General features: G+C 34.2%; 3 protein-coding genes and 1 pseudogene across 3 annotated transcripts; 2 read left to right on the top strand and 2 right to left on the bottom strand.

The window, feature by feature from the left end:
• Nucleotides 1-19,187: 19,187 nt before the first annotated feature.
• On the bottom strand, nucleotides 19,188-19,832 carry LOC114184428 (uncharacterized). The gene has a single exon (XM_028071737.1). It carries the CDS (start codon nucleotides 19,830-19,832, stop codon nucleotides 19,188-19,190), a length of 645 nt encoding a protein of 214 aa, XP_027927538.1.
• Nucleotides 19,833-29,021: 9,189 nt separating this feature from the next.
• On the top strand, nucleotides 29,022-30,869 carry LOC114184427 (uncharacterized). The gene is made up of 6 exons (XM_085673323.1): nucleotides 29,022-29,055; nucleotides 29,168-29,409; nucleotides 29,846-29,938; nucleotides 30,023-30,124; nucleotides 30,207-30,425; nucleotides 30,807-30,869. Exons 1-6 carry the CDS (start codon nucleotides 29,022-29,024, stop codon nucleotides 30,867-30,869), a joined length of 753 nt encoding a protein of 250 aa, XP_085529449.1.
• An 18,116-nt stretch (nucleotides 30,870-48,985) lies between these two features.
• On the bottom strand, nucleotides 48,986-50,170 carry LOC146886170 (uncharacterized; annotated as a pseudogene).
• A 14,007-nt stretch (nucleotides 50,171-64,177) lies between these two features.
• LOC114185849 (trypsin inhibitor DE-3-like) lies at nucleotides 64,178-64,900 on the top strand. The gene has a single exon (XM_028073787.2). It carries the CDS (start codon nucleotides 64,224-64,226, stop codon nucleotides 64,824-64,826), a length of 603 nt encoding a protein of 200 aa, XP_027929588.1. The 5' UTR covers nucleotides 64,178-64,223; the 3' UTR covers nucleotides 64,827-64,900.
• Nucleotides 64,901-72,089: the final 7,189 nt, after the last annotated feature.

Here is a 72,089-nt window from a genome sequence, read left to right as displayed (position 1 = left end):
TGCAAAATAAGAAATTAAGTTAAGTTAGTATATAGAAAGACAACTTTAGTATACCAAACTTTAGTATATTGCAAAGTAATTGTTTTAATTCAAATATATATTATCATTTCCCAATTAGTTGTAATACGAGCACGCACAATTGTTGTCATCCATTGCATTATATAGTATCCGCACTCATATGAGCCAGTTTGGCTATTACACTACATTATATCAACAACATTAAAATTAATTAAGGAAGAAAATCAAATCAAATAATTATAAATATATGGATAGAAATATCAAACTTAGAGGGAACAACATGCAAGACATTTTGCCTTAGCTGTTGATCTCCCTAACAACATGTTATGTCTAATAATTGAACTATGATAAAGGGAATAAGTTAGGATACTTTTATATAACATGTAAAATTCATAAGATTGAGATTGAAGTTTCTTACCAATCTCTCACTTGTCTAAGATGGTTGGGAGGAGGGCGGCGCAAAGAGCAAATCCACACAGCAAGGTTCTCCCTTAGGGAAACCATAAGTAATTGCCAATGACGTCTGAGAAGAAAATAAATTCATTGTTATGCATTAAAATGACAGATTATATTCATAAGTTAACAAAAATGACTTACCCAGCAACATAAGGGACAAAATAAATTTCTTTTCTGCGTTGAAAGCATCCGGTCACATATGATTGGATGTCAAGAAACTTGTTGCCTTCATAAGTGAGTTAGGGGTCTACAAACCCATATACATCATTCAGCCCCATAGTTTCAGTGACACCAGACAAATACCTAAACATAAAATTGATTTGATATAACTAAATAGATAAATATATCAAATAACTATATATAATGACTGAAAGACTTACATCATCCATAACTGAATAATGGTAATATTCAGTTCCTCTTGTCCCTGTGCAAGCTCCAAGACATCTTGGGAATGCAAGTAAAGTGGGATGTCAAGGTCTCTCCCAAAAATGTTAGTATCCCAAGAAACCTACATCAGCTTATCAGCTATGATTTCTGCAAGTTGGAGCAATGCACCAAGAGTATCATCCAAAGAGAGAAGAATCTTCTTTAATTGAGGTTTTTCCTATATTGATGCAATTTCAGTTAAAATGGAATATAATTTATGTTTAGATATAATAAACATGTAAACTTAAAAATGTAGTATATTGGTGGGTTTAAGAGTCTGTATCGGGGGGTCAGTAACAACCAAATCTCTATGCCAGGCGAGGAAACATTAGAATGTCTGGGCCATAGTATATACCTCATATGTTGGCACAGGAACTAAAGCAAACGACATGAGAACCTCCTCTACCATGACCTTAACCTCATCCTCTGATAACTCCATGCCATGAAGAACTGTGGCTGCCTCAAATACTTTTCCACGAGCCACTAGTGTCTTCTCTGTACCATCTCAAATATATAGCTGACATGGATGACATCCCCGGGTGGAGCTGAACCACTCCCATTTTCGCTTCTACTTGTTACAGTCAACGATTTATTAATGTTATTCAATTACTTTATTAAATATCATTTATTCAATACATAACTTATAGAAAACAAATTTACCCGTGGGAGGCATAAATGGGTCTAGTTCTAATAGAGGATCCCCTGGTGAACGAATACCATAATGCTCAAATTGGCGCATAAGTTCTTGTCTCACCTGCGTAGTGATCATTTCCTTCATTCTTTCTTCATAATCAGCACCATGACTGCATGAAGACTGACGAGAGGAGAAACAAAAAAATTGGCGTATGCCGACTCATAATCCAGCACCACACACACGTCCAGGGTGCTCAGGTCGTCAAATTGCAGCAACAAGTATGTCATGACGACCTTCTGGAATGAATCCTCCTTGGAAGCTTTTCTCAACCAATGAATCTTGCAATGTAACAAAAAAATTTATAAAAAAATACAATATAAAACATGAACGAGATATTTAGATAAGAATTGTATCTTACCAAGTGTCTTCATCAATCCAAGTGTATTTCAACAATGGATTTTCATCCTTTTTAGATCCAGAGACATAACTAGACCTCAACTTGGTCTTAAAACCACAAAATTTTTCGGCCACCAATGACAAACATTTTTGTTTAAGCGTCGCCACATTTAGAATATTAAATGTTAGCTGCAATATAGAAAATGTCATCAATAATATTTATCATATCATCAACAAAATCAAAGTATAATGTTAATAAAATTAATATTAGTTACCAATAAATACTGCCATATCATTTCCCAATCAACTTCAGTGACATGATCAAAAGATGGCGTAAGGATTGGTATTTCTCACATTTAGCTCTTCTAAACCTAGTGCCTCCTCTGGTGGATCTCTTAGTAGGTGCTTCATCCTCTGATGAAGTATGATGTTCAGCCATGTATCTATGAAATGAAAACATAAAAAAACATTAATAAGCAACATATAAATAACATATAAAACATTATTTAACAAAGCACCTAAATTTTAACAAGAACATGAAATTCATACATAAATTTATTGATTGATCATATGTGTATTCCTTCATCGTGATCTTCTCGAATTGCATGTACATCATCAACTAGATGGATTTCATCAACATTTATCGTTCTTCTAAATGGGTGGGTGACAACAATATTAAGATCACTCATATTCTCTTCATTAGGATCAATCTGTTTTCTTTTTTCATGAAGAGCGAGAAACCAATGTTCAGATGCAGGATCTTTAACATAGAAAACCTGAGATACTTGTTGTGCTAGGATAAATGCCTCGTCTCGATAACCCACCTTTCGATAATCAACCAGAGTCATTCCTGATTCATCTATTTTGACACCACTTTATTGTCAATCCCCTTACATTAGAATAGTGGAATAGTAAACATGGTATGATCAACCTCCCATATCTCTTGTATTACACCATAGTATGTTATTGATCCTACTACGGGATTTTGATCTTTAAATGTAGAAAATTGTAGTGACTCAGCTTCAAGACTAACTCCATTATTTTGTGCTGTGCTTTTATCATCTAGAGACTTCGTATAGAATGTGCAATTATTGATTTCATAACATGTACAACAGATGACATTAAATTTCAACTCATTCGCTAACCACATCAAAGTCTCAGAACATTGCGAATCTTTCAAAACCTCATATTTAAACCAAGGCATGAATGTTCTATTATGCTCCATCAAATGCCATTTCTCTTATTGTCTTGGATTGTTCTCTTTTAGAATGACTTTATGTGTAGATAAGTAAGGCATTACCTCATCTGTGTTGTTCGATATGTATAGGTGTGCTTGCATCAACTTTTCGCGATCTTTACTAACCACACCCACACCTCGGATGCTGTTACTTATAGAACACCTGTTCAACCATGATCTCTGAGGAATTCCTATCGGTTTTGCTTTTGCCTTGTAATCTGAACAAAACTCGACACTTTCTTTAGCAATATACCTTACGATCATTAAAGCTTCTGGACGATATTGATTTTTCACATACCCTTTCAAATTTTTAATGTAATGTTCAATGGGATACATCCATCTTATGTATATTGGTCCACAAAACTTGATTTCTCTCACCAGATGAACAAGTAAATGTACCCTGGTGTCAAAAAATGATGGAGGGAAAAACATTTCTAGCTGACACAAGATGATAACAATCTCAGCTTGAAGTTCATATAACTTTAAAGGATCAATGACTTTGGTACAAATTGAAGAGAAGAATGCACACAAACATGTTATAGTTTGTCTAACATTTTTTGGTAAAATTCCACGAATAGCTATAGGTAACAATTGTTGCGTTAAGATGTGGCAATCGTGAGACTTTAGGCCAATAAGCTTCAAGTCTTGCATGGACACTAAACTCTGAATATTTGAAGAGTATCCTTGAGGTACCTTGACACTCTTTAAACATAAGCAAAAACTTATCTTCTCTTGTCTGGACATAGTGTGACATGCAGAGGGCAAATAAGTACGCCTACCACCCTCCCTTGGTGCAAAATCTTCTTGGATCTTCATTTCAACCAAATCCAAACGAGTATTTACTCCATCTTTTGTCTTTCCCTGACTGTTAAGTAGTGTACCAATCAAGCTATCACACACATTCTTCTCTACATGCATGAGATCTATGTAATGCCTAACTTATACCTTCGACCAATATGGAAGATCAAAGAATATTGATTTTTTCTTCCAAGGGCTAGATGCAGATGACTTCTTGGACGTTTTACCAAATACATGATGTACTTTATTAACTTTTTCATGAATTTGAATGCTAGTTAATGGAGTTGGTGCTTTGTAATTCTCTTGATGTCCATTGAATGCTTTCTTTAACCTTCGATAAGGATGATTAGCTTGTAAAAACCTTCGATGGCGCATATACACGGTCTTCCATCTGTTTTTTAATTGATAAAATATAGTGATTTCTTCACATATAGGACATGTTGTATGACCCTTGACATTATACCCAGACAAATTTATCATAAGCTGGAAAATCATTAATGGTGCAAAATAACATTACATGAATCATGAAAGTTTCAGAAGTAACAACATCAAATACTTCAACATCATCAACACACAACAACTTCAAGTCTTCAACTAGAGGATTGCGATATACATCTATGTCATTTCTAGGCTGCTTTGGACCAGATATCATCATAGACAACATCATGTATTTTCTTTTCATGCAGAGTCCAGGAGATAAGTTGTAAATGAATAATATAACGGGCTAACTATAACATCCCTGGCACCACCCCCGGCCCAGCGGCATGTCAGGTCTACAGCTCAATACACCCCAACCCCTCACCCCGGGATTCCCTCATCGTAGATGGGTTGTTGTCAGTGGGTATCGAACCCCCAACCTGACCTTTAACACCCTAGTAACGCCAAAGATGCTACCAGTTGCGCTGCAGCACAGCTGGTAGCATCTGCTGGTGTACCAGAGGTGTTAAAGGTCAGGTTGGGGGTTTGATTCCCACTGGCAACAACCCACCCAGTATGAATGGACGGAGAAGGGTGAGGGGTTGGGGTGCATCGGGCTGTAGTAACCTGACATGCTTTGGGACCAAGGATTGGTGCGCCAGGGGTGTTAACAAAAAGTATGCTACCAGTTGTATCGAACCCCTAACTTGACCTTTAACACCCTGGTAACGCCAAAGATGCTACCAGTTGTGCTGCAGCGCAACTGGTAGCATTTGCTGGTGTACTAGAGGTGTTAAAGGTCAGGTTGGGGGTTCGATTTCCACTGGCAACAACCCACCCAGTATGAATGGACGGAGAAGGGTGATGGGTTGGGGTGCATCAGGCTGTAGTAACCTGACATGCTCTGGGCGTGGTGCGCTAGGGATGTTACACCAACAATTGTGGTTTTTACTTAAATTCCCAAATGGATTCATTCCATCAATAGCTAAGCCAAAACGAATATTTCTACATTCGTCGCCGAACTTGGGAAATTCTTGATCAATATTTCTCCATTGCATTGAATCAACAGGATGAGGAAGGAGTCTGTCACATCTTCTCTAAGTTGCATGCCATCTAAGGTTTTTAGCGTCTTTAGGATTATCAAACAAATGTTTAAGTCTGGGCATAATTGGAAGGTATTAGACTACTTTCAAAGCAGATCCTTCCTTCTTTATTTGACCACTATCTTTACTGTTTCTTTTCTGCTTGTACCGTGATGACCCACACTTTGGACATTTTTTCAAATCTTTAAATTTTTTCTGTATAATATGCAATCATTAGGACATGCGTGTATCCTTTTATACTCCATACCCATCAGACAAAGAATTTTCTTGGCGTCATAGTTTCGAGTGGGTAGAGTATTTCCCTCGGAAAGCATTCCATTCAAGAGCACGAGCAATTCTGTGAAGCTTTTATCTATCCAACCATTAGTCGCTTTTAAATTCATAAGTCTTACAACCACTGATAATCGTGTGAACTTAGTTGAACCGACATACAACAGAGTTTATGCATCAGCAAACATCATCTCATACACATGCGCTTGTGCAAAAGCTTCTACGCCAACATCTCGTATTAGTGCTCCATATTGTCTTCTTCTACTCGCTCTTCACATCGCTCTTGCCATCACTCTTTCATGGTGGAATGGACAACATGTTCAGTTCGAAAAACAGTTGGAAAGTCTATTAATTCGCCGTGCCAAATCCATATTGTATAACTTCTCAAGAAACCATCACAAATAAGATGTTCCCTAACTTGATTTACATTCAATTTTCTCCCATTCAAACAGTTGACACAAGGACATTTGAACTTCACCTCATCATCACTTCTTCCCTCATAACGTTGTGCAAATTTTATAAATTCTTCTACTCCATTCTCACACTCAGCGCTAATACGTGGTAAATTAATCCAATCTCGGTCCATACTGAAATTGCGTGAACAATTTCAGTAATCTTTGAATCAATGCTCACATCGTAATCAATGTGTGACCCTATCCCATTTAAGAAGATTCACTTTCTTTATTTTATTGTTACATATTACTTTTAAAATACATATCTTAAATTTCACAAAATTTTTCCAGCATTTCGTATTGGCCTTCAAGATACACGAAATGAAAGTGATTATAAACCACAATCAAATATGCATTTGAAGATCAATACAAAACACAATTGACAAATATTCATCAATTTTAAGATATGTATTTTAAAGTATATATACACTAATAAACTATTAGAAAGTGATTAATCTTCTTAAACTGTCCAATCGAACAATTCAAGATTCAATACATTTAAATTATTAGTATTGTATCCCCTTATATTAATTTTAAAAAAAATATAACTTCTTCAAAATGAAAACTTGGGGACAATACATAATTTTCGTATTGAATCTCAAACGGGAAACTAAGGTTAACTCACATATAAGAAAAACAAACAACATATTTTACCAAACAATTAATCACATATATAAAGCAAACAACATATTGGCATCATAGGAAAATATTAGAATTAGAAACCTGGGAGCGTAAAAAGTAGATGACAATGGAAGATGATGCAATTCAACGCGTTTGAGAGCTACAAGAGATAACAAAAAACACAAGAGAAAGTCAAAAGTAACAAATAAAAGCAAAAACAACAATTTTCTGAACATCATATATTACCTATTTAATTATAGTGTTCTTACAATTCTCTTAAATTTAGACTTAACGCTCTACATTTCAAGACATAATGCTCTTAAATTGAGACTCAATCCTCTCACAAAATTAATCAAAACACTCCAAAACAATTTCAATCTCAATGCAAATCAACACTCACAATAAATAAAATAGAAAATTAACATATATAAAACGGAAAACCAAACAAAAACGCGGTGCGATAGTTGCGGGAAAACGGGGAAGGAGGTTCGCGAAATGGCTGTACAAGAAATGGTCGTGCACGAAATGGAGGTGCAAGAATAAGAGGTGCGGCGACGGTGGTCGGAGCACCGTGGTGGCAGCGACGGTGGTGCACGTTGTAGAGAGAGACATTGTCCACTTAGAGCGACAACTGGCCGGAGCATTGTGGCCAGAGGCGAGACGCGATGGTGGCAACACAACGTTGGTGGAAGATGAAGATGGGCTCACGTGGTGTTGAAGGGTTACCAAAACAGTTGCAGAGAGAACACTATCCAATCAGAGTGACGACTAGCCGGAGCAGCGTGGCCGGAGGTGAGACGCGAAGGTGGAAGTATAACATTGGTGGAAGAAGAGGAGCTCGCATGGTGTTGGAGAGTCGTCGAAACAGTTGTAGAGAGAGAAAGAGGACATGCAACTCGTGCGAGGTAGAAGAATAAGGGTTCGGTGTTTTGTGCCCTAATTGAACTATATGGCCTCAATTCAATTAATAACCGAGGCATATAGCCCTATTTGGCCCCAATTCAGTGCCACCCGAGGTCAAAGACGTAACGGCTAGTGGCACTTCTGAAATTTCCAGCCACATTTTTGGCTTCAGGTCTGTTCAACCGAAGCATATAATCTACCTTTGGCACCGGTTTTCAGTGAACCGAAGCCTATAACCCTTTTTGGCTTCAGGTTTTGGGTGAACCGAGGCATAAAAGTAGCTTGGAGTTGCAAAAATGCCACCGTGCCATTATATGATTCGGTTCCTTGCCAACCGAGGCATATAAGGCGAGGTAAAAATGCGATTTTGTACTAGTGAAAACCTTGCTATCGATGAAGATGATTGCATGACAAAAGCTTGGGATGATCCTCTTTCAAACCTTTTCAACATGTTGTCTAAGTTTAATAGAAAAACTAACAAAGATACAATGGAACTTTTGAGTATTTGTAATCGAATCTCATGTCTCATTTTACATTTTTATTTTTAATGCATTGGAGGTGGTTGGTGGAGACGATATGTTATACATTTTTTTAACATCGAACTATAGTGTATGTAAGTAGGAATGTGTCTTCTACATTTATTGCACTTAATTTATAATTCATTATCTTAGGTATATGGACGTAACAATTGTGGTGCATGGATTTTTCTAACCCAAAAGCATTTGAAGATCTGGAAACATAAAGGCTCAAATTACAACATGGATGACCACATCACTAAGACATGTTTACTTGGCTCCATACATTGAAGCATTAGTCATACTTAGTGTAACTTTCTTTTAAGTTATGCTTAACTAACCATTTCTCTTTCATTGTACGTCCCATTAGAATTTAATAGTCCTCATTTTTGAAGAGTCCTTAGTTGTCTAGTTCTTTCTATTTATAAGAAACCAAATAGTGAACTAAAGGCCTTAGTACAAGTGTAATGTTACAACTAATTAAGAACCAATTAGTATATAACAATTATGACTAACATGTGTTAAATTAATCAATAGGGATGTGGTTACAACAAAATAATTATGAAATAGGAAGAGACAAAACACAGATTCAATTCATATATCCTAACATTAAATATTATTTAATTGTTAAATTAGTTATTTTGTCTAGAAGTTGCAATGATATTAATTTTTTCTTCATTTATTTTAGTGTATTAGGAAAAGTTTGCTCTAAATCCTAAATTATCTGAAATCATAGGCTTGTGGTATTGCTTCTCTCTTGTAAAACAACTTTTATTAATGCAAGTATTCTTCTTGTAGTCTTCAATTCCTATCTTTAGTCTCAACCTTTTTGCCAATTGACAAAAACAAGGTAGGGAAAAGGGTAATACATATGAAACATTAAAATGAATGAAACATAATTAAAAGTGGGAGGGTTTACTAAAAAACAAAAATTAGATGTAATACAAGAGGAGAATACATAAATATAGTGGCAAACAACATATTGAAGAAAACATGATTTGTTTAGATTGCACTATGTTACTATGTTTAATTTGATCTTATTTCTACTATGCTCTAATATTGACTTTGTTGAGATTTTTGAGGAATTTGTTGACGTTGTTCTTATTTATTATAATTTTCGTTAGGCTATAATTCTATATAGTTTAATTTTATTTCTTTAATTGTCTAGAAGGATTTATGCATCTATATTCAATGTGTATAATGACAAAAAGTAAGTTGAGAAAATGTAACAAACAATATGTATAATGACAAAAAGTAAGTCGAAAATGGAGACAAGCCTCAGGCTAGAGGAGAGCTACAAGTTGTGCATTCAACCAATCGGTTGAATGGAAAAAGAGATAAATGTTGGAATTACACGAAAAAACCTCAAAGCAAACAGTGGGATACAAAGGTGGTCCTCCAAAGAAAGGAGGTCAATATGTTCATGTTAAGGAGGTCAATATGTTCATGTTAAGGAGGTCAATCTGCTCATGTTGTTGTTCTTGAACTTTAAAAAGATCACAACTCATCCATGAAAGTTATCAAGAGTAATATCCTTCCATAGTAATATGAAAAAACCAATAGATATGTGTTCACTGAAATATTCTTCCGAGTTACAAGTTTTTGTTGGATTTAATATCTCAAATACATATTTTAAAAATAATTGGATTTTAGACTATAGGCCACCGATCACATGACATCATTTTCTCAATTCTTTTCCACATATTTTCCATGTCATAGTATTAAAAAAATATCCACATGGAAATATGATAATTGTACTGGGTCAAGGAGATATACATGTAAAATCTAACCATACTGAAGAATTTGCAAAATGTTGCAAACTTGTCCACAAATATGATATCCATTAAAAAACTTAGCAAGGACCTCTCTTGCAATACCATTTTTTAAAGTATTGTATATTGCATGACAAGAAATTGAGAAGGACGATTGAACATGCTAAAGAGCGGAATGGCTTGACTTCAACTAGTCCATTATGACTCACTCTTTCATGATTGAATCCTCAATACACGACTAGTAAAAAATCTAGTTGTGTCATCATCATCTTGGACATCCCTCATTTTGTGTTATAAAACTTTTATTTCCTTCTTTATTTAAGGATTTGGATGTGAATATTCATAATCTTCTTTGTGAGGTTTGTGAATTGGAAAAACATAATCCTACTTGCAATAAAAGAAGTTCTAATCATTTTATCTGGTTCATACTGATGTTAGGGGTCCTTCTAATGTTTCAAAAATTTTAGGAGCTAAATCATTTTTACTCTCATTATGAGTTTGTGGCATTGATTAAAAATCAATTTGGGATGGTTATAAAAAACTTTAGGTTTGATAATGCTAAAGATTATTTTAATCATACATTATACTTTGTTTTTTCAAAATGAAGGCATAATTCATCAATCCTCTTGTGCATTTACACCCCAACTAAATACAGTTCTTTAATCGAAATATGAACATTTTTTAACATGAAAACTATTGGACATAGAATGGATGTCTTGTGTCTAGTTGTAGTTTATGTATTTGATTGACGGAAATATTAATCAATCCGTCTATGTCACAAAAGTCAAGTGAAATCAACAATTCAATATGTCAGTTGGCAGACTATAAAGCCTAAATTTTTAGAGTGAATGATGACATATTCATTTTTTGTGCGAAATCAATTTGATACTTCTGGAAAATTTCATTCTCTCTGAACTTCTTAGTGTTGGATTTCTGTGATCATATTTGAAGGTTTAGAGTTGTGATCGCTCTTGGTTTAGACTTGGAAATGAGGTTCTTGGTTGGCTAGGGAGAGCCATCATTGAGGTTTGATCTCTCTTAAGATTGTTTGGTTTTCGTGGATGGATTCCAAGTCTACAAGAAAGGTTCTTGCTATGTTGTGCGAGGTTCTTGTGGGTTATAAGAGCCTTTGTGTGCTTTTTTGTTCTTTCAAAAGTGTAATGTTGTAAGGATTTTTTAAGACTCTTGAAATAGTGGAAACTCAGACTTAGGTTATTGTGACTAACTACTTGTAGCTCAGTTACGAGTGAACCAATATAAAAATCTACTTGAATTGGTTTAACTTTTTTTATCTTAATTTGTTCTTTGTTAAAAATCATCAAGAAAATCAACTTAATCAATCTTTCTTTGTAATTTCTACATGTTCTTATAATCTATTGATAAAATAATGATTATGCTATTAATTGAGGGTAATCTTGACTAATAAAATAATCAGATTCGAAATCTTGTGGTAATTAAGTATTCTGCATATTTTTTGTTGGTGTAATTTAATTTGTTGATCTCATTTTCCAAAACTTCCAACCATAAAAACTCTATTACCATCCTAATAAATAGGAACATCACAATTATTATATTTCAAAATAACACTTGCCAAAAGTTCAACTGAAACAAGTTTTATTCTCTAAAAGAATAAACATTATTCAACCAGCAAGTGGTTTAAATCATCAAAATGAAACTTAAGACAAGGTCTTTCAAGTCCAAAACACAAAACAACTAACTATAACATTTTATTTGAAATGATATTTTCAAAAGAAAAAAAAAACTCTCAAAGTCATCCCCACGAGCTCCTCACAACTAGGCTTCTCCAATTGTATCTGCATCAAATCTATTCCCGCAAAACACAAGTTATATGATCATCACAGGTGGTAACCATAACCACAAAGATGTAAGGGTGAGCTAACTATGTAACATATCACATAACAATGTACATCAACATACAACTCACCTAGCATTACCACAATATATCAAAACTCATCCAAGCTATCACCTATTACATTTTCTTAAAGCCACAACATGAACATATTACCACATAGTAATATTAAAATGAATGACATTATCGCATAATTAACCACCAAACCAATTCTCATACGTAATTTACCAAAGATTCCACTTTCCATTACTCTTGTAGCAAGTCCCAGCGAGATATACCATTTCCCATTACTCATATCAAGAGCCCCGACAAGATGCACAATCTCTCATTACTCTTATCGAGCCCGGGTCAAATGCTCAACCTCCCACCCAACCAATTCTCATACGCAATTCACCAAAAATGTCACTTCCCATTAATCTCATCGGGAGCCCTAGTGAAGTATACAACTTCCCATTACTCCTATCAAGAGCCTTGACGAGATACACAATATCCCATTACTCTTAGTGAGGCCTGATGAAGTGCATAACTTCTCATTACTCATCTCAAGAGCCTTAGCGAAGTGCATAACTTCCATTACTCTTATCGAGAGCCCTAACAAAGTAGTCCTCCAATAAAATTACGCAAAGATACCTTTCATTACATTCATATCCATGTATAAACTATCTTATTATTATCACACATCAATCCATAATCACATGATTATCCGCATTTCATGATCAATAAACACAAGCTCATCAAGGCCTCATCATCACATGTATGACAACATATTGAAATCATACAATCCTCATCATTATATTTAACATACATCATTCATCATGCCCAACATCCAATACTCCCATGAAAAACCAACAATTAGAGGCAATTAAATTTTATCACAAAAAAATATCAACACAATACTATTGTGAAAAACTAGCAATCATGCGTAAAATAACATCACACCATTCAAATTAAAAAACAACATGTTATAGACCCGCTATCAAAATTTTAGCTAAATTGGATAGTTAACGAATCGGGAAACACAATTTCACGAAAGCTGTTGATAATGCTATCGTTGACGCGATCAAATTAATACTACTTATCCATAACAACTTCAGTATTGTTAAGAAAGTAGTCAACAAAATAGTAAGGGTAAAGTAACCCAAAGTCGTCTCCCAACGAACATGGAATTGATTTTTAACAAGTTAGTTCTTATAAAACTATACAAGAGTTAGTCAAATAAAATTATAAAAATATGAGGGATAAAGATTAAAAGATAAAATAAGATATAAACAATAGTAAAGTAAATAGATTGATTCCATTGCTTTTTCAAAATAGATTCATCATCGGTTATCTAAAGATTATTGCTCAATTAATTATTGTTATAGATTTACAAATTAATCAATATAAAGTCTCAATTAATTGGTTGGCGTTCTCACTTTTAATCAAAGTACAGTCTCAATTAAAAGTGAGAACTTTTAGATTATCCACAGTAAATTCAACCAAAGTATAGTCTCAATCAAATTTACTATGCCTAATCATGTCTATTCTTTTATCTCCTCACCAAATAAAAAGCTTAACTAATTAAAATAAAGTCTCAATTAATTGTAGTTAGAGTAAATAACTTTAACCAAAGTAAAGTCTCAATTATTGGTAAAAACTCATTTAATCATATGAAAGTTTCTAAATAAAATCAAAGTAAAGTCTCAATTCAATTTAAAAACCCTTGGACTCATATGACCAACATGCATATAGATTTAAAATCATTACTTCTTATGTGATTCAAAGATAAAAGACATAGATGAATTAAAACCTCAACAATAATAAAAAGAACAAGGAAATTATCTCATTCTAACCTCAAAATCCAATTAAGAAATTACAATGGAATCAACCTAAGAAGTTTAGAACTCTATGAAATACAAAAGAAGAATAGAGAGAAAAAGGAAACGAAATTAGGCACCCTTAAGGGTTCCAAAATCCCAAAGTCCCGAACTTGTTTTTCTGCTTCTCCCTTGGTCTCTTTATATAGGAATTGGACTGGGTTTTTCTGTTGCTAAAATCTCTCAAATATCTTTTAAAATAAAGATAAAGATAAATATTTAAAAATATTTGGAGAGATATAAACTATTTGAAAAATATGGTTGGTTAATAATATCAATATCTAATATAATTAAATTAATTAATTACTTAAAGATATATGATAAATTATCACCAATTAGTATTTGTATTAATTTTCCAAATCAACCCTTTGCAATCTCCTTAAATTATCTTCTAAATAATCCAATATCTTCAAGATATATTTGTTTGTTGTGGAACTAAAAAGATTCAAGAAGATCTTGTCATATTTAAAAAGATTTGGTAGTTATTATCTTTTAATATTTTATGATATAATTAAATAAGATAATTATTTAAAAATATCAAATAAAATATCTAAAGATATATTTTCCCAAATTATCTTCTATCATAAAGATAAAGAAAACCGCAAGGTCCAATTTTTCTTTCCTCTCTTCTTGGTTTAGCCAAACTTCTTCACTTTTTCAAGCTTTTCTTGTTGTCTTCATGCAATGCTTGGCTTGAATTTTTTTGCTTTTGATAATTTCTTATTCTTGGAATTATCTTTAAGGTGTCATGAAGCTTTAATCAATTTATTTTCACACCTCCATGAGCTTAACTTAGCTGCAGCTGCATTAACACACTTCAAAATATCCAAAGAACATTTATGCAACTAAAAAGCTATTTTTAACAAGTTTTTGTATCTCATGCTCAATAATCCCAATAATAGGAAATCCCAATTAAATCAATCTTTAAGCACACAAATTCAATTAAATACCCAGAATTAAACATTAAATGAAAGCAAAAATACGCACTCATCATACCCACACACTTATCCTTTTGCACTCCTTGGCAAAATTGAGTAATTTCTAAACTTGTTCTGAGGTATTTTATTTCACATCAACACTGGATCAAAGGGATGAACATCACTGGAGACAAATCAATACTCTAGAGATCAAATTATCATGTATATACAAACAAAAAGGTTCTATTTTTCACACATGAGTTAATCTTTTGAATTCACAAGACAATCAATTATGAAAGAAAATACTCAAGTTAAATGTGTATTTTCTCACCAAAATTCTCTCAAGTGTTTTGGCTTGTGTTTTCACTCAAAATACTCATGTAAGTAAACTCTCATAATACTTAACAAGACTCTAATATTCACAAACTTTCATAAAATATGCATTAAAAGATCATGAGGACTTTTCACAAGTTATAATGGGGCTAAGGCAAAGGTAGGAAAAATTTTAAGATTTTTTGGTTTTTGAAATTAAAATATAGAAAGAATAATGGAGCATAATTTCAAAAACAACTCTTTTCATTTATTGCTTGTTGCTCTCTCTCTCTCTCTTTTTTTTAGAAAGCAATTATTTTTTTTTTCATTTCAGCACTTTTTCATCAACAATTTTTCCTTTTGCCATTTTTATTAATTTGTGGGTGAGGTACTCACCCACACACTTTATTCCTCAACCATTCCTGAACACAATCCATTAGCTCCTTCTTTCTTCCTAAAGTAAAACATGGTCTTTTCTTTTCAAGGTTATGCAATTAAATCAATTTTTAAGCACACAAATTCAATTAAATACCCAGAATTAAACATTAAATGAGAGCAAAAATATGCACTCATCAGTACCTTCAAGATTAAATTTTAAAATAATATACCACTACACCATTCCACCATATTCATCTAGCACTTTATGATTTCAAAAATTATTCCTAACCTCCTAACCCCTTAACCCCGAACCACCTATCTATCAATTAAAATATTTTATATCTCTAATTTTTCATGGTACACATAAATTTTGGATAACAATATTACTAGAAAAAATAGTATTCTCTTATGAACTATGAACTTACTATATAACACTACCTCAACTATTCTCAAGTATGAACTATGAACTGACATATAAAGCTATAAGCACTGCTCTATCCCTTTATGTCACACAACCATTAGAAGAAAGGAAAAATATGGTTGTTTTATTTACTTTCTACACTACTAAAACATATAATTATAGTAGGGGTTAATTATTGGGGGTTATAATAACCTCTACTAACAGATATACATATGAGATGTTTTATAAACCCCCTTTCACCAGTAGGCTACTTGCCATCACATGATGTAATATGCGTTATAAGAATTAAAGCACTTATACTCCACAAACAATAATTTCTTAAAGTAGATAAATAGCAACTCTAATTACTCATTTAATTAAATTTAGTCTTTTGCCATGACTAAATTTATTTATAGATCTATATGAAATTATAAATCACTTTTTAATTTTACCTAAAATATTCCAAGTTGTTCCTGGGTCTCACATTCTCCTCAACTCAGAAATTTTCGTCCTTGAAAATTGTCCTATTCCGAAAAAAGATATGGATATTCCTTCTTCATATCTTCCTCCAACTCCCAAGTCATCTCTTGCGTCTTTTCATTCCAAAGTATCTTTACCGTGCAAATCTCCTTTCCTCTAAGCTTCTTTGTTTGCATGTCTAACACTCGTGTTGGTCCAAAATCCAAAGTTAAATCCTCTCTAATTTGAATGTCATCCACTTCCAACACATGTTCTGGATCCAGAACATACTTCCTCAATTGAGATACATGAAACACATTATGCAACTTTGCCAATTGAGGTGGTAATGCTATCTCATAAGCTACTAGTCCAATCTTTTTGAGAATTTGATATGGTACAAGAAACTCTAGCAACAATTTCTTCAATCGAATAGCTCTTCCAACTCCTGTTGTCGGTATCACTCGTAAAAACACATGATCTCCTACATCAAATTCCAATGGTCTCCTCCTCTTGTCATCATAAGATTTCTGCCTGCTCTGAGTTGCTTTCATCCGTTTCTGCATTAACTTCACCTTTTCTGTTGTTTCTTGTAACAACTTAAGACCTACAGCCACCGTTTCACCATCTTGATACCAACATAACGGTGTTCGACACCGTCTTCCATACAAAGCTTCATAGGGTGCCATCCCAATGTTAGAATGATAGCTATTATAGTTTATGAATTCCACCAATGGTAAAACCTCATTCCAACTTCCGAGATGGTCTAACACACATGCTCTTAACAGATCCTCCAAAGAGTAGATAGTCCTTTCTGACTGTCCATCGGTCTGAGGATGATATGATGAACTCATTCTTAATTGTGTACCCAAAGTTGTTTGCAAAGTCAACCAAAACCTCGAAGTGAACCTTGGATCTCGATCTGAAACAATACTTAATGGTACTCCGTGCAATCTCACTATCTCACAAATGTACAACCCCGCCAACTTATCTAACGACATCTTCTGATGAACTGGTAGAAATTGTGCACTCTTTGTTAACCTATGGATGATCATCCATATAAAGTCATGACCTCTTGACGACCTTGGTAAATGTGTTACGAAGTCCATTGCTATACTGTCCCATTTCCACGGAGGAATATCCAATTTTTGAAAAATTCCTCCCAGTCTCTAATGTTGCACCTTAGACTTCTGACATATTAAGCAAGCTGACACGAACTCCTCCACATCTTGTCTCATCCCGCTTCACCATAATGATTCTTTTAAATCATTATACATCTTAGTCATATTAGGATGTATGCTAAGATGACTCTTGTGTCCTTCTTCTAGAATCATCCTTCTCAAATTTGACTTTGCTGGAATGCACACCTTATTCTTGAACCGTAAGATACCATTCGCACCTAGAACGAAATCTTTGGCTTGATCAATACCAGTAATCCAACCGTACTCTACAACCCTTGATCAGTTAATTGCTCTTCCTTAATCTGCTCTAGGAAATCACTGGTAATTGTTAAGTGACTACACCAGATATGGTCTTTATTCAGTTGCAAGCCTAAATTCATATCTCGGAACTTCTCTATTAGCTCCAGCTGTTTCAAATGCAGACATCTGAACTCGTTTTCTACTCAAAGCGTCAGCAACTACATTAGCCTTACCTGAATGATATAGTAATTCAAAATCATAATCCTTAAGATACTCCATCCACCTTCTTTGTCGCATATTTAACTCCTTCTGGTCGAATAGGTACTTTAAACTCTTGTGATCACTGTAAACTTCGAATCGCGCTCCATGGAGATAGTGTCTCCAAGCTTTCAAGGCAAATACCACTACAACTAACTCAATGTCATGTGTTGGATAATTTTTCTCGTGCACCTTCAACTGACGGGATGCATACGCCACTGGCCTCTTACCTTGCATTAACACGCATTCGAGTCCCTGATAAGAGGCATCAGAAAAAACTTCGAAAGCTTTACCAGTATCTGGAACAATTAAAATTGGAGCAATTGTAAATCTTCACTTTATCTCTTCAAAACTAGCCTCACACTTATCAGACAGATAAAAGGCTGATCCTTGTGAGTCAATTGGGTCAAAGGTCCCACAATGTTGGAGAACCCCTCCACAAACCTCCTATAATAACAAGCCAAACCTACAAAGCTCCGTACCTCTACTACAAACTTCGGTCGCTCCCACTTTAACATTGCCTCCACTTTTGTTGGGTCTATTGAGATCCCTTTAGCAGAAATCACATGCCCTAAAAACTACTCTTCTTCTAACTAGAACTCACACTTGGAGAAGTTTCCATACAGTTGTCGGTCTCTCAAGATCTCCAACACGGTTCTCAAATTTTTAGTATGCTCTTCTCGATTCTTGTAATATATGAGAATGTCGTCAATGAATACGACCACAAACTTGTCCAGGAAAGATCAGAAGATGCGATTCATTAAATCCATAAAAATTGCAGGAGCATTTGTCACTCTGAAAGGCATAACCATATACTCGTAGTGTCCATAACGTGATGGAAAAATTGTCTTTTGAAAACACACCGGCACTTAAATCAATCTTTGAAAACACACCAGTACCCCTCAACTGATCCATCAAATCCTCGATCCTAAGCAAATGGTACTTGTTCTTAATCGTGACTTTTTTCAAATGTTGGTAGTAACCACCCAACCGTGAACTCCCATCCTTCTTCTTTACAAGCAAAACTGGAGCTCCCCACAGTGATACACTTGGACGGATAAATTTCTTTTCCAAGAGATCTTCTATTTGCTTTTTCAATTTTGCGAGCTCAGTAGGGGCCATTCGATATGGAGCCACTGACACCGGGCCTGCTCCTGACACTAAATCAGTTACAAATTCGACTTCCCAGCTTGGTTGTAACCTTGGGACTTCTTTTGGAAAAACATCTGCAAATTCCTGCACTACTGGTATGGCATTGATTTTCTCCTCTATGCTCTTCTGTTTTTCTTCTTCAACCCATACTACGTAGCATTTAGCTCCTTCTTAATATCCTGTATAACTACCCGTGATTTTACAATCTGCCCATCTTTTATGTCCAGAACAACCACCTTCTCCTTTCCACAATCTATGATGACATCATTGGTCGTCAACCAATCCATCCCTAAAATCACATCCAACCCTTCCAGCGGCAAGTGTACCAAGTTAACATTGAATTTGCATCCAGCTAATTCAATCGGACACTCAACAAAAACTGAATTGGTTGAGACTTGTCCTGATGCTGGCGTAGAAACCACTAACTTACATCCGAGATCACGGATTGGTAACCCGAGCTTCTTCGAACACACCAAGGATACAAACGAATGCGATGCACCCAAATCAAACAGAACATTTACACATTCACCAAACAACAAACATGTATATTGAATTAATTTACCTGATTTATTTGCCTCTGATCCGAACATGGCGAACACCCTTCCTGCTGTCTTCGTCTTTTCTCTAGAAGACTTTTGTTGTTGCTGAGGCGCTCCAAACTTCTGTACAGGACAAGAGTTTGCAAAGTGACATGGCTTCTGGCAATTGTAACACTTCGTCTCGTCTGGCTTTGCCCCATGGAATTTAGGATAGTTACACTGGAGATGAGCTCCTCCACATTCATAGCACTTCATCGGTCCATGTCCACCACGCTGAGGTCAAGAATAGGGTTTCTTCTGTTGTCTACCTCCACTATTATTTCCATGGTGCGACCTCATAACTCGATGGGGGTCTACTTCCAACTTCTCTATCGTCTTCGCCTGCTCCACTAAAAGTGGAAACTCTCTAATCCTTATACACCTTCATCAGATTATGACGCAATCCCTTTTTGAATTTTCTACACTGCCACTCTTCACTCATATTCTGAGAGTAGAATCAAGCTAGATATTCAAAGCGTTCAACATAAGCTTCCTCCGATTTGTCACTCTAAAGTATGTCAAAAATTCTGCTTCCCTCTCATGTGTGGTGCTATCTAGTGCCCCGTAAACTTTGTCTGGAAACTTATCCAATCGATAACCTCATTACGAGCTTCCATCATTCGTTGCATACCTCTCCACCAGTACTCAGCCTCGCCATTAAGCAAAAAAGTAGCATACTTTAGCTTGTGTGCGACAATGCAGCCGAGCATTCGAAAGATCTTCTCAATCTCTCGAATCCATGCATCTGCCTCATCTAGAGTTGCTTTACCATTGAACTTTGGCAGTTTATAACGCATGAATTCATTCATACCGTTATGTTGTACTGGTGCATGCACTACCTGTGACTATTGGTGTTGCATTGTGTCGACCAAACGCTGAATAGCTTGAGCAATCGGCAACATAGTTGGTCGAGTTCTGAGATCAACTATACGTGCCATTTCTCTAAATGTATATTATCAAATAATTACTAGTTAAATGTCATAAAACACAATATAATTCAGAGGCACACAACATCAACTAGATGAGCACACTCCCTACAATCCCAAAGCTCTTTTCGAAAACTTGGCTCTAATACCAAAAAATGTAACACCCCAAATTTAGGATGTCACGAGAAGGTGTTACGGTTAATTTATTTGAAAGTAAAACGATTGTATCACAAAAACACACTTAATAAAAAAAACTTAAAATTTAAATGTAAATAGGTAATCTAACTAAATACTAGGAATCAAAAGAAAATTTATAGCCTTCATTGTTTGATTTAAATCAACAAAATAAATCATAATTCCAGGAGTCCACTCCATCCTTTCTGCAATCTACTTCAAGTCAGAAATATTTGCATTACCGTCTGCTCCCTTATAACACACATGTTTTACGATAATCGCACAGGCAACAAACACACAAACAAACAAATAAGGGTAAGCTAACCATAAACAATGATATTCATAAAAGGAATTCCTAAATAAAACATGCTCAGTTATACTCAGCATCGCATTCAAGTAACACATAATCAAAATGTAATCAATCATGCCAAACCAAGCATAACATCACATTAATCTCAATTCTTCAAATATAGCGATTATAATCAACCTTTGGTTTTCCGCGGTGATGAGTCATTATTTTCCTCCATTCCACTAGCCTTTGTGTACCCATTTGATAGTTGTTTAGTGCTTAATTGTTCATCTTTAGTGTGTTTTCATCTGTTGGGCTTTAATCACTAGTGCAGGAAGGGCTTTTGGCAGCGGTTATTTTTGTCATTTTGCCTCGGTTCTAGAACCGAGGCATATTAGGGCGAGGCCAAAAAGGTTAGCTTTTTGCCTCAGGTCTCAATCGAAGCAGAAGCTTCATATTTTGCCTCGGTTTTGCTGAGAACCGAGGCCAAATGTGCCCCTCTGCATTTTCAACATCCCATCTTCTCCACCAGAAACCCTAGGTAGCCACCATGGTTCCACCACAACTCCGTCAACCACCGCCACATCCGAAACACGAAACCAAAGATCCGCAACCACTGCAATCTTCTCCTTCATCGTAAGAGCAATTTGTGAATCGTGTCACCATCATGGAACCCCCATGTTCTTCATACACGAAAATGTGACAATCACATTTGCATAAATGCAAACAAAAATCAACCATTTGCAGCAAATCATAAACCTTAAATCGCGTCTCCTCCCCCAAATCGCAAAACCACCTTCGTCGCAATGACAAGTTTCTTCACGCTGCCGCCACCTACACGTCTCGCCACCATCAACGACAGATCTCCATCCACGCACCTGCAACACAATAAAATGATGCCCACTTTGCGAGTCCCAAATCGCACTTCGCTAAGCCAGAACACGAATGAGCCAAACGTCAAGTAGTCGCGAGTGGCCAGAGCGCAACAGTAGCAGTGGAGGTGGGTGGCTGAGAGAGAGAACTCGCACGCGAGGAAGAAGAAGAAAAAAAGTGATTCGCGATTTTGGAACCCTAACGAACCTTTTGGCCTCGGTTCAATTTTTAACCGAGGCAGAAAATAGTTTTTGGCAGCGGTTCAATTCCACCCGAGGTAGAAAATAACTTTTGGCCTTGGTTCAATTTTTAACCGAGGCAGAAAACAGGTTTTGGCAGCGGTTCAATTCCAACCGAGGCCAAATATCACGGTTTTAGTGGCATTTTTGAAATATTAGTCAACTTTTAGGCTTCGAGTCTTCAAAACCGAGGCATATCATACCTTTTGGCACCGGTTTTCTAATGAATCGAGGCATAAAAGTTGGAAAAAATTGCAAAAGTGCCACCGCGCCATTTTATGCTTCGGTTAAGCAATAACCGAGGCCTATAACGCGAGTTAAAAGGCCAAAACTGCACTAGTGAATGGGCCATTGTTCCGAATTTGGGTTAATTTCACATTATTTGGCCTATTTTTTTTTTATTATTTTTAGGTATTAGGGTGAAGCAATTTTGGAGCTTGGACATTAATATTCAGTTGAGAAGAGTTGCCACATCATTGCCACATCATTTCCACGTCATTTCCATGTCATTTGAGTGAATGGGCCAATATTTGAGGTCAAGTAGTGGCATTTTTGTAATTTTGCAGCCCATAATGGCAATTTTGTAAATATGAGTGGCAAATTGGATGTGACCACGAAAAATTAGGTCTCCTTCCATGCAACCTAGTCCCACACCTTCTTCTACTTCTTTTATCTTCTTCTCCACTCTCTATTTTAGGTTTTTGAAGCTTTGGATAGTGATCCATAGAGGCACAAGCTAATTTTTCACGTTTTCCACTCATTTTTGACATTTTATGAGTCATGGACAACACCTATTGCTTGTATTCACATCTTGTACACCTTGGGTAACATTTATATTGAAGCATTTTCATTTTTTATTGGTTGTTTTCATTCATCCCCTGTTTCTCTTTGCTCATTTTCATTGCTGCACGATTTAAGTTTTCTGCACTAATTTGAAGTTATTTGAATGGTTGAATCACAATTTATGGTGAACCGTAATTCGAATTTCATGGCTTTCTAATTTAATGTATTGACTACTTGAAGGATATGCAATAGAACTTTGAGGTTCTGTTTTGAATTCGTGTTTTGTCTCTCTTCATCTTGATTTTGCGGTGAATGGTTACTTTTAATCTGTTAACACTTAATTTCAGATTGGGTTGGCTGTTCATGTTGATTTCATTCATGCTTAATGAATTGGATTAACTGTCACAAATGAATGGATGTATGCATTGCTTAATTGCATATTGAAATAAGTTTTTAATCCTCACTTAGTGGGTCTGAACAAGTGGATTAGGTGAGACAAAAACCTTAATTACGTGACCTGTGATGAGTAAAATTGCATTCAAATTCAAGGAGTCAATATTGATTTTAACTCGTTCTACTAACATTTGGAAAACTGTTCATAATTCTACAATCTAAATCTGTCAAACGCCCCACGTGTTATTGTGTTATGTTTGAATCTGGAAATTGGAGCTTTGGACAAAAATATTGGTCGTTGGGAGACGACTTGGTTCAACTGTCACATACTACATTTTAAGTGTTTTAATTTGGTGGGGTACAACCTCTATCACGCAGCCTCTCACCCCACAACAACATCTAGTTTCCTAGAACAGGTGGTTCGATGTGTCCCACTTAACGTAGTCAGATTGTCTCCCTTATCCCTCAAGGAATTATGAGTAAAAACACTGATGCATCGCACATCGGGCACTATACTCGCAACAAGCCGAAATAAGGTGAAACATCTATCCCCTTTCCATTACTTCACAAAGGCGAGAGGGTACAACACTCGAACCAATCCTATACCACTACTTCACATATGCGAAATAGTCTTCACTGGGTTCCTAGGTACGAAAAACCTCACACAACATTTAATTCTACCAAGAGCTCTTCAAGCAAGGAAAGACACTCATAATATTCAACCCATGAGAATTTTATATTGTCAACAAAATATACACCATCACATCATGCTTGAAAAATAAAGTCTCATAACCAAACCAAATTCATATATCACTCGTGTATTTAATACACACCAAATATTTAATAAAATGCATGGGAAAGAAAAGAAAATAAATTACAACTCAACCAACACCCAAACCTTTTAAAGAGAACAACAAAGATATAACTTATCATGCATCCAAGTTCCAACCCGTTGTCCCCAATTTCCTTTACGCACGAATAGAAACTAAAAAAAAAAACAAGAGAAAGACTAATGATTTTTCACTCTTTATTTACGTGAAAACTAAGCAAAAAGAGAAAGAACCCCATGGCACGGTCTGCACACAAAAAGAAAATATAAGGTACACAACTTCATAAAAAATATATGATTGGTTTAGAGAAAAAGAGACAAAAACCAACACATGGGCTCCACCATCTTATTCATTCACGGGTGGTCTTAATTGAAAGAGAAAGATTTTAAAAGAAGTAGAATAATGTCCACGCATTCTGAAAACACTCCACCGTAGTACGTGAAAAATAAATTAAGGAAGAAAGAGAAAAGAAAGTGAAGGATTTTAAGAGAAGGGAGAGAAAATGAATTTCGTGACCCTGCACCCCCTGCAACGAGAATGGACTCTGTGACTTCAACAATCTTCATAAACGAAAGTGATGCAACGTGATACAAAGATTTTAAGAAACGCTAACAGTTGCCAAAAGCTAGGGTGTAGCCATGCGAGACCATGCTGCACCAAAAATGGACCCAAACGCATAGCCACCACCGAGTCCATACGCAAGTTTCGACTCCAAACGATGCAGCCCTGCGAGAAAATATCAACGTCCCACATCCACTGTCACAGCACATGAATAATCAATCAAACGACAACCATCGGTCCACCCGAAAACTGAACCCATACCAACTGCATGCAAGAACGTTTGTACTGCATCACCAACCTCTTCAACGTTGCATACCAAACGAGCGTAAAAGAATGTATATCCCTTCCTGAACGGTTGCAGCGCAATAACTCATCCAAGACAGACCTCACACAAGTAAGCAATGAAAAGAAAAGCAAGTGTGTGTATTCATCAATAGTGGGTTCGAAAACTAAAAAGAACCAAAAGCACAACAACCCTCATCATCAATCTATAAAACCATGCTAATTCTCCAAGGACCCATTCACCAAATAACCAAAGTATAGAGAAAGAAAAGAGAAAATATTAAGCTTCATGCATCAAGCACACGAAAATAGGAAGAAAAAAAAAAGATATAACTTCCCCTACCTCTCTGGATGGTTCCTCTTCTCTACCATAGCCACTGAAAACTCTAAGTTTCACTCTTTCTCTCTTTTCCTTCTCCCATCCTAACCCTTTTTTTCTAAAGAAAACTTCTAGGGTTTAGCTTTATCTAGTCCCACCAAATAATTCAGTTAAGATTTTCTAGCCCATTTTATTTTTCTTATCTTTTAACTCCAAAAGATAAAAAAAAAAAACAGAAAGGAAAAATAAATAAAATCAAAACTGGTTGCAGCGTTTTTGAAACCCAATATTTCTGCATGTCCTTCTATTGAGTGGAAACACCAACCCATTCATTCACGTTCCATGGGGCCAATTCCTCTTAAGGAGAAAAAATTTGAATTTTAAAACCAACACAACGAAAATTTTCACCAATCAGGTTCGAACCCATATACATGCTCACGAATGCACGCAACTTTCACGAGTAGGCTACATGCCATCACATAATATAATATGCATTATAAGAATTAAAGTACTTATACTCTACAGACCATAATTTCTTAAAATAGATAAATAGCAACTCTAATTACTCATTTAATTAAATTTACTCTTTTGTCATGACTAAATTTATTTATAAATCCCTTTTTAATTTTACCTAAAATATTCCAAGTTGTTCCTGGGTCTCACAACTAGCAAGGTTTTTTTTTTCTTTTTTCAGTTGTTGAGTCATTTTACTAATTCATCATAAATTATTATCCTTCATTGTTTAATTTGATGTGTTTATCTTATTTGTAGACCACCTGAAGATGAAGAAAATATCAACCAAGAAAAAAATGTCAACCAATAAATCTTTTACATGGACACATGTAGTTACACCTACAGCTCATCATCAATCTCATTCAGTTAATTATGTCACTTCCTTAATAGGCTTAGTCTATGTATTGTTTTTTGGTCCTCTGCATTCATAATTATGGCTTGCAACATTAAGTTTATGATATATTTTCTCAGTGTCACCAGTGTAGGAAGGCCTTTTGGCAGCGGTTATTTTTCATATTTTGCATCAGTTCCCAGACCGAGGGATATTGGAGCGAGGCCAAAAGTGGTCAATTCAATGGTGGTGTATGACCTATTCATGTGGTCAATTCAATGGTGGTGTATGACCTATTCACGCAGAAAGTACAAAAGTATATACCACCTTCAGAAAAAAAGAATACAATTAAACAAAATGCAAGGAATAGAAAGAAGAAAAAGATAAAAAAAGGGCATAGCTTATGCTTTTATATCAAATAAATTATCATATAGAAATCTGGAAAAGAAGAATATTATAAGATGGACATACTGACATAACTAGGCGTATTAGAATCACTTAAAACCATGAACACTTATAGAATAGTATCACGGTGTCACTAGGTGTGTAATCAAATCTTGTAAGGTTCAATATTTGGTTTCCTAAGTTATTTACTTTCATGCGGTTCTTGACTTTATTTGGTTTTGTTTCTGTGCATAAAATTAAAACTAATCAAATTGAACATTGTAATTTTGGTAAGAACAAAACATAAGAAACAATATCTTTGCTTTTTATATGGTAGAGATAGATATTAGAAAGATTGAAAGGATAATTTGAGTGGACATGAATCACTTGATAAGGAGCGAAACAAATTAGGAAAAAATTAAGGAAAAACACTAGAAAGACTAAAGAAGACAATGGTGATTTGAAAACTTTCATCAATACTTTCAGAGCTATGGAAATCTACTCCCGAAAACCTCTCTCTAACCAACCATTCATAAGTTTAATCATTAATAATTGATGATTTAACACCTCACACCAAATAAACGACTCGTTCTTATGTCAGAGCTACCCATTACTTCTTTTTCACTAATGAAAATTCTTTAGTAACTTTTCTATAGAGTCTCTATTACAGCATCAATCCAAAGAAGAGCCACTTCTTTCACTTTAAACCAGTAGGGGTTATAGAGAAAAAGTGCTTGAAAAGTAGTAATTCTTTTCTTCTACACAATTAACAATTTTAACTAAGTAACTCACTCTGGCTTAATTACTTCTTTTTAAATAGATTCTATGAGAGGTGCTCTGATCTAACTTTTAACTTTATAGCTAGCAAACAATGTAACTCATAAATGTTGCCTTCAGCATGTGACTAAATTCATATCTGATGTGTTTTTGTCAAATACTAAAATACTAGTATAATTAATAGTCAAAACCAAACCATAAAACAAAACCATGAGTCACAAAAGGAAACCAATATAAATAGCAGCAGCCCATTGAAATGCTTCATCACCATTGTCTTCTTTCTCCAGTTTCACAAAATTGTATGCAAGTGAAATTTTTTTACGATTTAATTCCTATTAGAGTTGCTGTTTTAAGCTAGTTTTTTGGCTTTGAGCTATTTTTGCTAGCCTAGACAATTTCTCTCTATTTTTCAAACTTTCTAATATCTTTCTTTTAATGTTTTTAGTTGTAGCAAGTTGGTTTACGAGTTCTTAAACAGTTAAAAATGCTATATGCAGATTTAGCAGACAAGGACTTAGCCATATAACTGTAGAAGTATAATAGCTTCAAGCATGAATTTTGTTTGGGCCTTGAACTTCAATCAGTTACAATTTTATGTGTTGAAGTTCTTAAAATTTCTTCACCAACCTGTGATACCTTATCAAATGAACCCTTAGTCTTGGCTCCAATTAATAGCAATGCTTATCAAATTATAGTTTTATGATTGAATATAAAAAACTAGTTAATTAGCTTAGTTCCAGTATCCATGGGTTTTTCGTATTTCATGTTCCATAAAGTTAACATGAGTCAACTTGGACATTATATTAGCTACCTCGATAATTATTGTAAACCTCTCTAAGTTAAGCATAAAATACAATGGTTCAACTCGATAATATTTTTACTGTTTTGAGCTTTCTTACATGTTTCCTTAGTTGTTTTGAGTTGTAGATAAGTGTTTTGAAAGTCTTTAGGTAGTCCTAATAGTTTTTAGCTATTAAAGTTGATGTTTTAAGCTATCCTTATTTTCTTTAAATGTATTAAGACAAGCTTGAATATTGAAAATCTAATTAGCTGCTCTGAAATGTTTTCAATCCTATAAGTATATTTTTCAATTCTTTTCTTTTTTGCATGGCTTTGTGATTTTTCAAACTTTATCAATTTTTATCCGTTCTCAAGAGACTTGAAGATGAACTTTCAACCTCAAGTAAGTCTGAGTCAAAACCTGAAGTGAGTACTCATTCTTCACTACCTAGCACTCAACCTCAAAGACTTGAAGTACAAATTCCAACCCCAATTACACTTCAAGCAAATATTCAACAAGGTCCTTCATTTTCATTTTCCCCTCCACTTCCAGCTACATCTCAAGCAAGTATTCAACAAGGTACTAAATATGCTTGTCCTCTACCTTCATCTACACCTTAGCCAAATAATTTGTTTTGTCATATCCTATATATTTTGTATATATTTTGTATTCTGTTTTATATTATGTATTTTGTATATATTCTATTATACATTATGTTCTATATATACCAATTTGATTTTATATTCATTTTTAGGAATATCTAACCAATGTATTTTCAGGAACCGTGAAAGTGAGGATATCTTCAACTAGCCAACCCCCAATTGCCTCTCAATCTAATTCTCAGCCACCACATCAATCTTTTCCTATATCTGAGCCAACAATACCAACTACATCACATTCATATTTTAAAAATGAATAGGAAGAAAATGAGGAGACTTAGTTGTAAGTAGATGAAAAAAGGCCTGCAACCTGAAAAAGAGCATGGTTTGTTAATGTGATGTGTAAGCAACTATGTACAAAGTACTACATAATATATATTATACATATATTTGTCTTTATAATAAATTAGTAACAATTATTTTCTCACATTCCGTAGATGATCAAGGAAAGAGAATTACAAAACAATTGCGAACCAATGATGTGTGGCATTTACCTCCTAATGAAAGGATTGTTGTGCAGTGGAATAATCAGGATCAACCAATTGCAGATGGTGGAGCATTATTGAATAGGTTCTTAGGTGGCATTGCAAGAAACTCTAATTCTCTTCCCATTAGCTATTCTAGTTGGAAGATGATTCCTAAAGATTATAAAGAAGATGTACTTAAGAACATTATTCAGGTCAACATTGTAAAAGCTTAATGTATAATTTAATTATACTATAACTCTTGTTAATTTTAATTGTTTTATTTTTTGAAGGCTAAGTTTGATATCCATTCCGATGTTCATATAAGCCACATCCTCAAATCACTTAACATAAAGTGGAGAGACCACCGATAAGAATTGTGGCAACTTAGAAATGATGGAACACGTAAAAGAGATGAATTGATTGCAATAGCTCCAACATGAATAGATAAAGATCATTGGGCTTCTTTTGTGGATTATCGACTAAATTAAAAGACGAAGGTATATTGAAACTATTTTTCATCAACATCGTTCAGGTTAATGATTATTAATTTTTATACTTTGATGATTAGAAGCATGCTCTAAAAAATAAAGATAATAGGGCAAAGCAAACCATTGCTCACACATGTAATTTTTATACTTTGATGATTAGGAGCATGCTTTGAAAAATAAAGATAATAGGGCAAAGAAAATCATTGCTCACACATGTGGATCTAAGAGCATTGCAAGGAAAAGAGATGAAATGGTGACAATACTACATGTCTTAACGTGAACTTTCTGTTTCAATTTTTGGCTTTATGTGTCATATATTTTTTCTTCAAATTTATAGGAAAATGAGTGTGCCCATAGGGTTAGTAGAGGAGAGGTATGGATAGCTACACATAAACATGCTAATGGAGCCTTTGTGAGTGATGAAGTGAGGGAAATCAGTGTAAGTTCAATTCTAATATAGTCTATAATTGAAAACCATGTTTTGTGTTATTTTAATTAGTTTCTTCATATGTTCTTTGTAGGAAAAAATTCAAGTAGATGAGTCAACATCATCATCATCTGTATCAAAAGAAATATCAAGTACTGATTCCTTAGCTTTTGATTTTGGAAGCCAAGAACATTGTGGACGTGTTAGGGGTTTGGGATTGGGTCCTTGCCCATCTAAAGTGTTTAGCTCCAAGGGTCATTCATATAGTGGAACATCTTCAAGTTATCCTTCTAATGCCCAATTACAAAATCAGGTTAGTTTTTTAGTTTTGATTATGATGCATTTACTTTTATCAATTTGATGTTTGAATATGTTTAAAGTAAGTCGATTGTCTATGTTATGTAAACCAAGATTGTCAAAAGAGCTCCATTTTTTTTTCTTCAAAAGTAGAAAATAAAAGATATTTTCTCTATTTTGATTAATTTTGTGTTTTAAAATAGGTTTCTACATTGACATCCTAACTCAATGAAATGAAGACAATGGTTAATTTTTTGGTACAAAATTACCAAGAGAGTTCCCTAATGATTTTACTATGCATCAAGCACCAACGGTAATATCTAAATCTTCATTAAATTAATATATGTTTGATATTATTATTTGGAAAGTTATTAATTATCATTATTTTTTATGTTAGGTATCTGATCAAGGAAGTGTTCCTAATGAAGAAACAAAGGGTCAACATCAAGCCCCGCATTAGACGATATTATTCGTTTAGTTTTAGAATATGTCAACAAATATGCCTTTAGGAAACTTTTGGTTAATTATGCTAATGGGGAACAACTATGATTTCCTTTTACATTTTGGTTCATTGGTGCACTTGCTTATTATGTCATTATCATTCAAATGCTACCTCTCCAACACTTATTATATTAAGAGCATTATGACTCCTAGTTCAGTACCAATACCATTTGAATGAATATTTGTATTGATTGCTTATTTTGAAGTGGCCTTGGAGTTTTTGGTGTTTAGTTAATGAGATGTGTTATGAAAATGAATGCTTTTATTGAAACCTAGCCTATAAGAGTATTCAATTTATTTATATTAGAGTAGGGTCATACAAAATGGTTAAGTTACTTTTCTTTTTGTTTTGGTTGTATTGTCAAATGTAATCATCCTCCAAAATGAAAACCTAAATGTTATGCCATCAAATAGGATATTTCATAGAATAAGGTTCTTTTCGTACTCAAAGAATTAACTAAACAAATTAATTATTAGGAAAGTACAACTTTAGCATTATAGCAATGTCATAATAATATAAGCACTAACTTCTTAGTATTAACGGGGCTTTTGAGGAATTATCAGGGGTTTTTAGAACTCCAAGCATTAACAGAGGTTTTCGAAACTCCAGGTATTAACGGGGGTTTTGGAAACCCCCAATAAGTTACGCTAGTTCTCTGGGTTGTTAAGAATTTCCGGTAATCCGTTAGCCACGCTTGCTCTTCTGGGAGAATTACAAACCCCTGGTAAAACCATTAGTGGGAGTTAAAACCTCTAGAAATGCCAAATAAAACCCCACTAAAAATAATTATTTTTGTAGTGCTAAAACTATTACAAATTGATAAAACTATCCCAACAAATTGTTTCATAAGAAAAATAAAAACAAATGAGGTGTCAACTTTATCATGGACAATAAAAATACACTTACACCTTGCACCCAAAAAAAATTTAACAGCTAATTCATTTGTGGACAAAATGGAAAGCTTCCTTAGTTCCCTTTTTTACACCAACTCATTAAATCTCAAAATCACAACAATTTTTCTCAATCAAACATATCATGACTTTATAGAATAACAATATGATCACTTATTCAAATATACAAACCAAGTTAGATCACCTTACACCAAAACTTAACAAAAAAAATGCATTTCCAACGGATTTATCCATTAAAACATAGTTATGATAATCACAAAATAATAAAAAAAATAGCTCTTCTTAGCTGTCAATGTACACGTTTCCTTAGATTTCATAATCTCTTATTCCAAGACTTTTATATGTTTGATTCAAACTCCATGAAGTGCTCTACCCTTCCCTTCATTGAGTGCACCACAAAAATATTTGTTTTTATTAAAAAACCGAAATTTTCGCTGATTCATCCTCCCAATTCACGTTCAAGCATCTCGATAAACAACCAAATCTCCATTTAATAAAAGAAATTACAATAATGATCTAGACGAGAATTGAACTCCTGACCTTTATGATGTTCCTGAAGATATTGAACCTGAAGAAATTCGGCCAATGGAAAATTATGCAGTTTCAATAACTTGGCATGATGTGTTTAATCAGGTAATATATACATCATCTGATATGATAATCATTTGGAAAAAGGAAAACTGAGTAAATAGTTTATGTACTGAAAGTACAAAGCATTTTTACTATATCAACCAAACAAAATCATTATATCTTGTAAGTTACTGAGAGTACTAGTATCTTTGGCTGAAGTATATTAGTTTATGCAATGCAACCAAAAATTGAGAGTTCCAGCAAGTTTTAATCTATGGTTAATTTATATTCCGGCCACATGTTACTGATTGCCCCTTATGATCAATTACAGATGATGGAGCTGTTGGTTGATGATGTTTCTGAACCAAGTGTACAAGCATGATGAAGAAAAACAACATATATGGGTTGCATTGATGCAGGTGCTGGGAATGGGAAAATTCATTATACATGTATGGTAACCTTAATTCAATAGTCCTTCAACAATTAGGGATATTAACGGAGTTTACAGATATCTAGATATATTAGGCTAAAATTCTACTTTTCTTCTCAAAGACAAAAGAGCATATTGTTTCATAACTTTAGTTTAAACTAAAAATATTTTTTATTTCATGTATTCTGATAAAGACTTTTACACCATCAAGAAACTAGAGTTATATACAGATGATGGTCAAGATATTAAGTTATTCAATGGTCACCCAAAAAGTAATACGCATTAATTTTTTTTTAATACGTTCTAACATGTTTGTATTTATTGCTTTTCATTTCCTATAAAAAGGTAAATTGGTTATCTAATCTTTATATTTTGCCCTGTGATTCATTTTTATTTTTATATAGTTTTTACTTAGTTAAATTGGTAAGTAGATTAGGTTTTAATTAGGTTTTAATTAGGTTTTGTTTTAAATTTTAGACTACCAATTTTAAGTTAGACATTTTAATGTTTATTTTGATTTTGGAATTGTTTATTATGTGTTGGAAATAAATAATTTGAATTCTACATTTTTGTTTTGGCAAATTACAATTAACTTAAATTTGATGTTTTATGCAAAAATATATTGGGATTTAAGTACGTTGGTTAACAACAGACTTCAATTTTAAGTTTTATTGTCAACAATAGACTTACAATTTAAGTATGTTGTTCACCAACAAACTTAAAATTTAAGTGAGTCGAATTTATGTTTGTTCGAAAACAATCGTAAAAGATCCAAAATAACAGACTTAAAAGGTTTGATTGTGGCCATTGGTGAGGTGCAACATGGAACTTTGTGGGCTCAACCACTTCTTGGTTTTGATAATCACAGTTTGGTGATTATGTTGGAGAATTTGTGATGTTTTGAGTTTGAGTGTTTAGTAGTGCATTTTACGCTTTCTAACTCGGACTTTATGTCTCTGTCATAGTGGAAACGAGGCATATAAACACGTGGTGGCAGTTTTGTAATTTATGCAAACCACTACGCCACATCAATATGTTTTGGCTCGACCCTCTACTACGGATTCTTTGGATAGCCATATTTGCATGGAATTACATTAGTACATTAGTTAGACGAGCATGAGCGTATGTACCCCGATTCGCACCAGGTTATGCCCCGGTTACTAGTTGTTTCAAAGTTGAAAGTAGTCTTATGCCTCGATTCTGAGAGACCTGAGGCCTAAAGCCTCTCCAAAATTTGCCCCTTCTGGCTACTTGGATTATTAAATTTAAAACAAAAGCTTTATGCACCGGTTGATATTGACCCAAAGCAGTAAGGCCTTATATGCCTCAGTTGTTTGAACCCGAGGCAATATAGCCAGTTAAAATGGCCAGCCTTTCTTCAATCCTTTGCAAAAACCCTAAAACTGTAGGGCCAAATTCCTTTCTTCTTCATCCTTCATGCAGGAATTCGCTTCACCACAAGCAACCACCTTTACCGGTGGACGTTGCTCCCCAATTTGCTCAACACAGAACACATACAGAAAGAGAAGCTCGCAGATCTGAGTGTTGTTGAAGATTGATCTAGACTCGCTACAAGTGATTGAGATTTTGTGGTAAGGTTTGTGAGGAACCATTATCAGTGATGGAAGGACATATTCTAGAATTATCAGATATTGTTAGATAGTAGTTGATATTCTTGGATATTTTTATCTTAAGGTCAAGAGAGAGTTGCCACATGATTTCCACATCATTGCAACGTCTGTGCCATGTTAGTCAGCTTATCCACGTCATTGGACCAACATTTTCAGCCCATAGTGGCATTTTTGTAATTTTGAGTGGTAGACATTTTTGTAAATATGTGGGTCTGTAGTGATGTGACCACGAGAATTTTAGGTCTTCTTGTGTGGCTTCCGAATCTTTATGTTTTTGGAGCTTTCTATGGTTACCCATGGAGGTGCCACCTGAATCTTAATGTTTTAGCACAATTTTCTTTCCTTTTTATGCATTATTGACAACACCCATTATAGATTTTACGTTTTCTGTAAGTTTGGAAGCTTTCATTTTAACATTGGGACCTTGTTGAATCCATGTTTCATCTTCTATTCACGACTTGATAACTTGCTTTGTTATTGTTTCATGTTTTCTACACTATTTTAAGTTGTATGCACCATTTTCTTATCATTCAATGGTTGTATTCCGTTTAGGTTTGAACTTTGGTTCGCAATCCATGGACCACAAATTTAATGTGTGATCTTGCAGAGAATGAATTGAAACCTTGAGGTTATTGTTTCATATGGTAAAGTTTATCTTACTCTTCACTCGGATTATGTTTTTATGCTTAATGGATGAATAATTTTGTTTAAGCTTTTTTTTTGCATAATGGGTCATTTAATTTTGGGGTTGTTATCATGCTTAATGATGCCATTACAGATTAATGAATGTGTGCTTTGCTTAATTGCGTGTTGAATTTTTGTTCTAATCTTTGCTTAGTTAATTATTTTAGGAGTTCATAGAGTAATGATAGCTAATTAATTTCGTGACCTATGATTGGAAGATTTTCATTTGAATCAAGGAATCAACACTGTTTTCATTACTGTTTTATCAAATTTTCAATTACGATTTATTCTTGTGTTGAATTTCTTGAATCTACCAACCCCCTCCCTCCCCATTTTGTGTTGAACTACAATATGGAACCTTTGAGTGAAAACAATGGTCACTGGGACACGACCTTGGGTTAATTCCTGAGTACTGCATTTACATTATTTTATTTGATCAATGATCATCTTTTATATGGAAGCAAATGATAGTAAAAGTGTTGAGGAATATGCATGTGGCTAGGGAGAGTGCTCAATATCATTAGATGTTTGGGTTAATCTTTTAACCTTGTTTTTCCTTTCAAAATGTTTGTTTGTGAAACAATGTTTATTGAGATTTTGAAAAAAATAGAAATGAATTTTCATTATAAAATATGTAATTTATGTTAAATATAGATTTTAGAAAGCAAAAAATTGTGGTGTTACATAAAGCAATATACCATTTAATCAATTCAGCAGTTCATTCATAGATTATTTCTTTAATGATTATATTGTTTCAACGTTTAATTTTGACACTTTCTTCTTCTAGAATGTAATCATCATAAAATTTTATTAAATTTTGCAATTTAATATATGCTTCAAAGAATTTTATCAATGTATTAATTTGCATTATTAATCAAAGATCAAAACATATAATAGACCATCAAAGCACATTATAAATGTTTCACTAGTTCAAGTCATCTAACACTTTGGTTGTCTAATGGTTTAAGCTACCTTCAGTAATATAACCCTTTGGGTCGTCTAACACCTTTGTTGTTTAATGGCTTAATCTGCCTTGGATCATCTAACCTTTGGTCTCTTAGTTGTCTAACACCTTAGTCGTCTAACATAGTAACTTAGGTTCTCTGGCGACTTGGGTCATCTAATGCTTTAACCTGATGATTGTTATTGTTCGACTTGCCTAACACCTTGACTTGAATCCATATACTCGTGTAATGCTACTTAGCCTCTGCTTTTCCAGACTTCTTGCTTTTGTTGGCACACACAACGTGTGAATATTAATCATTTAGGCATATGCAAGCAAAAATACATATAATGTATTTTGATCTTCGAACCAAATTGATCTATTCCTTAATCTTGCTATATTTATTAGACGTTCTCTTTTAGTCTTCTAATCACAAGTTCACTTCTAACTAGATATTTACTTGAAGGGTAGAGTGTTATCAAAACTTATCAAAACTTTATTAATTATTAGGGCTCATTTGCTTTAGCACTTTCCCCTTTTTGATGATGACAAAACCAACCATTAATAATTCATTTTATAGGTATCAAAACATATAATTGATCAGTCATACATCATAGTAAAATAGATAAAAATATATCCTATTACCGATATAGCAAATTATGTCATCATTTATGATTGGTAAGCATAAGCTCAATTATCACAATATGCAACATTATGATGACGATTTCAAAGTTAAAAGGCAAAAGATCACAAAACAAAATTAAAACCAATAAAATCATTATTTAAATCTAAAATGTTATAATGAATTAAACCAAAGTTGGAAAGAAACAAAAGATTTAAAACAATAAAGACTTCAAAGAGAGTTTTGTACTCACTTAAAAGACAAAAAAAAATAGTATATTTCTAATAATCATATTAAGAAAGCAATGGAACATAAAATGTAAATACATCTCTTATAAAATATAAATTCAATGTAGGAGAGTTCATCCATGTTAAAAACTCACTTCTTACCGAGATTTGGACTGGAAAATGCATTACACCAAAGTTAAAATTTATCATTGGAAAAAAAAAAGGAGAAGTTTTTTAGATAATTAAAATGGAATAAAGTGAATCCTTTGAAAAGCTCAATATTTCTAGAGCAAAATCAATTTCATGGTTTCGTGTAGTCCAAATCCATGGTTGATATGCAACACTTCTTTATGTAAACCTTCCCCAAGTATCCCATCTAACATTATTCGGGTAGTTAAAAATGCAGTACTATATACACAAATTATGGTAGTTATCAAACAGTCATATTATACAATAAATTGCAACATTTTTTTAAGAAACCTAATATAAAAAATGCCACCACATACATGATTATTTATAGTGTCTTATATCGATATAGGGTAACATTCGGGTGCAAATAAGTATGGTTACCAACCTCCCTTGGGGCCAATTCCTCTTAGATCATCATTTCAAGTAAATACATACGAGCATTTACTTCATATTTCAATCTTTTACTGAATGTTAAGTATTATACCAATCAAGCTATCACAATCGTTAATCTCTACATGCATTACATCTATGCCCTGTCTAACCTCTAACTTTGACCAATATGGAAGATCAAAAAATATTATTTATTTTCTTTCAAGGGCTCATTATAGATGACTTTATTAATTTTTTCATGAATTTGAAGGCTAATCAATGAAATTAATGTATCGTCATTATTTTGATGCCCATTAAATGTTTTTTTAACCTTCAATAAGGACGATTAGATTGGAAAAAAATGTTGTCTTCCTTCCATGTTTCAATGTATGAGTTGTAGTTTTTTCCTCATATATAGGACATGTTTTATGACCCTCGACATTGTACCTTGACAAATTATCGTAAGTTGTGAAGTCATTAATAGTGCAAAATAACATTTCATGCATCATGAAAGTTTCATAAGCAAAAAGCCTCAAATATTTCAACACCCGTCAATTAACAACTTCAAGTCTTGAACTAGTGGACCGAGATAAACATCTATGTCATTTCAAGGCTGCCTTAGATTAGATATAATCAAAGACAATATCATGTATTTCTCTTCATGCACAATCCAGGAGATAAGTAGTAAATGAAAAATATAATGGGCTAACAACTATGGTTGGTACTTAAATTACCAAAAGGTATCAAACTACTTTCAGAGCGGCACCATCCTTTTGTTTATGGAAATTATCTTCATTGTAGTTTTTCTAGTTCTACTGTGCTAACCCACACTTCAGACATTTTTTAGTCCTTCAAATTCTTTACTATATAATTTGCAATCATTAAGACTTGCATGTATCCTTTTATACTCCATACCCATCAGAAAAATAATTTTCTTGTCCTCATAATTACCAATAGGTAGTGTATTTCCATTTGGAAGCATTTGATATAACAGTAATTATGTGAAACTCTTAACAGTACACCAATGGATGCCTTCAAATTTATGAGCCTTAACACTAAGAAGAACCTATGAACTTACTTGAACCGATATACAACAAAGTTAGCGTATCAGTAGACATCGTCTCATACACATGCGCTTGGGTAAAAACTTCTGCGCCAACATCACGAATCATGTCCTCTAATTAGTCAATCAATCTTCCATGGTGGAATCGACATCATCTTAAGTTCAAGAGACAATTGGGAAGTTTATTAATTCGCTTTGCATTGTCCATGTTGTTAGTATTATGGTGCTTGATTTAGTCTACGTTGCTTAGGATTGTGAGATGTGGTTCTCTATTTTGCTATATAAGAGACCCTATGTAAAGTGTGAGACCCGGGACGAACATAGAATGTTTTAGGTAAAATTAAAAATTGATTGATAATTTAGTATAGATCTATAATAAGTTATTTTAGTCATGAGGAAAGACTAATAATTAAAGGAGTGCTTAAAGATGCTATTTATCTAATTTAAGGATTATGTTTTGTGGAGTAAAAGTGTTTTAATACTTACATTGCATGATATATCAGGTGAAAGTGTGTAGCCTAGTGGTTAGTGTAACATCTCGACCGGATATTACAGATTTAAATAATAAAATAAAGAATTACTACATCAACTTCATTTGTTAAAACCTCATTTCCCAAAAACACGGGAAATTTAAGAACTTTATTTACCTCAATAACAATCCAAAATCCATAATTATAAATACTATTATAATTATCCAAAAGTCAAGTAATAAAAGCGATTACAATTTATTTGAAATCATAGAAATATAAAAACTCTGAGAAAAATCCTGAATCCCAGTCTAGCCCCGCTCCGACTCTAAGTCTCACCAGATCCACGTGCACCATCATCTGCTCCCGTGTACTATGTACACGATCATCGCCAAACACAAGCAGCTAAAATTTCAAAAATGCCACTGTGTTATGATATGCCTCATTTTCATAGGAACCGAGGCATAATGACCGAGTTAAAATGCTAGAAATGCACTAGTGTTATGCTTCTTATATTTTCTTAGATTCTAATAGTAGAGATAAATTAAGCTCTAAGGCAAAGCAATATTATTTCATTGGTTATGGATCTGACATGTATGGTTACAGGTTTTGGGTTTACCAAAACAAGAAAATTATCAGAAGTAGAAATGTTACTTTTAATGAAAACATGTTCTATAAAGGCAGAATTGCAGAATTCACAAATGCAAATAAACAACCAGAGCAAGTTTCATTAGAAGAAATTTCAGAAAGTGATGTAGTGAATAGAAGGCATAATGTAGAAGTAGAGCTAGCAAAACAATAGTAGCACCACAAAGGTATTCTCCTTCATTCCATTACTTGTTGTTGACTTATGCTGGTGAGCTAGAGCATTTTGTCGAGGCTTTGCAAAGAGATGAATCTATTTAGTGGGAGATAGCAATGGAAGATGAGATTGTCTTTAACCAACCTACTTGAAGGAAAAAGGTTTTGTAAAATAGGTGGGTCTATCGGTTAAAGAAAGAACCAGATGGTAGTAAAAGATATAAGGCTAGACTTGTATTCCTAGTAGAAATTGACAAATTGAAGAAACAATTGTAAGAAAATTTTTAAATGAAGGATCTTGGTCCAACCAAGCAAATTCTTGGTATCAAAATCTCCAGGGATAGATCTGAAGGTATTATATATGTACTTATCTCAGGAAAAATATATAGAAAATTGCTTACCAGGTTTAATGTTGGAAATGCTAAAACCATGAATACACCTTTGGCCTTCAAGAAAATTGATGATGAAGGCACTACACTAGGTGGTAATGTAAATCAAACTCCAAGTAGGAGAATTGTTAGTATTATGGTGCTTGATTTAGTCCCACTTTGCTTAGGATTGTGAGATGTGGTTTTCTATTTGCTATGTAAAAGACCCTATGCAAAGCTTGATACATACTAAAATAAAAATACTTCCTAGTGTAGTCATGGAGGTAGGCATACACATTGTACGCCGAACCACATTAAATTCTTCACGTCGTTTATTTTCCCTCCTTTATTCTTTCCTTTATTCCCTTATTCCTAACACATGTTGTATAGATTCAAAGGAAATCATCACATATAACATGTTACCTAATTTTGGTTGCATTTAGTTTTCTCCTATTACGTTGTGCAAAATGTATAAATTCTTTAACTCCTCTCTCACGCATGGTGAATTAATCCATTATCGATCCACACGTATTTATATCGAAATTATGTGAAGAATTTCATTAATCTTTAAATGACTCTATCCCATTGAAGAAGATTCACTTTTTTTTAATTTATATATATATATATATATATATATCAATTTTAAATAACATATCATATATTTCAATAAAGTTTGTCAATATTTCACGAATTAGCAAACTTAAAAACATCAATTTAAGTCTATTGGAAAACTGACCATATGCAAAATTTAAGTCTGTATTTCCAAATAGACTTAAAAAATCAATTCAAATTTGTTATCAAACTAACAAACTTAAGTAGTGCCTTTTATTTACAAAATTGTCCCGCACATTTTTTAAGTTTGTTTGCTTCTGAACAATAGAGTTAACAAACTTAAAAGCCTATTTTGCACTAAATGATTATCAACCACAGTCAGATATGCATCAAAATATTAATAAAATATACAGTTAGCAAATATTCATGAATTTTAAGACATGTATATTAAAATATTTATGCATTAATAAACTAAAAAAAGTGATTAATTTTCTTTAACTAAACAATTTAGGATTCAATACAAATAAGTTAATAGATTTGCTTGCTTTTATATTATCTTTAAAAAATACATTTTTTAAAAAAACTTAAAGATAGTAAATAATTTTTGTATTGAATCTGAAATGAGAAACTAAAGTTAACTCAAAATGACAACAACCTCAAATCAAACAAAAATAAATCATCATATTTAAGAATATAATTGACCACATATCTAAAATACAATTATTAAAAACATATTAGAAAAATGTACTCATATTACATAAAGAACTTTAAGCTAATAATCGGAACATGCGAGTAGGAAACACAAGCAACAATAGAGCCTAAACCTCTGTCAAAAAATAAAATATAAAAGTAACAATGGCACTTTTGAAATCAGTGGGAACTTTCAAGCCTCGATTCCTAGACAACAGAAGCCTAAACGTGAATATGCTTCAATTTTTTTTAGAACTAAAATCTAAATATTCTCAATAATGTCATCATATTTTGATAGACTTTGTTTTTCTTAAATATGAGGCATATTGAGCGAAGTTAAATGAAATTTTTGCACTCTCATATTAAAATAAAACAAACATTTTTCTTAAAATATTTTCTTACATAAGATAAATAATTAATATGTGACACCCTTCCCTAAAAAGTTTTGTAAACTTTTGGTTCTTTACAAAATAAAATAATATAAAATTAATATAAGTATTTATTTGACTTAACTAAATAATTTAATTTGACTTAGAGAATAAAATAAATTTTACAAAAAATAGTTAAAATAATGATTGCATTGAGAAAGGATCAAGACATCCTTGGGTATATACAGTCATCAAAGATGGAATTCATCAAGATATTTGGATACTTATAAGGATCTAGTTATATGTAAGAATTAACAAAGATGCTCACAATTTTCATTATTTTGTGTTTTAAAAATTTGAAAAAACATTTAGCACTACTTTTAATGGAATCAGGAAGATATAATTAGTCAAAGCACGACTCTAAACAACTGATAAGGTGCACAAAATCAAAGCCAAGTGATTATAGGTTTTGGACAAAATTCAAACTACGTAAGTAAACTTAAGAAAAAACATGTTATATATACACAACGTGGAATTGATTCAAGAAGATTGAAACAAGAGAATGAATCATTTAAGAAAAAAAAATTATGTATAGAATATGTAAGAACAAAATAGAAAACTAAACCAGAAAGAAAGAAAAAGAGAACATTGTCTTTTAAACGTCGCGAACCCTAGCTACTCATGCCAAATTCTCCTCCTAAGCAGTGAAAGATTACAAATTCTTAAACTCACTAAGAAGAAATTGAAAAAGATGACCGGAAACACTACAAGAAAAAATGAAATAATGATTGAAATTTTTGTTATTAAATGACCAAAATCGGTCACTCGTGAAAGTAAGTTATAAAAATTAGTGAGCCAAAACAATAACATAAATCATTGACCGTTCTATTGACCGAAATCAATGACGATTTAGTAACCAAAATGATTTACTGAAATCAGTAATTGATTTGGTAGCCGAAACCAATAACAAATTTATTTAGTCACTGATTTTCCTATAATTTAGCTACCACTTTTTTAGTCACTATATCAATATCTAATAGTATTAATCTTTATTTTCAATCACTTTTGGAAAAATAATATACTTAATAACTCTATAATATATATTATGTGGTATAAAATTATTCATTATTGGAATTTAAAATGTATAAAAAATATTATAACAACATAAAAAAATAACAAACATGTTTCATTGCTTTATAAAAATAAGAAATTAATAATTAACATTCAAATATATAAAAAAAATGTATAGTATTGAGAGTTATTAAGTCATAAGACTATCTACGTTTAAAGTCTTGATCCTAATCATCCTAATACGCTTTGTTTGACCAGCTCTTACATTATTTGGCGATGGCAGGCCACAATATCCGGTCCCTTCAATATTAACAAAATAAATATGGATGAAAGCCGACAATTAAAAAGCATAAAATTACTGTGCAACATAGTTCTCTTTCTCGGAAATAGTCCAAGTGTGAGTCAAAAAGTCCCACATTGGATAGAAAAGACAAAGTTAAACACTATATAAGAATAAAGACCCATAACAACATTGTCTTAAGGTTTTGGTGTAAAAGTGGTGTCTAAGGTCTTATATGTGTAAGACTAATGTCATATAACCATATAGAACCACAATCTCTCAATAACTATAATCATAACCATATATGAAAAAAAGTATATATAAAAAACCCAACAGTGGTATCATTCTCCTCTCAAGGGTGAGTCCCTTGTTTTTTTTTTCTTTTTTCATATGAATATATTTCCCTTCAGGTGTATGAGTAACCCCTTTTTTGGTTGTGGTTATGCGGTCAGTCACTTTGGTGACCCCTTTTTGGTTATGGTTATGCAGTCAGTCACTACGAACCATCGGCTCTGATACCACTGATAGGTTATATATTTTTTCACATATATGGTTTTATGGTTATAGAAATGGACATGGCATAGTTATTGGGATTTTTAGGGCTTTTGATAATATGAGAGATATAAGAGATATATGTGATATGTTATACGGAGGAACATGTTTTTGTATTTTATTGATATACCCTATATATAGAGCAAAATATAACAAATATCAAATATAAAATATTTAGAATATCTCAATCCTAATTTAAAATAATAACTAATTCCCTAAAACTAAAACATATATTTAAAACTGAAATATTTCCTAAAAACTAATTTAAATAAAAGAAGATATTCAGTAATATTCTCAACACCCTTTTGGTTCATAAACTTTGTTGACTTATGGATATAACAACAATTATTTGATTTGACGGGTTCAATTAGCACAAATTTATGAACCAAAAATTCATATGTATTATTATTCTTTACATTATTGGAACGCATATAGTTATTGCCATTATCTTTGCACCGTCAAATGTAAAAATCAGTTTGATACTAACCTCATGTAGCAATTGAACGTTGTCACCCAATCCAGAACCATTAAGAAGATTAGATATTTATTATTTCTTCTATCTCAATTTGAAACAATTTTAACTAAAAGCCAATCATGGAAAAGACCCAAAATTTTAACTAAAAGCCAATCATGGAAAAGACCCAAAACAAGGAGCATAAGTAAAGAAATTCAAGTAGTTTTTATAAATCGATTTAACTTGAGAAACATTATGGATCAATCAACAGAGTACTTACACTATCAGATGCAATTATAGTGTAATAATTAAGATTTCGGAGACTCTTATTGCCGGCACTTGTTACAAAATAGATAGTAAAAAACAAAACTTCTGAACAATACTAACAAGAAGAATGATCACTCATGATCAGCATGTTATAAAATTACAAAAAATAAATAGTATTTCACTCTACACAGAAGTGTTTATAAATGATCATTCATAATCAGCATGTTATAAAATCACTTCATCAACTTTTACTCATCACCTAATTTATATAATGCACATATTTGGTAAAATCAAAAGGTCTTTCAAAAGTTGTCATGAGGTTTAGTTAGAAGAAATATGTTTCCCAATATCTTGGTATTCTCTACAAAATAATTTTCCCTAACAATTTTCATATACTTCTCATAACACAACCATTTTTTATCTCATGGGATCTGTTATCTTTTCTCTTCTTTCTTTTTTCTTTTTCCTGTGTAAGATTTTTACAAAAGCCTAGCCTAAACACTACAAAAAAAATTGATTTTTTCTATGGACAAAATCTGTATGTAATGAACAAAATCCGTATGTAATTAGATATTATCTATGGATTACATATGAAAATAAATTCGTATGTAAACTAGGCGTCTAAAAATTTACATACAGAAAATATTTTGTATGTAATTTTACATAAATTTTTTTTCGTATGTATTAAAATCTGTATGTAATTTACATACAGATTATTTCGTATGTAATTCTCGATGAATTACATACAGAATATTCAGTATCTGACTTACATACGGAAAAATCTGTATGTAATTGACCAGGATGCATATGTGTATATTACATATGGAATAATCCGTATGTAAATTATGTACGAACAAAATTCGTATGTAATGTGGAATGTATTACATACGGAATGATCCGTAGATAATAATGGGACAATTTTATACAGCTTATTCCATATGTAAATCTGTATGTAATAATATACTTTTTAAATTAAAAACTATATTTTTTCATTTTCATTTTTTTTTTACATTTTCTTGTCAATTGCAATGAAATTTCACCAACACCAACAAACACTATTTACTTAATCCAATTCCAAGTTAATTATAAACAACATAAAACCCAAATCAAAGATAATAACATTATCTAAATCCAAGTTATAAACAAAATAAGTGCCAACAATTCGGTCTAAAAGTGCTAATATAGTTCTAATAAAAGTGCTAACATAACATAATCTAATATAGTCTCCAAAAAGTGTTCACAGATATAATGGTAATCAAGCTCTAACAAAACACAACCTAAAAGTGCTAACATAATGAAAAAGTACAAACATCTGAAGGCCTAATATTCAGAGTAGTCATGTCATTCTTGTTGATTGTTTAGTTGTGGTTGCTCCTGGTCTTGTTGAGGTTGGCTTTGTTCAGGTTGGTGTTGTTGCTCTTTGTGTTGTTGTTGTAATGTAGTTTGTGCATCTGGTGGAAAGAAAGGGAGGACAACACTAACAAAAGACTAAAATTGTCGTTGTTATTGTTGTTTTTGTAACTATTGGCTTAACCTCTCATTGTCCTTCCTATAATTCAAAACTTCTTGTTTTAGCTGGACAATCTCTTCTTAAGAGTGACTTGAACTTCCATGATATGTGAGTTTGTCCACATGTTTGGTACGAGTAAACGCTCAAATCCCATAGATCAGACCCTTTTTCTTTCCACCTACAGTAAGAACCCAACTATCAGTCCTTGTTCTCTCTTCTTCTATAGGTTCCATGGGGATGATTCAGATTGCCCAACACAAGATGCAGCTTCTGATCTAGCTTGAGCATATCTGCTTTTAAATTCCTCCTATTATTTAAAAAACAAATTTATTCATATATATATAATTCATAACCTAATAAAAGAAACAACAAAAAATGAAAATACTAGACTTATATGTGTTTTCCTAGATCGTTCATCCACAAATTCTCCATCACTTTTTTGTACATGAGTTTGCTTGAAAACTTCATCAATATGTGGTGGACGACCCAATTCCTTCTCCTATAAACAATATGATTAATATAGGTTATAAAGAAAGAAAAACAAACTTTGTTTGTTACACTTACCATGCGAATTTCATGCTCATGTACAGTAATGGATCCACCTGTATGCAAACTCCCACCTATTTCAGATGCTCGATTTTGTCGGTCTTGTAAACACTTTGTACGATAGTGAGAAGAATTCCAAACTACTAGTAGAGAATTCCAAATCTCATAAAACATCCACTTCGGCTTTTTTCAATTTTTTTGCGCTATCATAAGCATCTAAGATAGCCTGTGTGAGGCTTTTGAGTGAAAGTCTTTTTTTTTATGTGATCCTCATCTTCAGGTCTCTAGTTGACTGTCCTCTATGTAAAGACAATTTCAAAAAACATCAACAATGTAAAAATTGCATGTTAGAGTGTTAAATATGAGAAAACTTACTTTAAAATGTTGGAAGAATCTCTCTTTTTCTTCACTAGATAGTGAACCCCATGTAGGCCATGGCTTAGTGTATTGTTGCCTAATGGTCATTGTGATGACATTGGTTGCTAGCCTACCTGGATAAAACCTTAATAAGAGAATTTTGTGAAAAAAAATTAGAATGCAATAAATTCATACTCTAGCTCATATATGTGTTGAATGATGCCATAAAAATCATCTTCACCTCCTTCTTTAAGTCCTTTCACATAAACACATTTATGGTTTTTTTCCTCTTGCTCCATGCATGAGTGTGAAACTTATAGCCATTTACAAAATATGCGTGCCATTCATTAACACATGTAAAAGGACCATGTGATAATTCTCGTAAGTGTATGTTTCGTACACTTAGGCTCTTTATTAACCTACAATGTAACAAACATTACTTGTGAAATTTTATTACACATGTAATACAAAACTTATTTTCTGAATTTGAAAGATACATAGTTGAACTTTGAACCACTTGGGGAAATGTACATGTATATGAGTTGACTCATTTGATTCATGTATTTGTTGAGATAGTAAGAATGAGCTACAAATTTGTAAAAGTATATTGAAGATCAATTTTTTAAATGATGTAAATTGATAACTAAAATGAAATCAAATGTTTTGAATACTCACTCAAGGTATGGCTTAACTTCAGTGCAATTGATCAATACATGAATATGGGCAAAGCTCCACTCTTTATGGGTTAACCAATGAATTGACTTCTTCCCTGAATAACGACCAGTTTGGTTGAACACGGATAACATTGATGGGCACCTTTCACTTTCAACAAGTATTTCATTTCTATGATTGCGTGGGGACAACATGAAGTTCTTGAAATAGTGAGACCAAAAGTAAGTTGTCTCTCGATGTAAATAAGACGCACAAATTGATTCTTCAACTCGAGCTTTATTTTTCACTGATCGTTTAGAATCACCCATGAATCTTTCAAATTAGAGAGGATAAGTGTATTGTTCTGTGAACAAATTAATAAACATTAAGCAAATGCAATGATATTGATCTTACCTTTCAAATGGATACATCCACCTTATATTGAACTGGTCCACCAAGTCTTGCTTCATGTGCAAGATGAATAATGAGATGTTCCATTGAATCAAAGAATGCAGGGGGTAATAATCTCTCCAACTTGCAAATAATTATTGGAATGTTTTCTTCCATTTTTGCTAAGTAACAATCACTTAATGTTGTAGAGCAAAAATCTCTAAAGAAATTACTAACTTCAATAAGTGGATTCAAAGCATGAGCAGGTAATGAACTAAATGTAATAGGAAGTAAACACTCCATGAACACATGACAATCATGTCTTTTCATCCCAAACATCCTCCCCTTATCTACATCAGCACATCTTGCCAAGTTCGAAGAATAACCGTCAGGCATTCTAAGCTCTTTGATCCAATGACAAACTAATTTTGCTTCCTCGGTAGTTAAAGTGTAATTTGCTTTTGCTTTTAACATCTTTCCATTAGTATGCAACTTTCACTCTAAATTTAGTCGCCTACAATACAATGCTAGGTCTTTTCTTGCGTTATCATTGTCTTTTGTCTTACCTTTAACATCCATCACAATATTCATGATGCTCTCAAAAACTTTTTCTCTATATGCATAACATCAAGATTGTGTCTTAACAGATTATCTTTCCAATATGGAAGATCCCAAAATATGATTCTTTTCATCCAATTATGACACTCCCCATATCTTGGTAATTTTGATAGAGGAGGATTATCAATAACTCTAGGCACATCCCTAATTACATGCCAAACTTGTTCAGAGGTTAAGAAAGATGGTGGCCCACCCAATTCAACTTGTCCTTTTCTGAAAGCTATTTTATTCCTCCTAAATGCATGATCATGGGGCAAGAATCTACGGTGTGAGTCAAACCAACTATTTTTCCTTCCATTATGTAATCTAAAGGCCTTTGTATGCTCCATGCAATATGGGTATGCTAATTTACCTTAAGTCCCCCAACGAGATAACATGTAATATGCAGGAAAATCATTAACAGTCCACATCAAAGTTGCTCTCATCGTAAAATTTTCCTTCCTTGAAATGTCATATGTTTCAACACAACTCCATAACTTCTTAAGATCATCAATCAAAGGTTGTAAATAAACATCGATACCTGTTTTTGGATTACGTGGTCCAGGATAATGAGACAACTCAAAAACATATATGGTCTAGACATGCACATTTCATGAGGAAGATTATATGGTGTCACAATTACTGGCCAACAAGAATAAGGCTTGGCAGATGCTTGAATATATGGGTTAAATCCATCAGAGCATAGACCAATTCGTACATTACGCGGTTTAGCAGCAAAATTTGGATGTACTCGATCAAAATGTTTCCAGGCTTGACTATCACTTGGATGACGTAAGACATCTGAATCCTTTCTATTATCATAGTGCCATGTCATTTGATATGTTGTCTCCATGGATGCAAATAATCTCTTTAACCTTGGAATTATAGGCAAATAGAACATTGACTTAATTGGGATTGGTTTGTTTCTATGTTTTCCAGCTTTTGGGGCATGATACCTCGGCTTGTTATAATATTTGCATTGAAGTAGATCTCCATCATTTTTCCCATATTCATTGTCATAAAAAAGCATACAACCCTTCACACAACAATCAATCCTCTTAGCTTCTAATCCCCACTTTGACTAACTTCTTAGCATCATAATAACTTTTTGGCAAATTCTCATTCATGGTTGTTACATCTCAAAGCATTTTTGTAATAAAATCCAAACATTTATTAGAGACATTCCAATTAGACTTGCAAGTTAATAATTTCACACATATTGATAATTTTGATTCAGATGCCCCTTCAAACAATGGCTTATTAGCCTCTAACAATAAATTATAAAATCGTTGAGCTTCTTCATTTTGAGGCTCTTCCTCATTATTCAACTCTGATGATTGCAATGTTGTATGTTGCCTAAGAGCATCATAAACCATGTCATTCATTGCCATAAAATGTTCACCTTCGACCACATCTATACCATTATTTGAAGCACCCACACGATTGTCATTAGCATTTGGGACTTGTTCTCCATGATCAATCCAAACATAGTAGTTAGGCATAAACCCATTTTTGTAAAGGTGAAGCTTAACTGTTTCAATTGGAAAAATATGCGTAGAATGACATTTATTGCATGGACATCTAGTTTGCCTTTCATTCATGTAAGACTCTTGTTGAAAGCTTTGATGAGAAACTTCTCAACCCCAATAACAAAACTTTCTTTCAAACCCGTTCTACCACTATAGCATCTATCATACATTCAATCCCGATTGGTATGAAACCATTCCATATTTTGTGTATTTAAACCATAAAGCTTAAATTACACATTATTTAAAGTTCATATAAGTCAAATAAGACTTATAAATTTGAGTCATTATACTCATATTATGAATTTTAATGCTAAAGATTATTTGACATAAACAAGATAATACTTAAACATTGTAAATTAAATCAAACTCTTGAGAAGTTAATATGTAGTGGCAAGAGAAGATGAATTATGGTGAATTGTTGTGATTTGAAGGCAAAAAGAATTTAGACTGAGAACATGACTTGATTTTTTCGTATATGATTGTTCCACCTCCCACCAAATCTACTGTAATGATAGATTTAAAGGTTAGTCAAATAATTGCAAAATTAGTCCACGTAATTCCAACTAACCTAAATCAAAACAAGTAGTCTATGTTACCAATTTATATGCAAATTAAATTGTCAATCAACTAAGTAGTCCACGCAACTACTTTTTTCTTCATATGAATTACATATCAAAGGTTATTTCTACATGAAATAAAGTCTAACAATTACAAAATGCAATTAAACGTCAAATTAATCCACTTCAAAAAGTGTGCAAAAGAATGAATTAAAACTATTCGTAATTGTGTTTTTTAAACTACTCTTTTGGCTAAGTTCAAGTACCTTTATAAGAGCAAAAACTATTGGTGCTAGTTGATCCAGTGCTGGTGGAGGAAAAGATAAGAGGTGCAATTGCCTTGGAGTAGTGTCCTAATGATTTAAGATTTAACTCAAAGTCAACCTTGAGGAAATGGATGAACCAACCTGAATTCTTAGCTTTTGTGCAAGTCCCTAGTGTTTGTTTGACTGTTTAATCCCTCTATATGATTAAAACCCATAATAATAAGACAAAATTAAAATATAGAGGACAAAAAGATCCAACACAATCACCAAATCAAAGTCATGAAAAATAATGTCTTTCAAATGCAAGCTATAAGTTCTTCGACCTCTTAAAGGTATGCAAAGCAAATTCTCTTGCCTCTCAATAGACCACACTAGTCACTTTCAGTTATATGAATTAATAAAGCATTGAAACACCACTTTTAAATTCTACAACAAAAACAAGCATCATTACATGCAAAACATGTATTAAAGGAAATCACTGCATAGAAACAGTAACATATTTGTATATTTGAAAGGTTAAGATCAAAGCATAAATCAACAAGCACATATTTGACTTTTATACTCTTCAAGAATAAAGTTAAGGAACTAAAGTCTTTCCCAAGAAAAAAATTAATTTGAATTTAAATGAACATATACAACAACCATGGTTCTGTTTTAGGTTTGTCCTAAACTACTTCCAATTAAAATTCCTTTTAGGAACCTAACTTAATACACTATACTAGACAGTAAAAATAGTCCAAGAGTTAGAGACGCAATGTGCACTTTACACTAGTGCAGATTTGACATTTTACTTCGCCTTATACGCCTAGGTTATAGCGGAACTGAAGCCTATAAGGAGGCGGTGACATTTTTGCAATTTCGTTGAACTATATTGCCTCGGGTGAATGCAAAACTGGTGCAGTAAGAGGTTTTAGGCCTCGGTTGCAAAAGAACCGAAGCCTATAAGGCAGCTCAGTAACCAAAATTTCAAAAATGTCATCAGCGTCAGCACTTTTGGCTTCGGGTGTTTCTGAACCGAGGCAATATGAAGAGGTTTTTGGCCTTGGTTAAAAAAGAACCGAGGCCTATAAGTCAGCCAGTAACCCTAATTTCAAAAATGTCACCTGCGCCGCCACATTTGGCTTCGGGTCTTTATTGACCGAGGCCATAAAGAGACTTTAGGCCTCGATTATTAAATGAACCGAGGCCATAAAGAGGTTTTTGGCCTCGGTTAAAAAAGAACTGAGGCCTATAAGTCAGCCAGTAACCTTAATTTCAAAAATGTCACCTGCGCCACCACATTTGGCTTCGGGTCTTTATTGACCGAGGCCATAAAGGGACTTTAGGTCTCGATTATTAATTGAACCGAGGCCATATGCCCTATTTAGGTTCCCAAATTCGCGACTTCGCATTGTTCACCTTCGTCCCTAAGCAAAAACTTTGCGCGCAGTGGAGGTATTCTCGTCTTCGTTTTCTCGTGCGGTGGTGTTTGGTTCGTCATTGGCGAAGGAGGCATGCTCGCGGCTCACGGCAAAGGCGTGATTTGGTGGTCACTCTCTTCCTTTGTCTGCGGTGGTGATGGCGGCACAGTGGTAGGGTTGCCCGCAACAATGGATTGAAGTTATGCTTCAAACGGAGGTGGAGGTGCTGGATCTCTAGATCTCTTGGCTCTACTGGTTCATGGTGGTTTGTTGTTGTCGCATTTAGACCATGCAATGGTAGCATGGGTCTGAGCGTCGCGGTGAGTTGCTCGTTCAGTGCTGGTGAAGGTTTGGCCACGACAGCGTTTGCCGACGATCTCGGTGGCGAGGACGAGCGCAACAGTGCTAATGGTGGTGTGAGCGAAGTACCCCTATGGCTTCGGGTCCCAGGGAACCGAGGCAGAAAAGTACCCCCTATGGCTTCGGTTGACACCCAAGGCCAAAAACCACCCTTTTTTGCCTCACCCCAATATGCCTCGGTTCTGGAACCGGGGTAGAATATCAAAAATAACTGGGGCCAAAAGCCCTTACTGCACTAGTGTTGAGAACATGGAACTTACAAATTCTCATATGATCATATACATTTTGGAGGTTATGAAGACATTTCTGGTTCCATCTTTGCTAACTCCTACAGTAGAGTTCATCAAAACATTAAGATGTTAAATTACATCAAAGTTATGAAGACCTTTCTTATGCTAAATCATGGAACAAAAACAGTTGTAAACGTAAAGTTTGGTTGCACGCATTTTTTACACAATAAAATAGAAGTTGTTGAAAATTTGATAACATGATGTTGTCAATGGTCACATGTTCTGCACAAAACTTTGAATTCAGCAATGTTCATGCTTTCTCAATTTGAAGTTGATGAAGTTTAAAGGAAACAAAAATATCTGACTATATATCTTAAGGAATTATATGCAAAAATAATATTCTTAATAATGTTGAATGAGTGAGAGAAAAATGGAAATGAATAATCACAAGTATTACTTTGTAACTTCTTTGGATGGGTGCAGCAGATTCTATTCTCTCCTTCAAGATTAGGAATGAACTCATCAATTAACGGATGAAACTTGTGAAAATCAGAACACACTTTAGCTTCCAAATGCTCAAGAATATCTTGATCAAAAGGATCAAACTTTACACCAGCTGGACGTCTAGGTAAGTCAAGAATTCTAGTAGCCTAAACATAAACACTAGGACATTTATATTTATTCGTGAAATAAAAGGCCCAATAAAATAGTAAGTATCAAATATTGTGCATATATATAATGTTGATTAGAAAATAGTATAAAAGTGTATATGATTATAAAAATCACCCTAAACAACATCTGAAAAAAAAAACTGTTTTTCTGGTTGCGGAGAAGCATTCAATTCTCACAAAGAAAAGTGATTAAGATTGAGTGAGGTCATGAAATTTTGAACAGAATGAGCATGTGACAACTAATTCAGGGTTGACCTAGCATGGCATTAAAATTTTATGATGACTTCACGAGCTTTGGAATTAGGCAGCAAAAGGTGACCAATTAGAGCACTGAGTTTGGGAATTAAAATACCCCACACTGTTTCAGACACTACTCCACAAATCCAAAATGGCTCAGTGTCAGAATACTACACCCACGATATACATTTACTAAGCTTATCCCCAACAAAACCCTTCATATTGTTTTTATGCAGAAGCCACAAATTAACATTATTCACTCTGAAATTCACTATGTTTTGCATTAAAATATATATACAATAATTGTTGTAAAACATGAGCTATATAAAACATGTTACAAAATGAGACATTTTTTCCTTAAACTTTGAAGGTTAGTGTTAGAATTATTGGTGAAGTGTGAAAGGATGAGAGAGCATTTTATAAGAACCCCATCTGAGATTGACCTTACACTACAGGACTCAATTATGAGACTGCAATGTAGTACATAAGACATGAGAAACCTTTTCCTCTGTAATGTTCAATTACTAATTATCTATTATTCAACATTGAATCCTCACCTTGCATGGCCCCATTCAAATTCAGACCTTCTACAACTAATGCCTGTGCCTGCATATGCTTCTCTCTACCCACTTTTCATTTTCAATAATTCTCATTTTAGTTTCAAACTTACATGTTTTTCATTCCTATGCAAATTAAAAAATATATATCCACACATTTTATTTTACTTAATTATAAAATTAAGAAACCTAGTATTGAACATTTAATTGGAAACAACCTTTCAATACTTATTATTTTAAATCTTTCATATTTAAGAATTTTTACGAGATAAATTTATAATCATTATTTTATCTTTGCTAAATTATTCATTATCAAAGTGAGATAATTTCACCTTTTGTATAATTGAATATTCCTTCCTTATCAGTTCACTATAACAGAAAGCAAGTGAGGAATGAAATCTTATAATGCAAATGTGATGTGCATAAGAAATAATAATAAATTAATGGAACTTCAAAGTTGAATAGAAAAATATATTCACATGTAATTAGTATAATAGTACAATAGTATAATAATTATTGATGATACAGGGCAATGACATTTTAAACTCACCAATACCACATACCAGTACCCTTTCCCACACTTTTCTAAGAGGGAATCCATTCAATATACTTCCTTATTATTATTGTAATTTATCTCTTATCTTTAATTTCATATTTTAAGTGTATTTTATACTTTGGCAAACTTTTAAAATAGATAAGTTTGAAACAATTGGAAGTCAAGAAAAGCAAATTTTTCAACTAATAAATCAGTCCAAAAGTACAATAAGTAGTTCTTACATAGTCATAAAATTATTGGACTTTTTAGTATAGTAGAACAAAATGAAGCAAAACGTACGAGGAAGTTCAGAATAACTAGAGCCTTCTTTTATGGGAGAAAACTATGACAGATACTTGTGCATCACAAAGAACAGATAACTCATAAGCTTTCTTTAGAAGTTCATTTTGATGCTTTTAAAATGTCACTTGACGGTTTGGTGCATCCTCAATTTTCTTCATTCAAAAAAAATTGAAAAAGAAAGGAACAAAATATTACCAAAAATTCCCAAGAGGCTCTTCCAGAAAAGTTTCCCTTTAAGTTATGTTATTTCTAATACTGGAAACTGTAAGATTTTGAAACAAACCATTAAAAGCCACAAAAGCCACAATCTCAAACTACCGAATGAAAGCAAAAATGATTCCAAAATATGGTGAAAAATATTCACCTCCCAAAATGCTTTAAATTAGACAAATAAAGACATTCCAATATGAGCAAAGAGAAAGAAAAAGAGCCCAAGGCTTCATTATAGGTCAAAGAACACGGAGAAAGGAAAACTCACCACTTTCCTTAGGTTAAAGTTAAAGAAGAGAACAAAAATTATGGCTAGCAGAAGAAAGAATCCTAGCTAATGGACAAACCCTTTCAGTAACACATCTGAATCTACATCTACATTGAACAAGTAAATAGAATATAAATTCTCTTACCAAGTGTGCGGAGGCTGATTGGAACTCGAATTGGTCTCTTTGATTTAGAACAAACCAAGCTAGGGTTTTTGGGATTTTCAATCTACAAAGCTAATAAACATAAAAGATGAGCAAACTGAGTTTCAGTGTCGACAAGGAGCAAATAAGTGAAGAGGGAAAGAAATACAACCAATGGAAACGAAAGAAGGTTTTAAATTTTATACTTTTTAATAATTTTGTAATTTAAAATCCGCATGTAATATAGTATGAAAGGGATGTCCTCGCTTACATACGGATTTTTCATACGAAAAAGAGAAAAAAAATTAGTTTGTTGTTACATATGAAAAAAATCTGTATGTAACAAAATTTTACATACAAAAAAGAAGTGTATGTAAAATCCATATGTAAAGCTTAATTTATGTACGGACTTTAATCCGTATGTAATTATCTGTAGATAATTTTGACTTTTTTTGTAGTGAAATTTATTCACTACAAAAAAAGTTAATTTTAAAGAGGGTTTATTAACGGAGGCTATTAAACCTCCAGTAAATTACACACGTAGGCGGAGGTTTTTTAACCTCTGGTAAGTATTAGGGGTTTTCTAATGAACCCCAGGGAAATTTCCCTCCATATTTTTCATAACGTCTTCACATTTTTCTTAAATGCCTCATTCTTCGTAAGTTCAAAAAACACTACAATTTTTTCCTTTTTCGTACATTAATTTATTCTTCCAATCTTCATCTATCAGACTCACAAAATTCTTCAAATCTTCAAACAAGAGGCTCTTCCCATTTCTCTTCACTACAGCTCCCAATCTCTCTTCATTTCCTTCTTCGACTCTTTCTTTGTCAATCGTATTTTTCAATTGGTATTGGTTTTCTTTTGTTTTTTAGGTTTTCAATTTTTCTTTCTTTTCACTTTACCGTTAATTTCTCACTTACTGTTCTTTTATGTTTGGTTCTGTGAAGGAATTCAGTTTCAAGTGTTGTGTTTTCCCAAATTTGTGGTGCATCTATGATCGGCTGCAACAGGTTTCGTGGTTCTAGCATTTGCATTGTTTCGTAATTGTTTCGCATGTTCACAATTCTTGAACAGTTTCAATTATACAAGTTTGCATTTCAATTGCAATTTCATTTCCCTTCAATTCATTTAGTTACCCCAACAAATAATTTCCATTTCATTATATCTAACTAGTTGTAAAGTGTTGGAAAGGTACCAATGTTAGAATCATGTCCACAATTATATTCCTCAGATAGCAGGAGGAATGTTTAGGTTAGAAGTTAGGAGAAAATTAAAATTAAGTTAGTTAGGCAATATTAGTTAAGTACTTTGAGGGATAGGTTTGGATTGAGGAGACTCATTATCTTTGTATTGTTTATAAATTGAGCCATGTCTCTTTCTGAAATTGAAATACTTTCAGGAAAGTTCTTTCTCCTGTTTAATATTCAGTTAGTAAAATCTTTGTTGGTTCATATAAATTTATGGTTTTCTTACTTATAAATTAGGTTTCTTATAGGTTTTTGTCAAGTTAGTTCTTATTTGATGCTTTTCATGATGTTTTTTTATGTCATGTGCAGAAAAAAATTATGCTGACACTCAGCCCTTGATCAGATTCGTTCTAGATGGTTATAATGTATGCATCTTTGCATACGAGCAGACTGGCTCAGGGAAAACACACACAATGGTATGAGACATGCATAGTGATTACTACTTCATGGTAAGAGAAGATAAATGGTGTTTTTATTTGTGCGCCTTAAACAATAAATAATGGTATAACCAAAATATTTTAGGTTCTTTACGAAAATAGGGTCTTGGCAACAAAACCAAGGGTTTAGCATTCAGAATAAAGATTTCCCAACTTTACCAGAATTCAAAGGTGTAGTGTGCCTTCTATTTTGAAGGTTGAAGAGTGTCTTCTTAGAGAAAGGTTGTTCAGTGAAATTTATACTATTATTTATTAGGAACGTGTACTCAATCTCTATGCATTTTTACTTCCAGTGTTACCTTTATTACACTTTATACTTTTATTATTCTTAGTATTGTTTCATTACTTTGATATTTATATGCACCATGCTTTCTGTTTCAAGATAAGCTTTGTATTTTTTTAAATGCTTTCTATTTCTACGAGAAACATGAGTATCAATCCTCTACCATTGTCACTAATGAGAGAAAAAAAGCATATCTAACAGTTATTTATGTAATAATCATTGCCATTGCCACAATAATGGTAAGAGAATCCACTTGCACATTTTTAATGCTACTGCCATATTTAAATTGCCTGCTGCATTCACAAAATGTTGTTTGCACTGAATCTAGTTCCACTCTTCAATTTCTAAAATAAAGTTTTCATTGTATTGTAATTTGGTTTGAATAGAATTAGAAAAAGTATGTTAAGTTATAGCTTTGCTTGGATTTAGCTTTGTGATTTTATTTTGATCATTTTTGGTGATTTTTTCTTCTGATTTTGGTGAATCAAACTAACTGTTGCATCTACAAAATTACAAGATGTGTCATGACTGCTTTAAGAGAGAAAACAGTCATTATAGTGACTCATCAAGTGGAGTTCCTCGTAGAAGTTGATCTGATCCTGGTAAAACATCTCATTTGGGTTCTTTTTTTCTTTAACATTAAATTAGTAAATAATAATATTATAATAAAAATTCTAGGTAATGGAGGATGGAAAAGTTACTTAATCAAGTAGTTATGAAGATCTCTAGTCAACCATGTTAGCAAGATTTGCTTTATTGCTTTGCGGATTGCATCATGGTTTTGGCTTGTTCTAGCTTTTGAAATTCTAAAAGTAACCGGTGACATTTTGACAGGAGTTTATGCATCATTTTCATTTTTTAATATTACATTTCCTTTTAAATTGTATTAAAGTATATATTTCCATCTGTTTATTCACAAGTATCATAGTAAAATGGAAAGTTCTTATTGTTGTTGTTCTTGCTACAGTGGCACCAATATACATTCATGTATCCTCACTTCCTAATATTTATTTGGTAGAATTTTATTGCCTTATTAAAATCTTTATATAGAAAATCACAATTCTAGATAAATACAACGTAGAATAATGTACAAGAAAAGGATGTAGATCATGCTAGATTATCAAGGATTTAAAAATACCTTGACCTATCTTTTTATGGTCTTTCTCAATAGTATTCTTGTCTTGTAAGAGATATAATTGAAAAGAGGCATGTCGTTCCTCTTTGTTTATCTTTTAGTACCTGTTTGGTTTATCATGTCATGTAGTCGTTGTTCATACTATATTAAGCGATAATGTGCCAACTAATAGGCAAATTCTCGACAAGGGTTGAAACCATAGTAGTATCGCGGGTTTTCTGAAACCCCAACCCATACCGGGGGTTTTCCAAAACCCCAACCAGTACTAGGGGTTTGAAACCCTAGCTAATACTAGAGGTTTTGTAAACCTCTGGTAAGTTGTGCAAATTCCAGGGGTTGCTAAAAACCTCTAGTAATTTGTTACCGACGCTACTTCTTCTGGGGGAAAGGCAAACCCCTGGTAAAACCCTTAGTGGTGGTTAAAACTCCTAGAAACGTCCAATATAACCTCCACTAAAAATAATTATTTTTGTAGTGATTCAATCTCATACCTTGGTAGGGTGTTTATACTCTACCCTAAATTGATTTGATCTCACAACATTATTATACTGAACATGTACCTGTTCTTTATGGCTAAGGTGTAGGATAAAATATATTTTCTTTAAAGACTAAGGGTAAAAGAATGGAACAATTAGGCTCAAAAAGGGTAACAATAGACCATTAATATATATCAGGGTTGGCTATTTGGTAAAGTAGCTTAAACATATTAAACAAATGCCTTTATCCTTTCTTACCAATTATGTGATTATATGAATAAGAATGAGTCAAAAATCAATTTCATGGCAATAACTACTTTCCTTCAACTCTTTAGTCTCAAGCTCACAACACTCGTATGTTTAAACACTCAAATATTTCCATACTAAAATTTCCAAAAATCTTTTCCTAATCTCACACTGATCAAGGACTGACTAAATATAAATATATCAAACTATCTCACAATCAATGTATTCTAACTCAATTGACCATTCAAACATTCAATTCATATATGTTGAGGAAATCATTAGAACAAGTTCATAAAGAATTTAATAATTAAGCATGTTCAGACCCGAACTAAAAAAAATGTGACAATATGGTCGTTAGGCAAGAGGATTCGCCTAGCGAGTGATGCTTAAAAATATATTTTAAAAAGAAAAATTTGTTAAAAATATTGGATTGCCTCCTAGCAAACACTTTTTTAACGTCTTTTAGCTTGACGCCTAATATTCATCATGCTATTTTCTTCCTCTCTTTTTTCTCTTTTTGGTGGTCACCTATTGATCAATACTATATCATCAGTGCAGTAAGGGCTTTTAGCCCCGATTGTTTTTGATATTCTGCCCCGGTTCCAAAATCGAGGCATATTAGAACGAGGCCAAAAGGGGATGACTTTTGGCCTCGAGTGTGAACCGAAGCCATAAAGCTACTCTTCTACCTCGGTTCTAATGTGAACCGAAGCCATTCTATAAAAAATCTAGAGCTTTTGCAGCAACAATGGTCGCCAGGGGACGCGATAGTTTTTTGTCGCAATGGTTGGCCAATCGCTAGGAGACATACAAGTCATCACTATGCACACATGTTGCAACAACCAAAGGTTCCAATGTAGCAACAATCACAACAAAATTTGTCAAATTTGTTGCTACCTCATTCACAACAGTCACGACCACTAGGTTCACAACAACAATTAATGGCTCAGATTCACACTCAGCCCATACAGTTGCAATGGTGTGTTTTGAACCCTAAATCTATGAACCCCAAAGCAACACAAACAAATAAAAAACACAAAAAAAAAACAAAACGCGAAGGGAAATCCATTTTTCGAACTCACCGGTAGCGAGAGGCGACGATTTAATCGGCGACATTGGATGGCGCGACAGATGGCGGCTACAGCTGGTCGGTGACGAAGCTGGACAATGGAGGTGGCAGAGAGAGGAGAGGGGTTTTGCGCGCAGAGAGTTTTGAGAAGACGATGAATAGTGAAAGGGATTCATGATTTGGGAATTTAACAGGCTTTATGGCCTCGGTTCAATTAATAACCAAGGCCTAAAGTCCCTTAACTGCTTCGGTCCCTAAACACCCGAGCCCGAAAGTGCTAACGCTGGTGGCAATTTTGAAATTTTGCTTACTGGGGGTTGTCTTATCGGCTTCAGTTCTTTTGTAACCGAGGTCTAAAGTCCCTTTACTGCACCAGTTTTCAGAGACCCAAGGTAATATAGTTGGACAAAATTGCAAAAATGTCACCGCCTCCTTATAGGCTATGGTTCCGCTATAACCGAGGCCTATGAGGTGAAGTAAAATGTCAAATCTGCACTAGTGTATGCTTATTTGTGTCTTATCTTCATTTTTATCAATACCTTGCACTCACAAAAACATAAAAGATACTCGAATAAACATGTTATCCCAATTTTTATATGAACAAAAATTTGGGAATTGGAAATAAACCATAAAAATAACAAAGAAACAAGTGAAAATATAGAAACAAAGAAGAAAAATAATTGCAAAACATAACAACACCAATCAAACAATAATTCCAATATGCAAAATGATTAAACAAATTACTCAAGCAACCTCACTCAAATGTCTCTTGTTGAAAAATTACTCAGTACTCTCATTTATGATGAATACTACTTTCCCAATTTTTTAAGACACATAAATGTCTCTTGTAATGTCTATCTAAGGCTAACATACCTTACCAAATCTCTTGGACTAAGTATGCATCAAAACCTGCATTAAGAAATAGAATACGGGGCAAACACATGATCCCATTTCTGATAAATTGCAATATTTAGTTTAATTTGATTAGTTAGGCTATTGAAATCGCATGTCTAGAACCTTCCAACAACTAGATCATGTTCTAAGGCATACCTCAAGACAAGCATGAAGCATAAACCAAATCAATGAAAATCATAAACATCTATAGACCAACTATAAAACAATACAAAAAAACACAAACAACAAAGTCTAAAAGAGACATAAATGACCATATTGTCTTGTGTTGGAACACAAGTCCCTGGAAACGACACCAAAAAATTGTTATGGGATTGACAAATGCACTAAATCGAACAAGTAATAAAGTGAAAAGTTCAAGTATTGTTTCCCAAGAGACTTGTGTAACACTTGACAACTCCTTCAATTCATAACTCGATTAGACAACAAATTTCACAAAAACAAAAATAAAACTCTTTTTTGTATTTTTATTAAACATATGGTATGCAATAGTATATGATAAAGTGTTCATTGGAATTAAGTTTCATGATTCAATTCAAAGCAAAACACCAAACAATATACTTCTAATTTCTTCACTAGCATTCACACCTTTTGTAACTAGACGTAATGTTTTATGGAAAAGGCTAAACTTGAATAATAAAAATTCTATGTCTTGCAATTTTTATTATAAGTTCACATTAATGATCAAGATTATGATATTTATGAATGACTAAATGTTCCACATCTATGTATAGCATGTGAAATCTATTAGTTGTTCTATCCTAAGTAGGTTTATGAAACTATCTTTCAATCAACAGTTACTCTCACATATGGAATCAATTTAGAATATGAAGTTCAAACAAGAATAGAACATAAGAGTGATGGAAAAGATTTATACAATGGAATTCACAGAGTTAAGAATACATTACACACAACCCTCATGAATAAGGGAGTTAGCTACTCCTTAACATTTTGAATACTAGAATAATGATGAAGATGTTTGCCTCTAGCCTTCAGAATGCACCTCTACCTTGTCTCCTTGTAGGTCAACTGTCCTTCTCCCTAAAAAATATTTTTCCCTCTCTCCCCATGGGGGTTTTCCCCAAAATGGTTGTTTTCCTAGGAGGGTTGTTGATTTTTAGCTCTTTAGAGCCTTCTATTTAAAGACTTTCAAAATTGTACTGGACTTGAAATTTGTACTTGAATTTGTAATTGAAGTAACCAACTGTATTGATAATTAATTATATTAAGAATTGAATTATCCAATTTTGTTGATAATGTATCTTCTTAAATCTCAAAAATGTCTAGTTGAATAATAATTTTGAAAACATCCTTTAATCTTCAAAGATTTCCTTTTATATAATAATCCTGGAAATATTCTTCAAATCTTCAATTATTTTTTCCAATTTTATTAATTGAAACCTAAAATATCTACAAAGTTAATAATGAAATAAAAATAAATAAACAAAATAAAACATGATAATACCAATTATAAGTTATGAATCAAGTTTTCAAAGTGCTTATGGTGTGGTGATTTCAATTATGATAAAACATGGATAGGGACCAATGTCCTATTGAAGAGAGTCAAGAGTGATGAGATTAGAAATCTTTGATATTTAGTGTAAGATTAAATACTGTGTGGATCTTGCAAACTCTGATTTGATAATAAAACTAGATTTTCTAAGGTTGAAAAAGTAATACTCAAAGTAATATTAAGATTAATTTGAACCGATATAAATCTTAATGTCTTTTGCTTCTCTCTATATCATATTTTATTACATTTCTTATTCTTGTATCATTTGAATTTAGGAGAAAGTACATTTTGAGTTTTTAGATTTGATAGAAGTTTTTTAAACTGTCTTAGAGAAAAATCACTCCCGCTTAGTTTAAATAAACCAATAAACCCTACTTCTTTTTATAAGAATATCTACGCATATTTTTCCGAGGTCCTTACAAAAGGAGTCCTTCAACTAGGAAATATAGAAATTAGGATATCGATTGTTATTTCGAAAGTTAATTTATTCACCATTGCTGATAATCCATTAAATACTTTCAACAATAATATTTACCATTCTAGAATCTACATGTCACCAACTAAGTCCAAAGCATATAACTAAAAAAAAATACCAATAACATAACAGTCAAGCCACCAGCATGCCAAAGCATTATTAAGCCTTATCACCATTGGGTAGCTCTATAAATGAAATATCCCATGTTGGCTTATTCAAACTACTAAACTGAACAAAGAAGAGATAAGCCTTAAACTTTTAAGAAACTTAAGTACAGCAAATCGAAACATATATTTTATTTCAACTTTTTTCACATGTTTAAAACTTCTACGATATTAAGCCCTAGGATTTTTTTTAATTATTTCTGTCCATTCATCTTAACACCATCGGGTAGCTCGACAAATTGATTATCCCATGTTGGCTTATTCACACAACTGAACTGAATAAATAAGAGACAACGTTATTTCATCTTAAGAAACTTATTGTACAGAAAATCGAAACATATATTTTATTTCATCTTTTTCACATGTTTAAAAGTTTTACGATATTTTATTCATTCCCATCACAAAAGAGTTGAACTTATCATCAGGACGTAGCTCTATAAATGGATTCTCCTAGCTTCGCTTATTCACACAACTGAATTGAACAAAGAAGAGAAAAACCTTAATCTGTTTCATAGCCAGTCAAAGAAATGGCGAGTGCAACGCTTTTTGCTCTCTTCCTTTTTTCTGCCCTAACCTTCTACCCTCCTTCAACCACTGCTCAACCTGTCACGGACGGGAATGGTAACATCGTTAAAAATGGTGGCATATTCTATATATTGCCGGCACGTATAGGAGCCCCCGGCGGGGGAATTCGAGCACTCAAAACGGATAACGAATCTATCCCTCTGTCTGTTGTGCAATCTCCCTTCAAGGGCGATATAGGGCTTCCAATTATTATTTCATCCCCAATCCGTACAGAATTTCTCCCTGAAGGTCAGGTGACCCTTAGCTTCGAACATACTAATCGTGAGTGGACCGTTGTTGAGGGTCTGCCTGAAGGAACCCTTGTTAAAGTTCAAGGCTACCCACATACAGTCCCAGGTACCTTCGTTATTAAAAAGGCTGAAGCTGAAACCAACAGGTATAAGCTTTCGTTCTGCAAAGGCGTCTTCTGCGGTAATGTGGCAGTTGTTAGGAATGAGAACTGGGTTTTGGCTGTCACTCAGGACGAGCCATACGTGTTTCATCTTGAGCAAGTTCTACCAACATCTGCTAAGCATGAGCAATCGCGCACTTTCTCCTTGTATTAAACTATATGCTTTGGGTGTAATAAACTAATGCATGGCTAAATAAAATAACCACTATCTGGTTTTTCACACGTTCACATGTGTAGGACCACCATAGACAACTTTATCCTTTCACTCTAAAGCCTTTGGTTTGCATTACCTCTTTCTTTCCATCAAGACAAAAACAGTGTCTAAAATGAGAAAGCATACGTTTTACAAACTTTTCTTCATATACATTAATAATTTAAAAAATAAATCATCACACAATTATTAAATGTATTAATACAACTACTATTTTAATAAAATATATGTATTGTGTATAACTATATTTATTATTAAAATGTTAATTAATTAAGTTGTAGGGTAAAGTAAATAGTAGTGTCAATCCATCACTACTCTTAAAACTCTCGTATAATAAAATATTGATAAAATTTACAAATTACCTTACTTAATGTATAGCTATTACATTATTATATTAAAATTATAAAGTAATTTTATTATTCGCTTAAAGTAAATTATAAAGTAATTTTTAAAATAAAATTTGTCGAAATATTATTATTCACTTAAAGTATTCAATAACATAAAGAAAAAATTATAAAGTAACTTATGAAACATTAATTACCAATTTTTAATTTTACTGTATAATTTCAAAATTCTTCTGTTGTTAGATTTAATAGTTAACGACCATGAAATTTGAGTGCAGTTAACTAGGAGGCCTTGGAGGGTATTTGGAAGGATCTGGAGACCGCGAAAGAGGAGAAGATGGGTTGCATAAAAAATAAAGAAGTTGAAGAAATCGATGTCTTCAGTCGGAAAAGAAGGGAAAAGACAAGGTTGAAGAGTTGAATACATTGCTGGCCTACGAGAAAAGCACTGAGAAAAGCACTAAGGAAAATATATTAAGGCAGAAGCTTGTAATGAACTTGGCCGCCTATGGGGCCAATAGTAATGAAAATTACTTTCTTCAGGTAATTACCTCTTTATTACTTGTATAACTTTCAATCTCTTCTTAATGAATGCATAAGCCTACATGGATGGGTCCGAGTACAATCTATGTTGTTGTTGTGAAGTTATCGCTTTGGATAACTTATAAGCTTCCTATTAGTGAGTTTGAGCAGGATGACTAGGTAGGCGGTAAGGAACTGTTTTGAGTGACTCAACCAAGACCGCCTAGGTATGTAACGAGGAACTGCTTTGAAAATGTTCAACCAGGACCGGTAGATGGAAAGGAACTGCCTTCAACGGTTAACCAAGATCGTTTAGGTAGCCAACAACGAATTGCCTTAAAAGAAACAACCAAGACTGTCTAGGTAGGTAGCAGGGGATTTGTTCAGTAAATACAAGATAGTTATTCACATCGGAGAAATCTCTCATTTTATTTTATTGATCAAGTACCTCGTTAAAACTATCTTGACCAAAACTCTTTTTAGCAAAAAAAGAAAAGACCGACTAAAGCGTTCAATTGTTTACGAGCATCTAGCTGAAATAAAATTTTTAAATGAGTTACATTTCAATTATTGGGTATGGTGCCCTGATAAATACTTCACTAGGTAAACTCCCTTGTTGACATCTATAACTACACAGAAAGGTCCTTATCAATCGGCAGAGAACTTACCACCACTTTTCCTAGCATCGTTAGTCATGCGCTGGACTAAGTCGCAATTTGAAGTCGTTAAAATAAACATATTACACCTACCAAATAACTAAATTTAACCAGAATAAATAAATAATACACAAAAATAAATTATATTAACAAAATAAAAAAACCATATAAGTCACTAAAAACAAATTACAATAAATTTTCAAAAACAATGAATAAGTCTTTAAAAACAATAAAGACAAAATCAAAAATCAAAAAATAAAATCAGAAACAAATAATTTTTTTTTAAATTAAATATTATTAAAAAGAACAAATTAAAAACACTAAAATATAACAAAACCATAATAAAAAAAATTTAAAAATTTAAAAATATGACCAAATATAATGAACAAAAACCACAAATCTTTAAATAAAATTAAATAAAAATAATTGAAAAAACATCAAAATAAAAATTTTTAAAATGTAAAAAAAAAATATATGTTCCTGCAGAGAACAAACAAGAGGTTAGGCATAAGCGTCACCTTACCATGTAGTCCGCTATCTCTTCAGTTGGCCTCTTCCCGGTCGATACATGTCAACTTGAACCCAGGAGGGGTTACCTGCAGAAGAATCTCCGAAGCTCAAGTAAGTCAAAGCTCTCAGAGAGTCAAATCAGTGATTAATGAATGTGTACCTTTAAATGATGGGGTCCACATGTATTTATAGAACATTAATGACGTTTGACTATTTCATGGGCTGGGTCTTGACCTGGGCTCTAATTTGGGCCATGAGTGGGCCTGGGCCCCAACCCAGGCCCTTGAGACCTATTGAATGCGGGGGGCTTCGATTTTCGCTTAAGTTTATTGGAGTAGTCGGCCTGGGCTTTAACCTTACCAGATGTGCTCGAGTAGTCGGTCTCGACCGACTACTTGCCTAGATGGCTTATGTTGGTGATGTGAAGTGCTAACTCGGCGGTCTCGATATGCACACTGTTTACTTGGTCGAGTTTGGCTAGGTACAGTACACCAGTCCCCCAGCCTTGTCCGATAAGGGTTGTCGGTCAAGGATGATATGTGTTGATAAGCTAGCAGAACCGGCTAGGTGTGATACACCAGTCCCCCAGCCTTTAAGTGTGGTGAACAGTGTTAAGGCTTAGAATTTGCAACCGTCAGAAGGTAGGTGAAAGGGTGTCAGTTGGTCAAATCGAAAAAGTTTTGGCGCCGTCATTTTGAAGTGTCATCTTTTGCAATGATGGTGTCGATTGGTCTGTGGTATGGTTTTGGTTTTGGCGGGAAGAGGTTCGTCGTTTGGGATTGTAGGCTATAAATATGTGTTTGCAAACAGATAAGAGGTTACCTGTTTCATTTGTGAATTCTGAATTTAAAGACCTTGTGCGCGTAAAAGTGTCCGACTAGTCCTCTGTTTCGACCGACATCTTCCCATAAAAAACGAAATCAGGTATGTCCAGTAGTAGTACGTGTCTTCGTCTAGTAGTAGTGAAAGTACTGAGTCAGATAGAAGTAAGGATGGACGACTTGGCGGAGAGGGTACAAGTTCTGGAGTTGTTACAAGCAGGATGTCGATGGAGGTAGTGAGGGAGGTTCAAGAGGATCCTCCTGAAGAGTTGGAGGAAAGTAACTGGCCGGCCAAAGGCGGGTATGGGTGGGTTGCTGCTGATGTTCGCGATCAATCATCTTTATTCAGGTGGTCTCGTCTGTTGAACTCTTGGCTGAACTGCACACCCGTTATGTCCAAGGGTGTCAGCGGAGACATTGTTTCGCTGGAGAGGGTGAGTGTTGTCGACCGGGTATGCCATGGGCAGGAGGGGGCTACCGAAAAATTCTTCTACATGTATATGTGCCACTTTTCTCAGCTTCATGTGCGACTGCCCTTAGACGATTTCACTATGGGTGTGTTGCGGGCGTTGAATGTGGCACCTACCCAGCTACATCCTAATAGCTGGGCCTACTTGCAGGCCTTCCGCATTCTGTGCGAGTCCTTATATTTGGAGCCTACTCCCTATGCTTTCTTGTATTTTTATGACACCAGGCCCCGAAGGCCGACTACTTGGCTTTCTTTAATCAGTCGCCCCAGCATCAGCAGACTGGATGCTTTCTCCCAGTCTTTCAAGCATTTCAAAGACGGGTACTTCAAAGTCGTCGTTAAGGAAGGGGGTAAATCTCATTTTTTGAATGCGGATGGGAGTACCAAGTTTTCCTTTAGCTGGACCAACAATCCTTCTCGATATAAAGACATGGGAGTGGAGGAGTTGTCGGCTGGTGACAAGGAGGTGGTGGGGATGTTGTTGAAATTTGTGGATAAGTTGCCCACTAAGGGCCTAGTTAGGGTTTATAATTCGGTGCATCCGATAATAGATATTGAAGGTATCTGTTTATTACTTAAGCTGTGTTAATAATGCTAAGTTGTTTTGATCCGAGTCGTGATATGTTATTGCAGGGCATATGGCGCAATCTGGTAAGAAGAATCTGGCGCTCTTTCAATCACTGAGGAAGGAAATGGTCGCTAAGGCCAAGGCGGCTGGGAAAGCTGACGTTCCCAACTTGCAGGAATCGGTTGTGGAGGTGCATGTACACGGCGGGACGAAAAGGACAGCTGAGCTTCCGCCTCGACCCGGGAAGGGCAAAGACGTGAAGAAGATAAGGGCAGCTCTTCTTGGGACGGCTAGCGGGGCGGGGTCGGCTAGTGGGGAGAAGTTACCTGAGGTTGGGTTGATCGAGTTGCCAGAGATATCCGTTAGGAAGGATATCTCGATCGACCTTCTGAATACCGTTGTTAACTCTATTGATAACATGGAGGTGGATCATATTGTGAGAACAATGGTAGAGTTTGGAAGCAAGGCCCTAGTCCTGAGTCGGCGTGTAGGGTCTCTTTACAGAAGGGAAGTAAAGGAGGTGGGGGAGTGGCAGGGTAAAGTGGATAAGCTTGAGGAGGAGAAGGCGACTTTAGAAAAGGAGAAAGAAGGCTGGGAAGCGGAAAGGAAAAGGCTGGCAACATGGAAAGTGCGTTGCTTGGACTCTAAGGAAAAGCTAAACAAGCGTATAGGGGAGTTGGAAGAAGACTATGAGGATTTGAAGGATAAGTATTATGGGGCTGTTGGGGAACTGAACGATTTGAAGAATAGCGTCATCTAAGAGCATATTAATGGTTTCGAGAAGAGGTTGCGGCAGGCGGCCTTCTTCCATCCGGATGTGGATGTCTTGGATTCAAGATTTGACGTAGATAAGGACGTAGTCGGTGGGAAGTTGGTGAGGGAGGATGAGGGGGATGCTGAGGAGGTGGAGGAGAAGGCGGCAGAGGAGGAGAAAGATGCAGGGGCTGTCGTGGGGGGTGATGAGAACAAGAGGATGTAGTAACTTCATTTCTTTATAATTTGAAACTTGAATTCTGTTTGTAATAATCCGTACACTATTTTACTTTGCCCTTAATATGATGAATGCCTTGTGTATGCTATGTTTGTTATTAGATGCCGATAACTTGTATGATAGTGTTGCGTTATTAGATGCCGATAACTTGTATGATAGTGTTGCGTTAGCGGTATGGTATAATTATGAGGAGGTGTTTTGATGTATGTGATGTTTGGCGGATTAGTTTTATTATTGAGGGTGTTCGACTCTGTCCGCTTACTTGGGGTAAGGGTGGGGAACTTAAACGAATCAAGATAAAGATAAGGGTGTTCGACCCAGGCCGCTTACTTGGGGTAAGGGTGGGGAACTTAAACGAATCAAGATAAAGATAAAGGTGTTCGACCCAGGCCGCTTACTTGGGGTAAGGGTGGGGAACTTAAACGAATCAAGATAAAGATAAGGGTGTTCGACCCAGGCCGCTTACTTGGGGTAAGGGTGGGGAACTTAAACGAATCAAGATAAAGATAAGGGTGTTCGACCCAGGCCGCTTACTTGGGGTAAGGGTGGGGAACTTAAACGAATCAAGATAAAGATAAGGGTGTTTGACCCAGGCCGCTTACTTGGGGTAGGGGTGGGGAACTTAAACGAATCAAGATAAAGATAAGGGTGTTCGACCCAGGCCGCTTACTTGGGGTAAGGGTGGGGAACTTAAACGAATCAAGATAAAGATAAGGGTGTTCGACCCAGACCGCTTACTTGGGGTAAGGGTGGGAAACTTAAACGGATCAAGATAAAGATAAAGGTGTTCGACCCAGGCCGCTTACTGGGGGTAAGGGTGGGGAACTTAAACGAATGAACCGAGATTAAAGGGTATAGAGTCATAAAGTAGGGAAACCTTCTTTTTATTTATTGAATAGGGGTGCCTCGTTAAAACCTCCTTGGCCAAAACCCTCCTTAGGGAAAAAAGACCAAGTGAGGAAAAAGAGTACACCCGTGGTTACATGTAATGATTCAACTATGATACATATTTAGCTGAAGTAGAACTTGAGGTGGGATACGTTCCACGTGTTGGGAATCTCTTCCCCAGATAATTGTTCCAGGCGATAAGCCCCTCCTCCTGCGTCTTCTCGTATGCGGTACGGGTCGTCCCAATTGGCGGAGAACTTGCCATCCTTCTTTCTAGCACTGCTGGCCATTCTCCATGCTAGGTCTCCGACGACAAATGATCGTGGGTGTAGGTTTGCATTATATTTCCTGGCAGCTCGTTGTTTGGCGGCTAGATTGCTTATTTGGGCTTTTTCTCTGAGTTCGGGAAGGAGGTCGAGATGTAAGGCCATGTTTTGGGGGTTGTGAGTTGGGTCGTATAGTTCTCGGCGCAGGGATGGTTCGCCAATTTCTACCGGTATCATGGCGTCTGCGCCGTAGACTAGGCTGAATGGGGATTCGTTTGTTGATGATTGAGGGGTGCATCTGTAAGCCCATAGTACTTCTATTAACTCTTCAGGCCATCGGCCTTTGGCGGTATCCAACCTCTTGCGTAGCTCTATGAGAATAACTTTGTTTGCTGCTTCCGCTTGCCCATTGGTTTGTGGATGTTCTACAGAGCTTGTGATGCGTTTGATGCCTAAGCCGGTGTAGAATTTGGCTAACTCCTTGTCGATAAATTGTCGGCCATTGTCTGTTATGATGGTATGTGGTACACCATATCTGCATATAATGTCCTTCCACACGAACTGCTGGACTTGCTGGGCCGTGATGGTGGTCAATGGCTTGGCTTCTATCAATTTGGTAAAATAATCAACGGCTACGATTAGGAATTTTACTTGCCCCTTGCCGGGTGAGAAGGGGCCGAGGATGTCCATTCCCCACTTAGCGAATGGCCAGGGGGACAGTATGTGGTGTAGTTGTTCTTGTTTCTGATGGATAAGGTTGTCGAGCTTCTGGCATGGCTTGCACTTCCTGACATGATCCTAGCAGTCTGCTTCTATCGTGGGCCAGAAGTAGCCGGCTCTGAGAACTCTTGTGGCCATGGTGCGTGCGCCTGAATGATAACCACAAATTCCTTCGTGTAGCTCTTTGATGATATATTGGGCTTGCTCTGTCGTGACACACTTAAGTAGGGGTTGGCCGTATTCGCGTTTGTAGAGGTCATCGCCTACCATAGTGTACCTGGCGGCCTTGGCCAGCCAAGTTTTGTCCGCGTCGAGGGGGGGTTGCCGGTTTTGAGGTATTGAATGTAAGGGGTGGTCCAGTTTTGGGTTTGGGTGGGGGTGATGTTGTTTGATGGGGTGTGGGTTAATGTTTGGCAAGTGTGTGTGATGGAAGGTGTGGATAGTGTTTGCT

This window comes from Vigna unguiculata, chromosome 5, assembly GCF_037176805.1.
Source record: "Vigna unguiculata cultivar grain cowpea cultivar isolate G323 ecotype 2 chromosome 5, ASM3717680v1, whole genome shotgun sequence".
Taxonomy (NCBI): domain Eukaryota; kingdom Viridiplantae; phylum Streptophyta; class Magnoliopsida; order Fabales; family Fabaceae; genus Vigna; species Vigna unguiculata.
This window is presented reverse-complemented; position numbering and strand designations above follow the sequence as displayed.

Excerpts from the sequence above, each read along its gene's own strand:
- LOC114184427 (XM_085673323.1), top strand. The coding sequence starts at position 29,022 with ATGAAAAAAGGCCTGCAACCTGAAAAAGAGCATG. Across the intron at positions 29,410-29,845 it reads TACTTAAGAACATTATTCAG|GAGCATGCTTTGAAAAATAA; the intron begins GTCAACATTGTA and ends TTTGATGATTAG. Across the intron at positions 30,125-30,206 it reads ATGAAGTGAGGGAAATCAGT|GAAAAAATTCAAGTAGATGA; the intron begins GTAAGTTCAATT and ends TGTTCTTTGTAG.
- LOC114184428 (XM_028071737.1), bottom strand. The coding sequence starts at position 19,832 with ATGAAGTGCTATGAATGTGGAGGAGCTCATCTCCAGTGTAACTATCCT.
- LOC114185849 (XM_028073787.2), top strand. The coding sequence starts at position 64,224 with ATGGCGAGTGCAACGCTTTTTGCTCTCTTCCTTTTTTCTGCCCTAACC.